This window comes from Barbus barbus (genome assembly GCF_936440315.1).
Source record: "Barbus barbus genome assembly, chromosome: 28".
Classification (NCBI taxonomy): domain Eukaryota; kingdom Metazoa; phylum Chordata; class Actinopteri; order Cypriniformes; family Cyprinidae; genus Barbus; species Barbus barbus.
Window position 1 is genome coordinate 19,619,386 of NC_136756.1, and position 72,089 is coordinate 19,691,474.

At 36.8% G+C, this 72,089-nt stretch overlaps 1 protein-coding gene across 1 annotated transcript; it reads right to left on the bottom strand.

The window, feature by feature from the left end:
* Positions 1 to 19,848: 19,848 nt before the first annotated feature.
* On the bottom strand, positions 19,849 to 50,735 carry ajap1 (adherens junctions associated protein 1). Its single transcript, XM_079382569.1, has 6 exons — positions 50,401 to 50,735; positions 43,680 to 44,401; positions 27,905 to 27,992; positions 25,383 to 25,625; positions 23,837 to 23,959; positions 19,849 to 22,179 (listed from the first exon to the last, which is right to left on the bottom strand). The coding sequence occupies exons 2-5, from the start codon at positions 44,395 to 44,397 to the stop codon at positions 23,887 to 23,889; spliced, it is 1,122 nt and encodes a 373-aa protein (XP_079238695.1). The 5' UTR covers positions 44,398 to 44,401; positions 50,401 to 50,735; the 3' UTR covers positions 19,849 to 22,179; positions 23,837 to 23,886.
* Positions 50,736 to 72,089: the final 21,354 nt, after the last annotated feature.

Genomic DNA, 72,089 nt, shown 5'->3' on the forward strand with positions numbered 1-72,089 from the left:
CTTTTTCCCTATAATTTCTCTCACTTTTCCCTATAATTAACACTAGCAAAAAGAAGTTGCAATTTTACATAACTGAAAAGCTTTCTCTTTTCCAGCAGTAATAACAGTGTGGAGCTGGGCGAGACACTAAATGAATAGTTGTTTTCTACTAAGGTTTCACTTGGTCATTGACTGGTGCCTCAACTCCTCGATCCTGACTCTCAGATGTCCAAAAGTCTATTGAATGATTTTGTTCTAGGTCTGAGATGGATCCAAATGGACCAGAGCCATGCCAGGGTGTTTGAATTAGCTGATGAGGTCCATCATCATTGCCCAGAGGGCAACAGTGCACTTAACTGATTAACACCAGCGTGTCAAGTCATAAGACCCTGTCTGGGGTTATTAACGAGAGGTGATTTGCTTGCTCGATATCGCGTTTTCATTCCTCCTTCGTCATTTCTCACAGTGAAAACCCAGATTGTCCCTGTATCCTTTCTTCTCCATTGCAGATCTGCTCTCCGTTATAAAGGCTTGGGACTGGATGCTTTGAATGGGGCCAAAACCGATCGCCCTCTGTGTGTGAATGTGCGTGAACTTCCTTGACGTTTCGTCCTTTGATGCTTTTCACTTCGCCAGTAGCTGTTGCCATGGCCACAGAAAACTTCTCTTTCATTCGGACTGCTGCTCTACCACTTTGCCAGATGTCAGTTCCTGTAATGAAAGCACCATCAAAAAGCAGATAAATAAAGGAGACATCATTAGCCACTTATTATTGTGCTTGGATGTGCTGTTGTGTACTGTATCCGTGCCTCCAAGCTAAAGTGATTTTGTGTGTGTGGACCGCTGTGCCTGACAGCTGTACATCATAATAGTAATAGCAGGGGCATCAGGGATATGTTTGGTCAGGACAGCGGGGCCATTGAAAGGATCCATAAAGCGCTCTTTCACTCACTCTCACTCACTCTCTCTCTCTCTCTCTCCTAGAGATTAAAGACAAGCTGAGTAGATGAGGCTAGTCGAGAGAGTTGCCAGGCTTCCCACAGAATCCTGCAGCTGGACACTTCCTGTGCTCTGATATGAGGACTGATGAGTGATGGCAGTGTGTCTCCGTCTGTGACAGGAAGCTGTTACCTCTCCTAACATATAGTATGGGGTTCAGGTGAGGAGGCCACTATTTTACCCATACAAGCCATACAGTCAGAGTGAAATATGTTTATAAAAGTGTAGTATCGCGTAGCCAGACTTTTGTCTTGCGGCAAAAGTCTGGACTGGTTTTATTTAGTTTATTCTGCCTTAGAACTGCCAAGAGCTCAAGGTATGTCAGGTTAGCATGGCCCATTTAGCCCCTGCTGGAAGGTGCCATAACTACACCATCTGGTAGCAAGATGCATTTTTCTTCATTAGCGAATATCAAAAAGTAGTGTATATTCTGACAAAATGTTTGGTATATGATATAATTAATAATTAATGTTTATACAAATATTTTATTAATTGTATTATAATATTAAGATTATAATAAAATAGTATTGCAAAAATAATATTATTATATTGAATTATAATGTATTTTTGTTGTAGTTGAGTTATTATAATTATAGTGATTATATAATTGTAGTCATCCAACATGCAATATGTATATTTTTAATTATATATTGTTATTTTATTTATTTATTTATTTATTTTAAAAAGCAATATTGCAACTGTCAATGATAATGAATTGTTGTATGGAAAACAACAAGTCTTTGATCATTTATTTTGTTGCTTGCAAAATGCATGCATACACATATATTCCATGTGTGGGAGGTCAGGTTTTGCTACATTGTGGGGACCAAATGGACCCACAAAGATAGTAAAACCTGACATATTTGACCTTTCCCCACAAGGGAAATAAATGATTAAAAATGCTGAATTACTAAACATTTTAAATGTAATAATCCAAAAAAAATGTTTCTATGAGGGGTAGGTTTAGAGGTGGGTAGAAAATATTGTCAGTTTAGTATAAAAACAATAGAAGTCTATGGCAAGTCCCCACAAAGATGGTTGCACAAATGTGAGTGAGTATGTGTGTATGTGTGTGTGTGTGTGTGTGTGTATGAATGTACTGTATATGTGTTTGTATATGGTTTTCTCGCAGTTTTAGCCAGCATTTGCCATTTTTGTGTAGAATATGCATCAGAAGGTCAGTGAACCGACAGTTGTGCATTGCAGTGTTGCTGAAAACACAACACATCACATTTGGTATTGTGCGCAGCTGTGCTTAACATTGCAAGAAGGATGTATTTGCCCTTATGAATGAAACAAACATATCTTTTCCATTTGATTTCTTCTCCATGCAGGTATTAGAGTAAAGCTTCTTTGTGTGCACACACTTTGATGACTGACTGGCCCACTTTGCTTATGCAGTGCTATATATAGAGCTGTAGGGTCTATTCATCACAACCGGTCAACCCGAGCGTAATCTCACTGGTAATGAAACATCTGGGTTCAGAGGACCACCCCACACTATATACAAATGCAAACACACACTCAGCACACACACGTTACACGCTCTATTCTGAGAATGAGGCAACAATCACCAAGGCCAAGATCATTAGCTCCTCTTTTTCCCCACGGGCCTGGACACAGAGAATAACTTTTCTCTCGCTCTCCCTCTCTCACTTTATATTTCATTTTTTTCCCTTGGCATCTGCAGATACTTGGTTAAATGAAGACATACAGCCACCAGGTCTGCCTGCCCGTTCAAGGTAACCTCTGCTGTCACAATGCATTTACTAATGCTGGCTCGCAGCACTTTTCACAAATAATATGCGGTTGCGGTAAAGCCTAATACATGAAATAAATTAATTTTCACAAGTCAAATTACTAAAGCTATAGTGTTACCCCAGGACCTTGCTTGGATTTCTTCTTTTTTTCTTCAGTTAAATCAGACATTTTCATATATATATCTGGGGGTTTTGGGGGGTGTGGTTTGTGAGAACAAGCAAATAAGGCAAAATTGCTGAAAGGATAAAATATTGAAGCGTATGTTTTATGGAATTCAATTTGAGGAAGAGCATTTGCACCAAACACATGGGATTATCACGTTAAAAAGTGATATTTCTCACATTTATGGTGTTATTCCTTGTGTTATTGTGCACAGAGTCAAAAAACCTTAGTATCTAACTGAATCGCATATGCTTGCACTCTTTGCATGCTGAACTCCGCTGTGACAAAGTGTGGAAAACTCCTGGTGTGTGCGAGAGAGGAGGGATGCAGAGTGCCTGCATGCATGGTTAAACATGTTAATGAATGCCAAAAGATTTTCCATAACAGTGCGCACACGCTTGAACAACAGTTCAGTCTCATAAATGCAATCGGCATGTGAGAGAGGCCCTGCGTGACCACCAAAAGCTCCACTTCTGTTTTGGTCATCATCATCAAAACTGCTCATACCATCATTGACATTATTATTATCATTGACATTCTGATTGTCATTATCATTACCATCATAATCATCATTACCTTTCCAACACTGTGTGTCCTGTTAATAGACGAACAGGTTCTGGTGAACAGCAGGTTATGCAGATGGAAACAATCACTGTTGTACATTTTTCAGAGATATTTTGGGGTTCAAATTTGTCAGAACATACCATTTCATATTTCATACATAATTCATGGCATAATCATAGAGGCTACTCGTAGGTCTGAGGAACAGTATGTACCCTAGACAGATAATCTAAGCTTTATTGTATATTACTAAATATGACAGATTTAGGGTCTTACAAGACCCCAGGGCACCAACCGCTTGGAGGTTGCTCTGAGAAAAAAAAGAAAAGGAGTTAGAAAGATAAACATGTTATGATACCTTTTGTGATTTTACATTACACAGACGATAGTTAATTGCGTCCTTATATAATTCTTTCTTGTAATTGTAGCTTAATGTTTTTAAATGCTTGCTGAGTGAATTATACAAATCAAATTGATTCAAGTCTGCAATATAAAATATGACATTATCATTCATTGTGGACAGTGGTAGATCATGACTGGCAGAGGCTACAGTCAAATGCCTAAGGCAGCAACGTCCTCTGCATTTTATTTTCAGACACGTTCTCCACTTGACTATCACTTAACTTTATTTTTACAGAATTGTGTATGTGTAATATGTGACCCTGGACCACAAAATCAGTCTTAAGTTTTAAGATTTATTATCTTAAGACATTATCTGAAAGCTGAATAAATAAGCTTTCCATTGATGTATGGTTTGATTGGGATCTGACAATATTTGGCCGGGATTATTTGAAAATCTGGAATCTGAGTTGAGGGTGAAAAAAAATGTAAATATTGAGAAAATCTCCTTTAAAATTGCCCAAATGAAGTTCTTAGCAATGCATATTACTAATCAAAAATGAAGTTTTGATATATTTACGGTAAGAAATTTACAAAATATCTTCATGGAACATGATCTTTACTTAATATCCTAATGACTTTTGGCATAAAAGAAAAATCGATAATTTTGACCCATACAATGTATTTTTGGCTATAGCTACAAATATACCGCAGCGACTTAAAACTGGTTTTGTGGTCCAGGGTCACATATTTTCTGTACATGTTTTTTTCCCACTGTGTTACTACTGCTGCTGTGTGTCTTCCATGGAAAAAGTCCTACATGCTAAAAGCAAAAAGTGTGAAAGACATGCATTATGTTTTATTTGTTAAAGAAACAAACAAAAAAAAACCTCATAAAGCATTAGAAAGTGGGACTCTTTGTACATACTGTGTTAATCATACCCTTCATACCTAAGCAGTCATAAACAACAGAGACTTTTGGGGGGTAATTTAATTGCACTATTTGCATTCATCTTTATTTATTGATTGATTGTATATATTCAAGTGTTGTTTATCTGTCTATATTAGTTTTAACTTTGCCTTGTTAATGTCCTTGAGTCACATTTTAATAATAATAAAACAATTAAACTAATTTATTTTAATAATGCATAATAATACATAAATATATGATAATAATAATTCACAAATTTACATTTTCATATAGATCTTCGATGGGGTAAACATCTTTGGTTTGCTGTCCATAATTTAATGCAAGATCTGACTCAAGCTCTAAATTTTCTCAAGTACTACTGAATTAATTTGTATTTAATAATTTAATTGGTTTAATAAATGAATTAGTCGATTATAAATGAAGTATCCAGTAAAACAAGTTTACATAATAGAAACAGATTAAAGTTCATGTGGAGTTGTGGTGATGAAGGGATGCCAGCAGAATGGCTTTAAACGGATGTTCTCATACATACTAGTGCAACTTTGCACATTTCTGTGATTGTGTGACTTTCTAATCCTTTCATAATGATTTCATAAGCTAGCTGAGGCTGAGGCGTACAAAGACTAGAACATGTGACTGGAACATATAGTAACTAATGCAGTTTCAGTGTCTGTCTTCTAAAAGCCGTCATTATTAAGAGCTAACAGGCCCTGGTATTGTTGAAAGGCTGATCTTTGGTTCGCGCTATCATGCATTAGGTTCCCGGCTTCTGTAAAAGCAATGTGTACATGCATTTTTTAAAAGCACTTTACAGAAGAGAGTACTATCAAGATCAGTGTTTTTTGCTTCAAGACAGTATGATAAAATGCACAGATAAATAAAATTTGTTTTGCTGTCCTGACTCTGCATGATTATATGGCTAGTTGCGGTTTATCATTTGTATTTGTCCCATCAGAACAGACCTGCAGTCCATTTTTGGGTGGCGACCTACCAATTCAGAACCACTGATCTAGATCAGGTGAGAGCAAATACCACATAAGGCTCTTTCTCACTTGTTCTGTACTACCTCTCTCTCTCTCTTTTCTCTCGCTCTCTATGTTTCATTCCTTTGGGAGGTAATTAGGAAAACCTCAGCTGAGATGCAGCCAAGCCTCAGCACAGCTGCTCAAAACAAGCTACACTTTTCACAATCTATTGTACATCGATGCAAACCAAGGAAAGAGAGGCACTATGTTTAAAAGATGAATAAACAGGCCTCAGAGTGAACGAGTGGTGGGAAATGCGTACTGTTTTTGGATTGAAATCAACTTCTACGTGTGTGAATATTTGTTCGTTTTAATGAAATAAACAAGACAATAGAAGTACAATTAAAAGTCACAGAATAATGTTTTTCTCAGGAAGGAATCTGATATTCCAGAAAGGTCACAATTACAATCGTTACGATACAAGTTAGACAGTCAAAACAAAAAGTCACGGCTCTGCTTTCCATCCCCTCGTAGCATAATTGCATTCCCTTGCTGAGGCGATATTCAAATGAGCTCTTGCCCTCCTCTTCACAGGCCGTGCCCACAATGTAATAAAAGCTGGTCAGAGAATGCATGATGAATCTTCATCTGTATCGGCTTTGATGCTTTAAATGTATTACGCTGGCCTGGGGACACATACAGCTCTCTGTGATCACTCACCGTCGTATATGGTTTTCATCCAGTGTTAAATATCCATCCGTTCAGGCGTATTAACATGACATTGCATTCTCTGCACACCGTCACAGAGGCCAAACCTCATAGAGTCATTCACAAATCACGTGAGTTGTGTTTAAGCAGCTGCGAGGGAGCGATCTGAACAGATTACGTGTCAAATGAAACACATGCTGCTATCATATGCTCACACCTGCAGACATAACATAATGCATGTCCTTTTGCGGCGGGCTGAAATCGATGGCCTTGCGATTGTTAATTTGTAAGTTTGATATTGTTGCCCAGAGATGTTATCCAGAGGAAAGAATGCATGTTTCATCAGCGCGGGAAAGAAAATTGCGTTTGTAAAACCATTTTATGAGCCATTGAAGGAGATATTCAACAGGTGTTTTCAGTAGGTTCTTTATTGGATCTCTGTTGTATCGCTCGCTGTTTGTTTTTGCTGAGTATGTGTATAAGCACAATATGGAGTCAAGTGTGTGTGTGTGTGTGATTTATGAATCCCTATCTTTGCTGGCTGTCTCCTTTTTGTTGCTGTCCTGCCAGAGCTGAATTATGGAGCGTTTTAGCTTATTACAACCTGAACAGCTCGATAGAAGGGCCAAATCTGTCTATAGCCTCTGTTTGAGAACCCTTCAGTCTCCAGCCACTGTAACGATGACTTACCTTCAAAGCGTTTTATTACGTATGTTGCGACCTGTTTCAGTTTTACATGTCATTAAAGTGCTGAGCTTGTTTTTGGAACATGGTGGCTCCACTTTAGTGTCATCAGTAGGTGGTCTAGCTTAGGGATTTTCATCCTTTTTGATGTCATAAATCACCATATGTGACCCTGGACCACAAAACCAGTCACAAGTAGCACGGGTATATTTGTAGCAACAGCCAACAATACATTGAATGGGTCAAAATGATCAATTTTCCTTCTATGCCAAAATCATTAGGATATTAAGTAAAGATCATGTTCTGTGAAGATATTTTGTAAATTTCCTAGCGTAAATATATAAAAACTTAATTTTGTTTTGTAATATTGCTTACTTCATATGGACAACGTTATAGCAATTTTCTCAATATTTAGATTTTTTTGCACTCTCAGATTCCAGATTTTCAAACAGCTGTATCTCGGCCAAATATTGTCCTAACAAACAAACATCAATGGAAAGCTTATTTATTCAGCTTTCAGGTGATGTATAAATCCCAATTTAAAAAAATATAGCCTTAAGTCTGGTTTTGTGGTCCAGGGTTACATATATGACAGTCTACTTGAAAGAGAACTCTTTCCTAAAATATAAAGTCATCGATTCATTTTCTAGCATAAAGACCTGTTTAAATGATTAAAAATGAATGCCATTAGATGCTAATTACACTAAGTGCAAGATAGATTATATTTACACTGTGTAAATATATATAAAAAAGTACTTTATTTGCACTTAGTGTAATTACAGTAGTCAGGTGTTATTTACTTTTATGTAAATAGTATTCAATTCTAAGTGGAAATAAAGGCAGACACTATTTGTGGCATAGTGCATTATTAAACATTATGCAATAATTATAACACTATTTTCACTCTGTGATAATATTTATTAAAATCATAAATAGATGCTGCCTTATTGAAACCCTACTTGTCCCTATGAATAAAAACAAAACAAAACAAGGGCTATTTGTTGTTAGTGTAAATAGACACTCCAGAAATTTAAATATATGTTGAATATTATCTGAAAAATAATTGCATATTTAACTTTAACTTACTTTACTTTACTTTACTTTTAGTCATTTAGCAGACACTTTTATCCAAAGACTTACAAATAAGAAAAAGTAACTAAAACTAAAAGTTAACACTCTGTAAATACTCTATACACACCCATTTAAGAAAATACAGAAATTAAGTAAAATTGACAAATGCATACAACATCAACATTTCAATAGTAAACATATAAAGGAAAAAAATTAATAAATAAAATAAAAATAAAAAGCGATACATATGTCCTAGCCAGGTGGAGTCGCACGGTCGATGGTCTTTACACTCTTTGGTCTTCACACTAAGAGGGCTTCACACGAGGGCTGCTGCGACCGCTGCCGCAGTATAATAACTTTTTTTATGCCTATCTAACAAATCACTGCTAGAATTCAGCTGAACCCACTTTCCTATTAATCACTAAAAATGGCCAAGCAAGTGCACACACTGACAAGATACGCGATACAGTATGAGACCAAACGCAATTTCAGCAACTCTCAACATAGTAAACAAAGTAAGCGTAATAACTGCCCACCATTAAAAATTGTGTACGATACTATTTATTCTAGAGCTTTTTTTGTAACTTTATATATTTGTCATGCTAAATTAATAAGTTTCTGAATTTAAAACAAAACTATAAGAAATGTTTGTAACCATCTAAAGCATTTTATACCTCCACTACAGCCATTTAAGGCAGAAGAGAAGAGACAATATAGTGTACTGACGTCACAACGAACAGAAAGGGAGGGAATTATTCCTGAATGTGACGAAGAGATGAAACCTTTGTGAGGGTATTGCACCACCTCATGCTGTGAGAAAACTGTTCCCACTTCAGAGAGAAATGAGAGGAGGATAGAACGAGAAAACTTATCGGCTTCAAGATAACTGATATTATTCTGGTGCAGTGTCTCTAGAATTCATGTGGACCAGGACGATCAATTCAAAGGCCTAAGTCTTACTCTGAAAATAAATCTATACAGTTAGCGTCAATAACTGCAATTTAAAGGAATAGATCACATCATTTACTCACTCTCGCAATGTTCTCCGTTCCTCACACAAGTTGTGTGGACCATCTTATATTCTTTCTGAAAGTTGAAAGCCTCAGTCAATTCACTGTAATTGCATGGAATAGAAGGACAAGTGCAATTCTTCAGATTTTCTATGGAAGAGAGGAAGTCATATGGGATTGAAATAACAATACAAAGATGACAGTTTTCGTTTTTGGATGAACTGTTCTTTTAGTGATACATACATTCGGTTTGGCAGAGCAGAGTGCAGTGATTCGCTGGTATTTTAGGTGAAGTTAGACAGGTGCACCAAAATGGCATTCTCAGTGTGGTGTTGCCATGGTGATGGAGCAGGTGTGTATTGTTTTGCTTGATGTATGAGGAAAGGTGCCCTCCAGCGAGCCAATCTGTCCTTGTGTTTCTGTCCCATCGGAGGGATGATGGATTCTGAAATATAGCAATAACAGGGCCTGATCCGATCGGACTGCTTTATGATGCAATATGAAGACGTTTTATTGGATATTTTCTCTTTTTGAAAAAGTACATGTCTGACACAATACATTGGCCAATTCAGTGGAACTAGATTGAGCCTTGTATAGCAAACTTTAATTTACCACAAATCACACGGCCTTATACAAACACACCTTTTATATATAATGGGGGTGTGGGCAAAATATATAAAAACACGCTCTGAAGTTATTCCATCGGGATTTTAATGGTTGTTTAAAGTTTGAATCATTAGCTGACACTCATTTCCTTGCGAAACCCTAAAAATGTCAATGTGTGTGTGAGTTATGGTAAAACATTGTGTGCATGTGTGTGCGAGAGGATGTTTTTGTGAATTATATATCCGGTTGTCTGGAGCTGTCTTTTAGCCAGAAAACTGCCGCTCCCTCATTTTTTACAGAACTCAACAAAACACAAACTATCTTCTCCTGCTCAAGAGATGACACTAGGGCCCGAAGAAATAAAGTAAAAAAGGCTGCAGTTTTTTTTATTTAAAAATACAGTAAAAACAGTAATATTGTGAAATATTATCATCATTTTAAATAACTGTTTTGTATTTCCTGTAATGGCAAAGTTGAATTTTCAGCAACCATTCCGTGTCAAAATCAATTTATTATTAACATTTATTATTATTATTATCTTTATTGAAAACAGTTGTGCTGCATATTTTCTTTGTGGAAACCATTTTTTTTTAAATGAGGAAAGCATGGGTTCCCAAACAATTGTTGGGTTACACTTTATTTTGATAGTCCACTTCTACAGATTCTGATAAATATGCAGCTAACTCTAGAGTATTACTAGACTATTAGTTAATAGTTAGTAGAATAGGTTGACATGTACTGTGCTTTAAAAGTTACTTATAGTCGATAGTATGTCTGTTGGGGAATTAAGTGTTAAAAGATATTACGCACACAGTCTACTAATACTCTAATTACTGGTGGTTGACATGTAATTGCTAAGTTATTTATAGTTGGTATAACAACCTGATCTCATGAGAAAATGTGACTATTTTGTGAGGTGGTGATTTTGTATGAATTTGTATGGTGTGATTTCTATGGGAATGCATGATTTTTAGAACAAATGTAAGCATGACTGGCATTGGGGTGTATGCAGATCATATGAAAATGTGCGAATTAGAATTACAAATCAGCCACCAATTCATATGAATTAGCCACCAATTTGCCAAAACTTAAAATAGTTGCATATTGATAGTGTATCTCTTCTTATAATAATAATGTAACCACCTATTCAATCCAGCCAGTGTTGCATAATCAGTCGAGACCCAAATCACTCAAAACTCATTAATAACTTGTGAAACGTGAGTAAAAATGCATCTGCCTTCTTATAGTTAACTTATTTTGGTTATTAATTTGTCTATGCTGATATGATGGAATTGGTGGTTTCATTAATGTAAATAAGTTAATTCATTAGAACTATTCAGACTGGTTCATACCAGAATCTCCTGTGTTTTAGAACAACTCCTTAAAATCACCAACTCAGGAGTGATTTGTTTGTGACTTGGATTACACAGGTTGTGAATCCCGATTTAAAGTTTCCAATATTGGAATATTGGAATAGTTCTTTAAAGTTTCAGAGTAGTACAATGACACATACAATATTCCAAGACTGACATGCCTACCCAATATTTTCTCTTTCCGCATTGACATCTCTTAAGAGTTTCATTTTATATTTGATGTCTGCTTACTGTGCACGACAGACATTTCCACCACGACAGAATTCCATTAATATTTGGTCGAGGTGAAGCCTGCAAAACACGGATAAATGTCTGGTGGTGTGTGCATGCAGACACTCGTTAACATCAATCTGTGACTGAAGCGTGCCGTTGTGCGTGGTTTAATCATGGCGACAGATCCGAGCAGATGCATTTCAGCACGCTACACAGGCTATGATCATTCATCCACACCCATCAAACCCACAGCAGCTCCGAGACGCAACTCATCCGGCTGTCATTCACAGAGAGCCAGACACAGGAAGTGACTTTTACACCCCAGGAGCTGGTCCTTGCATTTGGCAAGTCCTCTTCGTCTTAACACATCCAAACAAAACATTTTAGAAAGATTAAGCTAGTGAAGGGGTGGGATGGTGCTGTTTATTCAGGTCAGAGATGGAGAGAGCTGATACTCACAGTTATTCAGACATTAGTAAACACAGCGTGGTGCGTGTGATATTCTTCATCAGCATGTGCCCACACTGAAATGAATCACACTCTGGGAATTTGGTGTGGATCAAGATTAATCTTCTGTTAGCTGAGGCAGGAGATGGTTTGAAAAGAGCCTTTGGATTACAGCCGTACCTCAGAGCAGAACGCTTAGAAACAACATCAAAGGCTCTCTCTCCCACAAACACACACACACGTTTACTCCGATACATCTGTAAGGGATGGAGACTGTAGAGATCAGTTATGGTGATTTCTTCACAGTCCTTCCTGGGAATCAAAAATAAAGATAAATGTTTGTCAGTTTTTGTAACTTTCACAAAATTGCCCAGATAAAATGACTAACAAATGTTGGCATGTATGCCATTATTTTCAGACAGTTGTGAATTTTTCTGTTTATACTCTTGAATGTGTATTTATAATTATAACTGTATCATTTCCAACTATTATTACAAACATTTGATGAAAGAATACATTTACTTTATTCTTACTGTACATATACTGTTTTACTATTTCTTGATCATTTCTTTGTCAGTGGGTAAACGTACAAAATCAGCAGGGTATCAAATCATTTTTCTCCCTACTGTACGTATCAGGAGACAGAGACTTTGAAGTAGCCTCTTCTGACTTAGGTCAAAAGTAACATCTAGCAACCACATAGAGACACTCTAAAGAACACTCAGAACCCCTTACCAACTTAGAATTATGGCAGCAGGTTTTGCCTGGACAAGCACTGCTCATGTTTTTTTGTTTAGTTTTTTTCTCAGAAAAAAATATGAAATTCTAGTTATTGGGTGCTATTGGCCGACATGATCACTGATCTCTCAAATGCAAAATAGGGCTTGTGAATTTACAAGCCTTGCACAATAAATGGTATTAAAACAAAAGACATTTTGACTGGCAGCATAATAACCAGCAGACAGTGCAAGTGTGTGTGTGTGTGTGTGTGTGTGTTACATGAGAGGGGTCATGCTTCATCAAAGTGCTTGGATTGGTTGTGCGGGAGCCTTGTATTACATTTTATTAGTCTAATACATGCATGGAAAGACGTCATGTCCCCACAGGTCCATCCTGGTGCTGCTCAGAGATCCGGCCAGTCCCAGGAAAACAGGGGAAAGGTCACACCGGCGGAGGCATGTCTGGGAAATATGAAAATATCTCAATTGTAATTGCAATCACACAACATTCCTCCTTCCCCTCTAAGAAGAGGAATCGCTATAGGAAGTGGCAATTACATGTCTAATTACAAAATCAGACCTAATGTAGAAATGAGAGCCACCATCAGGCTTCATTGTATTCTGTGTGCACAGCTGGTTGGATATATACATGAATATTTATTATTTTAGAGAGTCCTTCCCTCGCAGTAACTATATCAGCAGCTCTAACTAAACAACTGTTGGTGGAAACTGGATCTCTGGCTCTTTACTGTCATGCAGAGCTGCAAATCAGTGCTTGTTTACCAAGCCTACTGCAGAGAAAGCTGATCTTTTGTTTAGCCATTTGATGAAGTTTGTCACAAGCTGATGTATTTAGGTCAGAACGCGTGGCTTGAATAATTTGTCCTGTAGTTCTGCAGAGAAAGGATGAAGATCAGGGTTATCGTGCCAATTGTGGACAAATATTTTGGTAGTGGCGTGACCTCTGTCCTGTTGGATTGTGTCAGCATGACATTTGAGTGTGTGTGTGCTAGATCAAGGCTTTTTTAAACAAAATGTATTTCAACAGTGCAACACATCAAAATTAGTATTATTACTGTTATTGTTATTTTCATTCTGCTTTCTAAAGACTGGTCAGAAATCATTTGACTAATCAGTGATTTCATTCTACTGTAGTTTAATTAAAAGTAGGCTAGGCGATTGACAGGCAGGTAGGACAGTCTATCGTAGTTCTCGGGCCGAGGAATATGATTGGACGAAAATGTAATGGTTCTACGCCTTCCACGGATGATGTAAATATATATAAATACATTTAGACCACTTAACTTAGTGATTGCAATTGGGAGGTGAAGAGACCAGCATAACAAAAAAAAAAAAAAAATCAAATCACATGCTCTGCCTTTAACAGGATGAAATGAAAGGCAAATCGCCACATAGTTCCTACACGTTGAACAAAATGTGTTGATTTTTCTGGGTGTTTGTGGTCATCTGGTCAAGGTCAAACTGTTTTGATATTTGTGTTGAAGATGGCTATTCAAATTCAATTTGAATTTAAATAAAAAATATATATTTTCAGGTTTATGCATTTAACAGTATTCTAATTAAAGTGAAATAATTCACTTAATTTCAATAATTTCACCTATTTTCTAAATACATGTTATTGAACTTATAGTGAACAATTCATCAATGGATTTCAAGTTTAGCATAATTTTTTCCTCATTTTTAATCATAGCTCAATCTTTAGGTGAAACGACAGACTACTCTCAGAACTTCAGTAAATTTTGAACTTCCTCCATTGCATTGGTTGTATTCAGCAATCAATGAATAGAATCAAAGCTTCTTTTTTTAGATATCCATTTTACTGATCTTTAGAAGAAAAGATCTGTTGCTACTTTCGTTTCATCTTTCTACTTTAAAGGTAGAAACATTTACTATCTAACAGCTATTAAGCTTTTCTGTATATTTAAGAATTGTTTTTTTTTTTGGCTTGGCTTGGCTTTATTATAGAAACAACATAAAGATCAAATTATACAAAGCTCATATTAATATCATTTAATAATGCAAACAAACCTGTCTAGAAATATCAGTCTTTCTCTCACACAGAGATAAACATGTATGAATGAAATCTATAGCTGCCTATATAACACCAAGGTTATCATATTTGGGGATCTTACAAAAACTTTATAGTATATTTTATTTCAACATTGATATATTATTTGTATAGTAGATTTTATGTCAAAACTATAGAATACTGTATTGCACAGTAATGATGGAGCAGATTCTATATCAATAATAGAGATTCTGAAATGCTGCAACAACAGATTCTAAAATAACGATGGAGAACGGTGGAAGAGTAGATGCTAGAGGATGTGCGTGTGAAGGACGGTCTGTGAAGCGGCAAGGCGTGACTGTCAGGAAGACAGCGAGAGTGACAGCAGCTCCAGTGGCCTGAAGGTATTCCAGCTCCATCTTACAGCTGCTGTCCTCGCTGTGATGAGGACGTGGGCACTGCCTGCATAATCACAATTAATAGACTAACAGCTGGAACAGAGTGTGTGTGTGATGAAGTCAGTGAGCACAAAAGTGTGTGAAGTGCACATTTCTGCAGAAGTCTGTCAGTGAGTGAGCGAGTGTGTGTGTTTGTGTTTGATGATGGCCTTTTGTCAGCTAGTCTGGAGTGTGTATGCAGCTGTCAAGGGGTGGAAGGGATGCAAGTGTGCTGTCAGTCAGTATCCATGTATCTGTGTGTGTGTGTGAATAGAGAATCCGGAATGTGCTTGTGTGTGAGTGTCAGGCAAGCTAGGGATCAGAACAGCCTCATATGAATGCAGTGAGGCTCCCTTAGTAGCAACAGGAGGCAGCGTGAGAGAGAAACGCAATTTGCTTTTATGTTTTGTAATATTTACCTTGATTTTATCACAGGTAATTGCTTTAGCAACACAAATACACTTGTCATGATTACAAAGCCTTTCAATATTTATTTTTGGCGAGTATGACAGAGAGAAACTGAAAGCTGAAGCTAATGCAAATGTAGGCGAGTAGGCGTGTTAGTACCCCGGTCACAGGAGCGACTGGAATCCCGCTGGAGAGAGCGCTGAACCACCGCTGCACCGCTAATGAAGATCTGAGCAGCGGGCTGATGGGAGTGTTGGCAATAAAGATGCAATTTATGCAATTCAGATCTCATCATCAGTTGCTTTGTGTGCCATCCACCTGAATGTACAGCCTATTAGTTGTTTGTGGCAAAAACTGATCAATAAATAAGCAAGGGTTGTGGATATGAGCCGGTTTGGTGTCGGCTTGATGCTTTTGTGGGGCTGTGGGATTGTCTGCTGTCTGAAGCTCCAAGAGGAGATGTAAGCAGCTCTGACAGCAGGTGTTCATCTCCTGTTCTCACTCTCAGTGCCCCAGAGAGGAAGCGCCCTGTCAAGAGAACCAATCAGATTAAAGCATCCCATTCAGATGGGGACATCAGATAAGAACGTTCTGTCTAACAAACATTTATCAAACGGTTAGAACTAAAATACCTTGAAATGATGGGAGAGAATGTGCCGTAGTCTCTAAAAATGTTTTTGCTGTTAGTTTAATATAGTTATGATTAGGGTTTCAAAGGGGTGGACAATTTCTGGAAACTTTCCAAAAATCCCTGGAAGATTCCCAAAAAAATCCTAGAACGTTTCCAAAATTTCTAGAATGTTTCCAAAATTTACTGGAAATGTCCCACCTTTTCGGAACCCGTATAATGCAAAATTTCTAAACATTTAGTTTTAATTGTCAAACTTATTTAAATATGTAAAAAAGAGTAACTGTAAGTGCAATGTATATTTAAGTAAAGGTAAAGACCTGTTAATGTTCAGTTATGTTTGACGTTCAGTTCAGTTATGTTTGACGAAAAAAGTTTGTCAGGGTGAATTTTACCCATTGTGTTGAAGAGTAGAGCTTATTGTTAGGCAGTGGGCTTAAAAAATTTGAATAAGTTGCTGTATTAATGCTAGTGCAGTAACAACCCTATTGAAAAATAAATATACGAAAATCTATTTGAAATACATTTAGGTCATGCTAAGTATACTACAAATACATTTACATATTTATGTACTTAATAAAAAACCATGCGATTGTACTTTTAGTATACTAAACTAGTACAAATTTGCTAAATTGGAACAACTAATTTTGTACTTAATGCACTTTAATTGTGCAGAAGTAGTGATGACGTCCAACTAAAATATACTGAAGTATATTTGAATGTGCTGAAGTGGAACTATTGCAAGTAAACTTTAGGTACACTTTAAATATCTTGCATTTAAAGACCTATATTACTCAAAGATCATACAATCCTCATCAATAGTAACATTAAAACATATTTTAGGCTTAATATCTAGAAATGTGCATTGTGCACAAGTAGTACTCCAAATAAAGTTTAATTATAATATTTAAATCAGTAAGTCTTGAGCGTCATATCAGTAAATATGTTAATGGATTTTAATTATACTTAGTATCAAATAAAAGTATTTTAAATATATTACTTTTTACTAGGGACGTAACTACTTGTTCATTGTAAACATTGGCTATGCTAGCTACCAAAACTACAATAATAATCAAGAGTTCATATGAATCAGTTTTTATAAGTCATTAGTGGTGTAATGTATTAACAAACATAAGACTTTCCCTGATTTCTTTCAGAGTGTCATAGCTGTTGAATGTAATCTTTACCCAAACAAATTGAGTGCAAATTATTGCCTCAGTTTTATTGAGTATAATCTATAGGTTTGGATCAAATTAAATCAGTTAGATTCGATTTGATTCTTATCGAATCTGAGCCCTCTTGAAATTCCCGTCTGGCACTTTGGTTGAACTGTAGGACTTTAATGAATAACTTTCCATAGACTTCTGCTTATTGGGGTATCCATCAATATGGACAATATTTTGGCACATTGTCGTGTTGATTTCACGGCACGATCCTTTTCACAATCTCTCTCTGTCGCTCTGCCTCCTGTTGTTCCTTGGAGCATGATGGAGCGTTTTCATTTTTCATTTCCATCATCATCAGAGAAATGCTGCTCATCAGGCTTTGTTTAGCCTAGTCTTTTGATAAATGGGAACACAACGTCATATATTATGGGAAATCATACAACGGTCCATCTGGTAAAAATCTGGTCGGACTCTTTCATGTCTTAGTGGTGGTGTAGGACTAGTCCTGATGGTTTAGCTATCCAAAAAAAGATCTCATAGGAAAAAAATTAATGTTAGTGGCAACCAACAATCCTGTTCACAAAATGCAATTTTCGCCAAATAAATGATTTCAAGAAACAATCAGCAGTAATATGCCAGCATAGTGCCTTTCTTTGTTGAATGACTTTTATTTTCAATATCATTGTCCCAGTCCAAATAACACCCCATAATCATTTTACAAACATTTGATGGTGTTTATAGAAAGACAGCCCATTTCATTTTAACATCTCATTAATAGCAACTTGAGAGAGTACTAAATGTACAGATTAATTCTGATGACAGCTGCATTTACAGTGGCCAAAACACAGAGAGCTTTAGAACAAGAATCAAAATCAGTGTCACCTGGAAATGTAACTTTACCAATACCTACAAAAAGAGAAAGAGAGAGAGACTCAAAGACACAAAATAAAAGTACACAGCACTATTTCGACACAGAGACTGTTAGTTCATACAGCATCCATGTATGTGTGTTTTCATGTGTGTGTTTTCTTGTATATTGTGTTGTGTACTATATTCATAGATCTTATATAAAAGAAAAAAAGAGGTACTCATTGATATATTAGACACAAATATAAAAAGTTAAGGTACACAAAGTACAAAGTTTTTATTTCTATGGCAACAACAGGACATTTGTCAGGTTGTTTTTGCATGGAATATGGAGCAGTGTAATGATTTGTACCTGCAGCAAATCAAAAGCCAAAGACCATCTCAGATACTCCCTGACTAAGCCTCAGTAAAGAGTTTCCGGTTTCTATAAGTTTAAACGGTTTTCACGGATCTCTGTCACACAAGGAGGAATTTGGCGTAATCTCTCCTGACAGCCCTGGGCTTTTTTTTGGGGGGGGGGGGGGGGGGGGCGTTTAGGAGTACGTTCTGCACTATATGAAATCTGTCATCATGAAATCTGACTCTGCAAATGTGCGTCGCTTACAAAAAAACAAAAAAACAAAAACGAACAGAACTGAAGCCAACAAAGATTTGTGTCCGTAAACATTAGAAACTTGCCTTTTATAAAATAAAAGAGATAGATGATGCCTGAGTATAGTACCACATGAAAACAAAAAAATACAACACGACAACAAAATAAGCTTTTACAATAAGCAGTGTGTAATTTACATGTCAATAACGAGGAGGGCTCTGATTTAGAAGTATTTGTCATATAAAAAAACATCATATTGCACTGGATTCAGCAGGTTTCATTCAGAGAAAGTTCCGATAGACTCAAAGTGAATGAGAAAGCACATTCAGGTGTAACGCACAGATGAAAATATTGTCTATTCCCCTAACCTTTGTCCCATTGGTACTGTTGTTCACTGAGACAAGCCTTACAGAATCTACAGTCGGAAATGATAGGAGATGTACATAAAAAGCATGACTTGCAGTAAAATGTGCCCATAAGTGAAAAAATAAAAAATAAAAAATAAATATTTAAATGGAAAAAAAAAGTATGTTATTCTCATATGGGATGGAATGAAAATTACTATGATCATTTTCTTCTTTAAAGATATGTTTATACAGTAATATTAAAATCCAGACAAAATAAACTGACCTATTAACACAACTTTAATAATATAATATATTATAATACAATATAATATAATATAATATAATATAATGTGTCTATTATTATATTATATTATATTATATTATATTATATTACTTTCTATAAAATTGCATTTAAAACTATTCAAACACGCTTTCATAAGCTTGTCTTATGATATGGCAAACTGTTGGTAAAGTACAGTAGGATTGGTCGGTAGTTTTTTAAGGCGGGGCTTAGCACAAAGTCAATTAACCTTTTATTCAGCAGATTTTTGTTCTACTGATTCTGAGCTCTGTGTCAAGACTGGAGAACAAATCAACATTCCACACACAATCAAACTCCAGACATGTTTATCAGACTCGCAGCACAAATCTTCTCCTGTGCCGGCAGTCACATGGGCCAGTCGTCTGTTTAGATTTATTGTGTCTTTTTTTAATTGACGTTCAGTTTATTGAGCTGTCGACTGAGCTATTTTCATTCTCTGAGAGAAAGAGAATGACAAAACACCTGAAGTGTTTTTAATTTAACCAAAAAAATATTATTATTTATTTTTATTTTTTTTATTTTTTACCTCAAAGAGTCCTGTTTAGCACTTGGACAAAAAGAAAAAAAAAAATCATACTCTTGAAACCCGCAAAATGCCTGTAATTCATCTTATCCTGTGATAGTTTCGTTGTATTAAAATGTAATGCAAATGACCTGGAATTTCCTAATTATTAGGAGAACTACAGCTACAGCAGAAACAACAGATTTTTTTGTTTGTTTGTTTTTGAGGCTTGGCACAACAAAAATGTGTATATTTGTCTGTCTGTAACCTCTGCAGCGACTTATGCAATGTAAACAAAAAAAAAAATCAGTTTCAAACTTTTCCACTGATCCTGTGAAAAAAAAGGATTTTAAAAAAATCACAAGATAGAATAGAGGTAAATATATAGAAAACACATTTACACATGTACATACTGTAATACAGAGCTTTAGTGTTCCAGTATATAATTAGTACTTTTCTAAATACCTAACATGATTGGCCAGTGTGGTTCACATGATGTCCTAAATCGGTCAATTATAGACAATTGTGGAGGGGAAAAAAAAGAAAAGAGTTGACAAAACTTCATATGTATTGCAGTCTTCCAAGGATGAAAACAGGAATCACAATTCTCTACTGCTTATAAACATTTTGAGGAACATCTGAAAACCTTTGATTAAATTTACTCCAAGACGTTTCACTTTCAGTGACAGACTATTGCAAACAACTATTCACAGTGTTTGCCTTTGTACAATATGTAATTGTAACCATTAAACATCTGTTTTAGGATAAAATAACAGTTATCCGCCCTCTTATTTTCTTTACTCATCATGTACAGAATAACTGTCTTGGTCTGTTCATGTACTGCTTCCCACAGTGGAGCTCTTTGGTCTACTGATGCTCGAGTAGAGTTGCGATTTCAGACACACACACACACACACACACACACTAATCCAAAGTGTCATTTATTCCTGCTGACTTTATCAATAAATCAAATTTATTGGCAAGTTTCATGCTTTTTGTATATTACTGCATTTCTGATTGCTATTAAAATGATTGGCACTAGACGTTTCTGTTTCTGCTGATGGAATATTTGCCTTTGAGTCAATAGTAATAAAGTAATGAGTAATAAACTATTAGCTTGAATTAAAACAGCACACAATGAAAGGGGGACATTCATGGTTTTGTTGCAGATTTAAATATACAATTAAACAAATTAAATCAAGCTTGCACAAATTAATAGGCACGAAAATAAAATAACACAATATTTTGTCCTTTATGCGTCTATGCACAAGGCTGATAATTGTCTGGTGATTTATTCAAATTAAGCTTTGTAATTACAACGTAGAGGAGGTTTATTAGCTACTTTGTAATGTTTTAATAGATAATTGGGTTATTTAGGCTCGACCCACAAACTAACAAACTATCTCGGGTATCAAACACCTCTTTGAGGGTCTGTGAGTCCGTAAACATGATTAACCTGTACATGTCATTTCTCATCAGTGATTTAAAAAAAAAAGGAAACTCAACGAGCGTCTGAAGCTTGGCTTTGGAAAATCAAATAAGCTGTAAATGAATACTGAATCTGGCTTCCACATTGTTTGATAGCTTTAAAAAACTTCAACTTTTCATTGAACCTCCGCTTGCAGATTAACAGTCCCAAGAGTCCAGTTGAATTGGGTCTGTCTGACTCATATTTAACCTCGTTTGTATAAAAATAGAGACTATTCCTTTAAAACGGGGCCTAGAAACAATGTAGTGAAATTAAAACCTGGGTATACTATTCCTCACTGGGTTCATTTTTTTTTTCCTCTAAATGAATAGTGCTCCATATAAATATTTTTTGGACATTTGTAACACATTTCCTCAGCTATTTCAAATCATATTTCAAATACATATTTATACTTTTTATACAAAAACGGATGACAGATTGATATTGTAATTTTCCACAAAACTGAACGCGTCCCATCTATATATGTAGTGGCACATAATGGCATTATTGGCACAAAGTTCAGGAGAGTCTTTTCTCCACACAAGCAGACGTATCGTGTCAGAGAGTGTCCCCGTGGCCTCTCCTCTCCAGCACACCCTCATGTGCAGTAATACACGTATATAATGTATCAGCTCTAGGTATATCACCTCTAAAATGATCACGTCTATGGAAAATAATTTGGGAGTGGTATCCATAGCACTGCATCAGTCTAGAAAAATAAACATTTTCAGTCCGCTTCTAGAGAGATCCGACATTTGTACAAAACTGCCTGTTCGTCTCGCTTCCCATCTTTTTAATTGCTTGTCGTTGCTGTTCTTGTGGTTTTGTTTTGCTTTATTGTGTTTGAGTCTTTTGTGTTTGATTCACAGGTTTTCCAATGAGATCCTGAAAGTAGAAAACATTCAATTTAAGTATTTAAATATTAATTGATATGACTTTTTAAATAGAACAAGAACTGAACAGTGTAAAAAGTGTAACTTAGTGATAGTGTAAATAAACTACTGTAAAGGTATATAACAAAAAATATGGCATTAACTTACATGTTACTTTATACAACTTGAAATGTTAAAAAATGTATTAGTACATTTAGGGCCGGTTTTACAAACGGGGCTTAGCTTAAGCCAGGACTAGGCCTTAGTTAAATTAAGATATTCAAGCAACTTTTACAAAAATGCCGTAGAAGAAAACATTAAGGTGTGCATCTTGACACAGAACAATGACACTGACATATTTTAAGACATGTCAGAGTAAGATATTTTCAGTTGAGACAGCTCAAACATGCATTTTAGTCTGGAACTAGTTTAAGCCTTGTCTGTGAAACCGGGGGATAGAAATGAACATTAACCTAAATTAAGTAACTGATAACATTTTACAATAGGTTCCATTTGTCACTAGTTAAACACATTTGTTAATATGAACTAACAATTAAAAAAACTCTGCTTCTAATCTATTTCTGCATTTTGTAATATTAATTAGTGTTAAAATCAGTATTGACTAATATGAGGGTTATTATAGTTGACTACGGCCTGGTTTCACAGACAGGGCTTAGACTAAGCCAGGATTAGGCCATAGTTCAATTAGGGCATTTGAGTAATTTTTATTAACATGCATTAGAAAAAACATTACTGGCATGCATCTTGAGAGAAAACAAATGCACTGATATGCTTTAAGATTAGTCAGTGCAAGGTTATTACAGTTGAAACAGCTCAGAATTACATTTTAGTCTGGGACTAGTCTTAAGCCTTGTCTGTGAAACCAGGGGAAAAACTATAAAAATCTGTTACTTTAAATAAAATAAATGTTAGCTGAAATAAATAAATAAATACAATTATAAATTATAAAATAAATAAATACAATTATAAATAAAATATTTAATTCAGCTAGTTCCCAAAAGAAACATTTTAGTTGAACTTGATGTACTAAAATAAAAAATAATAAAAACTTTGTAGACATATAAAAACACACAATAAAAATGATAAAAACACACACAAAAACAATTTTTTTCACAATAATTAAAATAGAAACAGAATATAAACTAATTCAAAATATTAATAAAAACTATGATAGTATCTCATGATAGTAAAATAACACTGACTAATAGAATATTTAAAAAGTTGCATCTGTGAATATTATTTAATGGACCTGTGCTAACATGAACTAACAGTGAACAGTTGTCTTTTTTAACTACACTGTAAAAAATAATAAATACTATAGCAAATGTATTGCTCATCATTTGTCACTAATTATTTCTGTAAAAAATGTTCATTGTTAGTTATATGATACCTAATGTATATGCAAGTGTTACCATTATGTTAGTATTTTAATGTGACAGTATATTTCTGCTGTTGGAATATATTCTGTTTCAGCACAATTTTAAAAGATACCAGCCACAAGTCTACAACTCATTTCAGTTCTATGACTAGTGAAATATCCCTGTTGAACCCTGAGGAACTGTGATTTTCTAGTAAGTACACAAGCACTGGAAAAGCATGTCAGAATTACACCATATAGACTTCAGAGCCATAAGAAATACAGTACGTACCAGGGCACAAATTGAAGACGTGGGCTCAACCCAAAGGTAGTAAAAGGGCCTCAACAGGAGATCTCAAACCATTTTTCAGACACAAAGGCCACAGGGATTAGCTGCCTTTCAGTGGGCGACGGTCTGGAATAGACAGACAGATCAGCTCTTCAATCCTGCAGATATAAGCACTTCTGTCCCACTCCCTGATTCAAGACTCTTTTTTATGTGGCGACTGCATTATACCACAAACAAAGCGCCCACACTTACATTTCCTCTAAACCCTCTCATCTAGGCTTTTGTATTCGGAAGCATACAGTATTAAATGAAGCAGCACTGAAATTATTCATACAATTTAAAGCTCATGCTCAGTCTTTTATAAAGACAAGGGCAATGGAAGGACAAAAAACAAGAATACACAACTGTCACAACATACTTATCTGAAAAATAATGACTCTCTGGCAGATTCAACTGGTTATTTTCAAAATGCACATTAAAGGCTAAATTATTCAATTATTGAAGATTGTAGCAGGGAAAAACATGTTAAAAGCAGCACTTTAAGAATGGTGAAACTATCACATTCTTGCATTTAAAAACAGTTTAAATGGAACAGAATGCAGGGGTTTTAAGACCACTGACATTTAAAAGTTGGACTATTATTAATTTGACAAGCTGTCATAAATAGCTCAAGAATAACATAACTACAGGAAAAAACAGCATGAGACATGATGCAACTGCCAGAGAGTCTGTCTGTGTGTGATTGGCTGTAGCGGTGGTGCATTATACAGGATGAATTTAAAGATGCAACTTCTCTAAGAAAGTTTTAATATGGAAACTGTCTGTCAGCTAAAGGACAGTTCAGAAAAAAGGCACAAAACTCTATTCTTACACTGTAGGCACTAAGAGAGGTTAATAAGGTTCAAAAGGTTGTTTTTTTAACGTTGTACCTTTATTCTGAGACTGCACTGTTATTTTAAAAATATATACGAAAAAAAGTTTTTCTTTGCATTTTTGAAAAGTTTCGCGTACAGACAACACAGTCAAAACAATCCGTTCACATGGATCCATGAAAATGACAAACACTTTATTATGCATACCAGTAGATGGCGATGAAACATTTCAATTTATTTATTTATTTAATATAGTTTAAATAAATCGTGACAATACTGGTATTGTTTTTAAAAACTTGCACTTGTTTTCAAAAGATTGCGTTTTTAGGCGCCGTTTAAAATGCCATTGTCATGTAAATAAACATTTTCCGTTTTCAGTTATGTAAATGGCCCCTTAGTAAAAAAAAGTTAAAATGGCATACAGCCAGGGTCAAATAATGGTGCATAATGTTTCTTCTGCTCTGCTTTGGTCCAGTGTTCAAGCTTTTTAGAATGAACATTATTTCTGACAGCACTAAACCTACTCTATGCTACAAGGAAACCAAACCCTGTCAGAATGTACGGACTGGGCTGTCAGTGCAGTCTCTTTGTTGTCCAAACTACTTGGTCAGCAATAGCAACATCCAGCCCAGTTTTTTTTTTTCTACAGAATGTATATATTAATGTTGGACTCTTGCCTGTTTCCATTGTAGGAGGTCTTGTAGATGGGTGTGTGCTGGATCATCTCGTCTGTGTACACCGGTATGCCGGCCCGCACACACTCGTGCGAGCACTGTAAACTGTCATTGTAGGCGGTGAAGATGTCCACCTTACTGGGCACGCGGGCGGGCGTGAAGTCGGTCAGGTTTTGACAGCTCTCCTCTTGCTGGTTGATCTTTCTCTGGTGGCTGCTGTGTCGTCCATTCCCGGACTGCGCACAACTACAAAAACACGCACCAAATTCACAAAGCCAACATAAAATCATACCTTGAACCGCTGTGTCTGTCCTACATTTAACATGGACTGAGGAGGCAGACACAGACAAATTTAGCTCTGTTCGAAACCTAATGAGCCTCCTCGCTGTGTATTTCCTAAATGGGTATGATTGAAATGGAACCTCAAAAATGACTAATCTGAAATGCTCTACATAGCGCAGCAAAATGACTCAACAAAAGCTGATTTCAATGTAACAACTTGTGAAGATCAGCTCGATACTTTAGCATGAATATACATAGTACACACAAATTTGGGGTAAAATAGTGTTTCTAATAATTTTTTTCAATTATTTTATGTAATTTTATTTATTTTTATTTTTATTCTTGAATAATGAACCTTTCTCTTGCATCTGTAAAACATTTAGTTTCTATTTGCTTTAATGCAAAAAATTTAATGTTACTACCAATGGAATTATGGTTTTGTGACGGAGCTGTGACACTCCCTCCTTGTCTTGTTTTCTGGTGAGAAAACTTTCTTGTCTGCGTGCTCTGTTTCATGTTGGGGCGTGATGTTCGGATCCCGGCACTCCTGTCTTGTTCAGACTCAGTTCTGGTTTCGTGTCGGGGTTCGGACACTCACGCTCCAGGTTTGTTCTCGCTGTGGGAGCGTGCGATTTCGAGTTCGCTTGGGCCGTGCGCTCCTCTGTCCTCTGTGTGTGTGTGTTTGTTCGGCACGCGGTTCGGCCACATGCTTTTTCTTGTTTTGTTTTGCTCTGTGTTGCACGCAGCTTGTGTTTTTTCACTGGCTGTGTGCTTTCATTTTTTTTTTTTTGTGAACACACGGCTTATGAGTCTCCTCATTAGCTGCGTGTTCGTGTCCTGTTTTGCACATGGCTAGTGATTTTGTTTTGCGTGAGCACATGGCTTGTCTTGTTTGGTTCTATGTGCCATGTGCTCTTATGTCAATTGTCTTGACCCCACCCACCTTGTTTCCTGATTATTGGTTAATTTGCCCCACCTGTGTTTTCTCGTTACCCTCCTCATTTGCTCCCTTTATAATCTCCTTGTGTTTTCAGTCCTGTGCCGGTTCGTCGTCGTCGTCGTCCTTGCCTTGCCTGTCTTCCCCTACAGGGTAGTTTTTTGTTGTTTGTTTAATTTTTGTATTAATAAAGCCCTTTTGCCTCCTGCAATTGAATACTCGCTCTATCCCTTCACCCACGCCTGAGATGTATTGGATAATGAACATTATATTTTTTTTAGAATTATTTTTAATTAATTAATATTTTATTAGTACTATTTTATTAACATTTTTCAGAAATAATTTTCAGAATTTAATGAATCTTGAATAATTAATATTTCTCTTAATTTATTATTATTATGATTTTTATTTTTATTAGAACTACTGCTGCTACCACGACCAGTTGCTTAGCAGTAATTTAATTTATTATTTATAAAATTATACAATTATTTTAGATTTTTTACATTTTATTAATATTATTTAGTAATATATATTACCAATTTTTTAGGAATATTTTTTTGTATTGAATGAATATTGAATCATGAAATTACTTTTGCATCTGAAAAACAGTCAGCTTCTAATTTAAAAAAATGGTAATATTGTTTATTATTATTACCATTTTTCAGCAGTATCTTGGATAATAAACTTTACATTTTTATCAGTATTTTAATTTTTAAAAATTAAAAAAAAAATCTGTATCTTGAATAATGCACATTTCTAATGTATCTGTTTCTAATTATTATTATTTTTTAATATTATTATTGCTACTGTTTTTTAATTTTCAGTATTTGTTGTGTCTTGGTTAATGAACATTCTCTTTTCCAAATATATTTAAAATTATTTTGAATTATTTGCATTTTTATTAGCATTATTTTTATTCTTAAGTGTTTTTAGAAATAATTCTATAATTGAATGAACTTTTACTTTATGAAAATAAAGCTCTCACATTCATGTTGCAATGCACTCTGGGTTTGCTCTCTCTGCAGTAGATTGATACAAATTCCAAAAGAAGGTATCTTAGGTGCCTTGAGATGCTGTCTATGGAAGAAGCTCAACAGGTTTGGGAAAAAGCTATTGTGTACGAGCGTCCGGATTGCTAGGCGCAATAAGGGAGTCACTGTCCACATTGACAGACAGAGTGATAGAAAAGGACAGATTGAAAAGATAATAAACAGACTGAGGGACATGAATAGGGAGAGACAGACAAGAGGAACACAGACAGAAAAATCATTGAGACACAGTGCTGAAAGAAAAGAATGTTTCCTACCAGTTTTTAAGGACTAGAGTAGTGATCAAGGCTGCAACGATCATAATGAGGGACACAGTGATGGTGATGATCTGGTGAACAGCCAGACCTAAGAAGAGAAAAAAAGACAGCATAGTTATCAATGTCTCCATGGCAACTGATGTGAGCGCCAGTGCCTTTTGTAAGGTATTTGATTGCAATAACACTGATTCTGCATCTTAACATGCACCGTTCTATCTGTACCAGCGTAGCTTCTTCTAAGCCCCGTCTGCCACCGTTACAGTAATTCAATTGTTAATGTAACCATTTCACAAAGTCTGGAGCATGAAACTGCTTGACTGGGAGAAGATGGCAAGCACACCAGCTGGCTAAAGGTCAGCAAACAACAATTAATGCAGAACAAGAACTCTCTGTTCCAGAATAAAGAGCGTCACAAGAACTATGAGCTACGTTACGTTATCTTTCTCACTCCGTCACTCCCGAATGGATATAAATGAAACCCCGCGGGGAGCCGCAGTTACAGACTTTTAGATATAAAGAGTGCCACGACTTCCATTTCTTGCTGGCGCTGATAAGAGTGAAGGAAGCAATTTTATGGATTTCCCCATCAATATTAAAGTGTTTGTGTGCGGGTCTGCGAGGAACAGCAGCATCCATATTAAAGTATCTGGGATATGAGAATGCGGCATGGCTTGGTGCATTTATGTGAGTGGTTAGTTTGCAGGACCTAAGGGAGTTCCACCGTTCCAGCATTAATTTATTCACATAACCATTTCAGAGTTATAACACTAGTTAACCTTACCCCACCTAGCAGAGTAACTTCACATGGGGCTAAGTGTCAACCTCAATATGCCACAGAGCATATGAACGTGGACTAATTTGCTGTGTAAGTTATAACGTTATCTTCACTCGAAAAAATAGGGGACATAAAAATACAATATACTGTATTAATTATAAAGGATTTTTTTCCCCCTGTATCTTGAATTAATAATGATAATGTCCTGTCCTTTTTTTTCTTTGCAGTGTTCGTTAAATGTGTCTGCTCATTTGATGTTTTTTATATTTATTTAAAAGACATACATCTATATTTTATTAAAAGACAACTTATTGAGTTTATTACGCTGTATCACACAATAGTGAAGTGACATTCAGCCAAGTATGGTGACCCATACTCGGAATTCGTGCTCTGCATTTAACCCATCCTACGTGCACACACACAGCAGTGAACACACACACACCGTGAACACACACCCGGAGCAGTGGGCAGCCATTTATGCTGCGGCGCCCGGGGAGCAGTTGGGGGTTCAGTGCCTTGCTCAAGGGCACCTCAGTCGTGGTATTGAGGGTGGAGAGAGCGCTGGACATTCACTCCCCCCACATACAATTCCTGCCGGCCGGAGACTCGAACCCGCAACCTTCGGATTTCAAGTCCGACTCTCTAACCATTAGGCCACGACTTCCCCTAGCATATAAGTGATTCATATAGTGATTCATCTGTAAATACATTTATGCCACGCTTGTACATTACAAATACAAGTACAAGATCAAATCTGTGAAAATGCTACTTACTGTGAAATATGAGTAGTTGGCATGAAATACTTTTGGGACATTGACATTTAAAATAATGTAAAAATATTTAGCTAATTATTTTACAGTTATTATGTATGCTGGTGTTATGATATATTAATTGAGAGACTAAGTGCAATACTTACATTTATCAGACATTTAAAAATTTGAAAAAAGCAGTGTGTCAAAGAGCCAACAATATGAATACATAAACATTTATTTATATAAATATATAAATATATTTATATACATATAATTTATTCGTCGCACCACAGGACCATTTAACTTAATCAATTAATTAAGGCAAAAATGTGATTAAGAATGTGAATGTGAGCCAAAATATGCACGTGCACTTTGATTGTCAGTAATCAAAAACAAACTCAGAACTGTCTTTTTTTTGTCTTTTGGAGATAATTAACAAAATAATCCATTCCACCACAGTCCCCAGTTTGCAACCACCAAACCATCGGACTGGTTGCATTATTCAGTATATAGTAATAAAAGTGATATATAATTTCACAAATAGCATCCTCTTCCTAATGCATTTGCTTTATTTAACTAACAGGCAGCAGATATAAGTGCTTGTTGTGCTACAGTATGTGTGTATTTGTGTTTGTGTGCGTGTGTGTGCATGTTTATCTGGTTTATGAGGACACAAATTTGTATAATGACATGGGTATGACAGAGGTATTACAATATGAAGGTGGTTTATGAGGACACTGCCTATGTCCCCGTAATTCAAAAGGCTTAAAAAACATACTAAATGGTGTTTTTTTGAAAATCTAAAAATGCACAAAGTCTCCTGTGAGGGCTAAGTTTAGGTGTAGAGTTGGTGTAGGGCAATAGCACACACAGTTTGTTCAGTATAAAAACCATTATGCCTATGGAGAGTCCCCATAAACCACAAAAACCAACATGTGTGTGTGTGTGTGTGTGTGTGTCTGTCAGTTTCCACATCATTTTCCTTTCTAGTGGCCTTGTGTTAGCCATGTCTCATTTTACAGTCAGTTACAGGAATGTCTCAGTGCTGGCAGGAAGGGCCAAGTTTCGCTATACTGTGTTGCTGTACAGAAAACACTGGATTGGTTTACTTAACCCTGCCGACCTCTGGGGTGCTGAGCCCCTCAAGTTCTGGCTGAATAATCAATACTAGAGAGAGAGAAAAGAAAGAGAAAGGGATATAAACAGAAGCGAGAGAGAGAGAGAGAGAGAGAGAGAGAGAGAGAGAGAGAGAGAGAGAGAGAGAGAGAGAGAGAGAGAGAGAGAGCGTGTTAAACACTTAGATTTTGTGCACATGTGTGCATGTTTACAAACCTGTACATGTATGTGTGTATGTGACGTTAAACATCTGGGCCAGTTCTGACAGATTACATTAGCCTTGAGGGCCAACAAGCTCTGCTGAGCTGTGCTCCTTATGGTACACTGAGAACTATGAAAATTAATTCCCAGCAAACTCCTCATATTAACTAATCTTATTTCAGCAACCATACTAAATATTTGTGTATAGGAAAGTGAAATGTAATGTGACAAAACACTTATTAGACTGACAATCAAGGTGCTTCAAATAATGTTTTGTAGCTTAACAAGAACTGCAAATAAAAGCAATTTTAACAGCATATGTACTACCAATTTAGCCTCATTTCAGTTTTAAGGCTTGTTTCAGATCGTGTGTTTAGTCAGAATTATTGTGTTAGATTTCTGTTTGATGCGCACAAGCGTCCTCTCGTTCAGTGAAATGCTGTCAGGCATCATTCAAGTTTTAAGTACTATTTCACACCACGTTTCACATTAATAGAGTGCTGCAGGGATGGCATATTTTTATAGGCCAAAAACCATAAACGTGGTAACATTTTAGCACTTTTGGTTTCATCATCCTAAAGTCAATGGGTGTTTGGTTAAATGCCTGAAATATGGTCTTTGCTTAACAAAAGCTCAAGATAATTTCAATGTTTATTTGATGACTTATAATACCTTAGCAATTCCCCCTTGTGATCAGGCTTTTACTTGTCTTGAAAAATTGTTGCTAGCAAGCGGCTAAAAGCGGCTTGTGCTTTTGCAAATTATTCAAACACAAATTTTCAGGGAAAATGTTTTTAAATAAAGACTGATAAATCGGTGATGAGCAAAACTTACTTTTGTTGGTCACAGAGCTTATTTTCTGCATCATTCCAAAAGGCATTTGCAAAATCTGTCTGGGTTTTCCTGAGGCAACCTGGGTGATGCTAACTTCTGAGTTGGCATGCAAAAATATGTCATTACTGCCGCACTCTATGTTTTAGTCAGAAATATTGTGCTCCCTTTCTGTGCACATGCATTCAATCAGACTTGTGCTTGCTTGGTTAAGTCTGCGAAGTTTGCTGTCATTTCTAACATTTACATCTATGGAAATAGCTGCTAAATGCATTGAACAGCTCACACATCTGTCAAAGCACCTGAAAGGGCAAGTCATGTTACTTTACACTTGTGAGATTGGTTAAAGCATTTAATTTAAAGCGTTATCATGTTTTTGAACATTTTGCATTATGCACATTTCCCACAGCAGCTCAATCTGTGACCTCTATTATTTACATGTGTTTTGTCCACAGAAATGCATTTTTCAGTAGGGTAAAGTAACAGCACTAGCAGATGCCACACTGTGTGCAGACCAACTAATTAATAATGAAAGTTGTTCTTGATTATTTATAATCAATCAATCCATCTAGCAAGGCTGTGTGAACTGATCTTGAAGAAAATATGTTCCAATGCAGTTTTGATTTATTATAGGCAGTGCATTACAGGTTCCTTGTTTGACCTAGAGGAGAATTTGTTAAGGTTAATAGGAGTTCAGGCACTCGTTTACTTCATATTGATGTTCTGACCCTTCCTGATTGCTTAGCTGGCACTATGACTGATGGAAGCATGCAGATGCGTCTGGGAAAAGCTCGCCTTACTTTACCTCCCTGTTCTGCGTCCGGGTCAGAGCTGGATTAATTTTATCTCAGTCCCTGGCCTGAGCACTGCTCCTTGGCATGAAGTCCCCCAGCTACACCAACACATAAACATATCGGACAGCTATTTAAATTCCCCTCTCTCTCTCTCCGTTCCTCTCAGTCTGAGATGGAAGGCAGCAGATTGAATTGAGAGAGTGTGTCGGGTGATATATTCAGATGTTTATGCATCTGTGAAATTTTATGAGACGAGCTCTTCGTCCTCGACCTTGCTCTAAGTCAGAACTCTCGTTGGCTTCTTGGCCTGTTGTTTTATGTATTGATTTCAGCTTGAAAGATTCATTCCCCCTGTTCTGTCACACCGAACCCATCACATTTGTGTAATATAGAGCTTTATAATACCAGAGTAGACGAATGCAAATGTACCCTCATTATATTCTTATTACTGCCACCCAGGCAGAGAGAACAGGACGTACATCACCTTGTCTCACCTGGACCTGCAATGAGAGAGATAGGCACACCAATTCCAATCAGGGAAAGTGTCAAAAGAGGAAAGCAGCCTGGCACTAAGGTACCAGACACCTTCTTTCCTGACTCTGCCAGTGATGGAGTCACCTTGCTTCAGGTGCTCGGGTGAGCCTTTGTTTCCCTGGGCACCTTGCCAATAATCAGGACAAAAGAGCCCAACCCTCAGAGGCACTGTACTTTTCAAACTCCCCAAACCGCAAAGATGTAGAGTCCTCACGCCCAGAGATACTATTAAATGTCTTTACTAGAACAAGCTGAACTGTTAAATTATTTTGGGCTGTTGTTTGATTCAATTGTATTGAAGAGTTCAAGGTTGGCTGATTAACATGACCCTGTTAGCCTCAATTAAAAGGCATTCAAAATTGGTATCCTTTTAAATACAACATGAAATGCAAAACTGACTGCATATGGTTTCTTAATGAACATTCCTGGTCTTATTCTGCAAGTATCATAAGTGCATGTAATTCCAATGAAAAAAGAATGTTTGTTTTCATAATCTTTCATCAAAATTTTATAACATATTCAAGGTTGCATGGACAGATAAAAAAATATTAATCAGGGATGTTGTGTTAAAAAAAAACAACTTAGATTTATAGCTAAGTGTAAACATTTGCACCCCTCAAACTGAAATGGCTAAAGAAGTTTAAATTTTTATTTTCTTTATTATTAGTCATTAATACAGTTTAGATTTGTAAAATAGTTTACTGTGTGTTTAGCTTTTTCGTAAAATAATTAAAATATCATAAATAATTATAACAGAATTTATATATCTGTTAATAGTTTAATAAAATGTGTAAAAGATTTTGTTAAACTATTCATAAAATATCACAGTAGTCAGCAATAATTTTAAAACTTTAACTTTTTCAGAAATGTAACTTACTGTTACATTTTGGGGAAAATAATAAACTATATAACTATGAATATAAAAAAATTCTATAAATGATGTTTTATTAAAGTTCGGGAGGAGCGCGTCAGATACTTAGCCTAATTAACACAGGAGGTTTGCTCTCAAGTTAATCAATGCACAGATATAAATACAGCTGACATACCTCTATTCATTTGACGGATAATCAGCAACCCTCCACCAACCCTTCTCCACTCAAGAGGTATCACTAGAGTTCTCACCACACTATGGGGGGTACTCTGGGTTCGGGCCATTCCTGAGCCCGGAGCCCTTCCCCAGGACAGCACGCCTACTACGCATTACTATACTCGCCAAATACGCATTACCTTACTCGTGCTAAATATATGTAAGTGTGAACTCGTGAATAAAAATAGGTTAGCAAATACTTTTTTGCACTACAAAAGAAATATAGAGCTGTGTTTATCCTCCACTACATCCCCTGCAATCAATAATATAACAAGACATTTTTCATTTAAAAAGTCCTGTTTTGAATATGGAAATACATTGAACTGTGTCCTTGCATATGACATGTAGTGTTGCCTTTATGATAAAAAAGTAGAACCAGGATGTACAAAACACACTAACAAAGATTCACTAGTGGCCAGTGATATATAGCAGAGTAAACTGGTCCAGATAAAAATTAGGCCTAACAAAGTGAAATGTCATGAGACTACCATTAAAATAGGAAAGTAGTGGAAAGAAAAGAAGAGTTTAAAAAAAAAAAAACTAGGACAAATATAAAACCCAAATAGCACTGTTTTAACAGACAGACCTTGAAAATATATGCAAAGGAGACACATACACAGGGGGCAGTATTTTAACTGAAGGTTATGAGTTTGTGCTGCTGGGGCCCCATAGAGCAGAGACCACAGAGGCAGACAGTCCTCTATGCACCTAAAGGACATTTAGAGGTTTGCAGCGGGACATTGTGTGGATCTGTCAGCTAAATGCTCTATTAGTGCAGCCCAGGCCTGGCATCTGCAGCTACAGATGGCTGTAAAGGGCTAGTGAGATGGAGTGGAAAGGAGATGCCTTCACTGAGTGCTTTCAATCATGTAGTGGTTTGGCTAGAGGAGTACTCATGGCAAAGCAACAGCTTTGGCTGCACATTCAAAAGGCAACAACATGAAAGCAAAAAAAAGGGACCTTCAGAATTTGTATGCAGGAGTATCCAGAACCTTCAAACTTCAAATGAACTGCTGTGCTGCTGCCAAGTTTAAATTGACTTTACAGGAGCACTAGTCTCACCAAAATCACACCTTGGAATTTGTTCGGTGCAAATCCCCGCACTAACACCAGAGATTTTTCACAGTAATCTAAGAAGTCGATTTAGTTTAATGGGAATGCAGTAATTTCATTATAAGTGAAATCTCAGAGAGAAAGAGAGACAGACAGCAGAAGCATGAGGAGACAGAAAATAATTTCTTCCATGATGACTGAGCGCTATTAAAAATGTTCTTTTTCACTGTGTGTTAAAAATGATTAGCCTATGCATATATTCTCTGTGCATGCAGAATCTCAAGAGTTTAGGAATCTATTTTTAAATCATTTTCCAAAAGCAATTATGCATTTTCTATAATACAGGGATTTGCAGTGGAAAGCCAAATTCAGAATCTAAGTCCCTGTGAACCTTTTAAAGGGGCTTTTTAGTACCTTTAGCCGCTTTTATATTTGATTTCAAATCAGAACAAAGATCTTTAACTCTCTTATGCTCACTATGCTGAATTAGTTTTTTGGTTTTTTTGTGTGAGAAGTAAAATGTTAATATTGTGACACATTATTGCAATTGAAAAATTACTGTTTTGTATTTTAATATAGTTTAACGTAATGTTATTTCTGCAATGGCAAAGCTGTTTTTTTTATTGAGAAATCATTCTAATTTGCTGATTTGTTGCTCAAGAAACATTTCATTTTAATATCAGTTGATCAGTTTAATATTTTTGTGATAACATTTTTTCTAGATTTTTTTAATGAACAGAGAACAGCATTTATTTCAAATAGCACCCTTGCTGAATAAATTTAGTAATATCTTTCATCATGAATTATCTCACCGTCAAAACTTCTTTCTTTCTTCTGTGGAACATAAAAGACGATAAATGTTGTTTCGTTTTTTGTCCATACAGTCACTCACTGCTGTTTTGAACCCCACCAACTTTCATTGTATGAGCAAAAACAGTTGAAACATTCTTCAAAACATCTTCTTTTGTGCTGTACCTTATGTTCCAAAACAAGTGTGATGTAACAGCCCACAGCACTACACTGACGTTTTATAATTCAGCGCAGGAACAGAATGTGTTTAGTTTCCCAATATGTGCTTCATGGCCACTGAATTTGAAAAGTTTTAAAAGCGTGTACACCGAAAAATGGATGTGAATGAGAGGGTTCCACTTATGAATGGAATCGTAACTTATTAATGTACGATAATAGGAATAGCAATACAAGCACAGGCTTTCTCATGTGTAAATCCTATTTGCTCAGTACATTATTTTAAAAAACTGTTATTTCTGCACCAGTTCTCCTCTCGTAGACCAGTGAAAATGACTAAATCTCCATCAGTTACATCCTTGTGTTCTTTGTGAATTTACGTTTGATTGCATCAGCTTTCTGTTCACAGAGCTGTTGACTCCTGCTGATTGCCCCTCTCTCATTCATTTGTGGAAACGGGCTTGATGAAAATCTTTACCAACCACAAACTGCAAATATCCAGCTCTAATTTTGAATGCATCGGATCTGTAGAGGAGGGAAAAGGGTTTGAAGTCTTCCCTCTCCCGGGTGTTAACCTTCTCCCCACTTTGCTCCGTTTGTTGTCCTCCCACACGCCCCACCTGATCGCGGGAAAACTCTCATCGCACCTGCTGATGGTTCACGATAGCCAATTAACGTAGATGTCAAGATGTCAATCTCACTTGACTTCCACTGAGCTACAACGTTCCCAAACCCTTACTGCAAGAGCAGAGCGAAATGGAGAGGAAAAGGCGAAAGAGAAAGACAAGGAGGATCAAAGGCAATTATTCTAAATGCCTTTTCCCAGTGTCAAAGGCTCCCCTGCATAATTCGATCGCTCTGTACAGTGCGGGAGGGAGAGGTGGTCAAAGTAGACTCTATGATTGTATTACTTAACAGATAATGAAGTTGTCCTGGATGGAACTACTTCACGGCTGTCTGTCAGAGCAGCCCTGTGAGCTTATCACGTCTTTAAAAGGTTTACCTCGGTGAAACCGAACAGCCCTATTGGATGAACAGTTTTGAGAAAGATGGCACTTCTAACATAATATAGTTTATGTATTACAATGCAGGTAAGACACATCCCTAAGGGGCCTGTGAGTGAATTTAGCACACCTTTGACAGGGAAAATGTCTCCTTTTAATAAAACTGGAACACATCAAAGCAATAACTTTAATGCACCGACTTTACCTAAAGCTAGTGCATCTGAAAACATCTCACGAACATGGTACTGCAGCTACAATACAAGGTCATCCAGTAGACACTTTGGGACCTAACATTATGTCTTTCTTTCAGTAGCCATGAAACGAACTAACCTCCATTACAGCCAATTTTGATGGTAACATTTTACAAGTGGGTGTATGGAGGTAAAGAGCATTTAACATTTTTTCGTTATCTTTTGTATCATGATTAACTATTTCAAAAGGTCATAATAAAGGTCATTTACACCATAATATATTTTTTTAAGTTATGCACAATTTTTTTTTTACTTGATAAATGCAATTAAAAACATCTCCATGCACCATGGTGAGAAAAACTTGCAGAAACGTTGTAGGTTTTGAACTATATAGTTTGTGTTGTAGTATGAGAGAATTATGGGTATTGTAATTCTGGTGAGTGTGTCATGCTTATCATTTGGTATGTTGACATGCACTTTAAAAGTTGATTTCAGTTAGACTAAATAATACTGTGTATGTTTTTAAAATGTCATGTCTAAATGAAGTCATACCTTTTAAGTATAGCCTGTACTGTATATCATATCGTCAAACTACACTGTAAAAAAATCACAGAAACACATTTTCAATACAAAAAAAAAGCCTGGTGAGTAAAACAATGCAAAGTAATTCATTATTTTACATAAAATAGTTACAATGTAATGTAATTAGCTACTAATTAGTTACTGATTATAATGAGAAATGCAACATTGTGACACATTACCCAGCATTTCCAAATGATGAGTACCTGGGTCGCATATTGTCCCTCAGTAAAGTAGAACTTCCTGTTGTTTTTTCTACAGGAGAAGGATTAGATGTGGATTAGATGACAATATGCATTTGAGTGGAATATAGAAATTATATTTCCGGCTCTCCAGTAATTATTATAATTCTTATTTTACCATTGAACACCCTTCATTGAGCAGAGCGTTATTCGGAGTTATTAGGACGTCACAACATAATTTCACTAAATTAACTTAAAAATTATTTTTCCAACCATTAACTTTTAAGCACAGTCCGGCTTGGATAAATGCATAATTTTGTCTTTTCCTTATTAAATGTTCAATTAACCTTTGAGCCTGGGGAGGTGATAACGAGCTTGGAGTGCTGAGCAGCAGGAATGTAAGGCATTTTAATCAACTCGCGCACATTATTAACCTGATGGCTCCATCTGTGATCTTCATGGTAATGCTTGCATCTTAAATGGAGACAAAGGACACACACACACACACGATCACACAGGTATGCACTGAGAGCATTTATAATACCTGGAGAATATCCGTTGCAAGTATGCATTTCGAAATCTGACATTTTTGCTTTTGGATGCTCTCCAGCACTCATAATAAAAACATGTTCTAAGAACATTTTGGTAATGTTAAGGTATAAAGATGTCCAGATTTTAAATTACATTAATTTTGATATGTGAACGTTAAGGAAAGATTCCATTTATAAACTTGCAAACATTTATGGGAATGTTACATTTGAATTTTCTTAGAACCTTCTGAAACAATTAGTAACATTTAAAAAATCGTTTTAAAAAGTAGCAATACATACAAAGTATAAAATAATTGATTATTTGTGGGTACCTTGGGTTGGCCATCATTGGAAATAAGATGCTATTTGTAGAACTAGATTGTGTAATTACGGTTCCTACCAGCAGGGGCTAACTGGGCCAAACCTTGACCCCTCTGAATGCACACATAGACACATACACACACACAAACGGATGGGTAAACAGCTGAATCATGTTTGGTCTGCAGCGATAAAATCTTCCTTGTGCTGTATCAACAGATCCGCAAAGTCAAGGCTGTCACCAGCAGGACTAATACGTGACTCTAAAATATAGTCTAGTCAGCACTGAGATGATGAAGAGAAGCTCGAACTTGATGCATTGCACACAGTTGCGAAGCAATGGTCCTTGGGGAAAAGCCTTATATAGTTCATCATTAAACTGAGTGAAAGGTTTCTAGGCTGTCTTGGATGCTGGCTATAAAAGGAAAATTAAAGGGATATTTCATTCAAAAAAAATAATTTATGTCATCATGTACTTGTTCCAAACTTGTATGACAAGTTCATACTTGTTCTAAACTTGTAAGATATTTTGCAGAATGTCCAAGCTGCTCTTTTTCAATGTAATGAAAGTGGACAGAGATTATAGCTGTTCTCCCTGGTTCTCACAAAGTGCACAATGTATAAATAAAAGTCAAACAGTTATGTTGACCTCAGCTGCATTTATTGGACCAAAAGGCGGCATAAAACTGTATATTGTGAAATATTTCTACAATTTTAATTAACTCTTTTATTTGAAAATATCAATATGATTGTAGAAAACAGTTGTGCTGCTTCATATTTTTGTGGAAACCATGATAGACTTCCATTGAAATGTATGGAGTGAGACTTTTGCATTAACAGTAAAGACATTCATAACGTTACAAAATATTTATATTTCAAATAAACCAAACTTTCTGTTCATCAGAGAATCCTGAAAAATGAAATCATTTTCATTTTTGGGTGAACTATCCCTTTAAGAGTCCTGCAAAAAACTCAGCAATAGTTAAGCATCTACAATACCATAATGAAAGGAGTTAATGCTGTCTGTGTCCTGGATTTTAATCAGGCATGTGAAGAGTTACACTGACCTCCATGCACTTCCCATGCTTTGAAATGAACTCCGCTGAACACCCGCTCGTATGCATGTCTAATGCTCCAGTTTTGTATTCACAGCCCATTGCTTATTTTCCCCCCATTACTTTGCATGTCAGAAGCAGTTTAGTACTGGTGCAGGTTTGCGAGGGGCTAAATTTACCCGGGCTGCTCGCTGAACGAGGAAGCGGAGGGATTTCACCTTTATAGCTATTTCGTTTCATCAGACAGGTTCGGCTGTAGCTTGACAGAGATGGATAATTATGGCATGCCTTAAGGGCACTACATAGGACTCACTTTCAGACTATATATGAAAGACATTCCAAGGCAGCATACTACATAATGCACTGATATTTCAGATACTGTAGATCTAACACCATGAAGAGACACCATGCAGCATTTGATGTTGTTTACTACTATTTCCATGTGGACAGTATAGAACAGAGTAAAGGATTATATTCATCAGGGATTTATTTATCAACAAGATCTTTTTTTCCATCTGTAGTTCCATCAAGTTTTAATATTCTCAGGTTGCTTGTTATTTGTTAGAGTCACTGACGAGTGACTAGCCATATTTTTCTCCCTTATGGCAAAATAGCACTTAAAAGACAGCTACGGACTGTGTGCAGCAAACAAATTATTCAATTTTCACGCCTCAGTTGTATTAAAACTGCAATTAACACCGGTATTCTTCCTATTCACCAGATAATTAAAATATGCAAAAACACTGCAGCATTGTCTGTATGCGCCCATTACACTTGCTTCCACACACAGAAGCAAAAAACACAAACCAGTCAAATTAATTTAGCAGCAAATATTAGATTAAACTGTTTACTGCACATACTGTGACAGCACGCTACGAATGTGAACCACTACCTCGGGGTTGCTGCAAAACACAAAAGAACTATTTACATTCACTTTTATATAAAGTATTTGTATTAAGCAAAATATTAGCATAAAGTAGCACTGCTTAATTATTCTTATAATGTGAACATCTTTGGAACAACACAATTTCCATTTGGTCAGAGCTCAATTTTTGAGATTTTACAAGAAAATACTATTTGAATGTGTTACTTTCCATTTCATTGTAATTATTTGTGAAATGTACTAACAGTTTCTGAGAGAAAACGTAAGAAATAAAACAAAAATACGAAATTTTATTCTTAGCAACATGATTTTGTGTCATTCTTTTTTAAAATGTATTGGTGTAAACTGAATAATTTTTTTGCAAGTATAACAGTATATGTATTTTATGTATTACATACATTCTAACTGAATACTATTTTAGCAAAACCTCGACAATGTCAGTCAGCTAGTTGCCATTGCCTACCATTTAATTCAGCAGAACTTGCAACAACATGCTTTGATACATTGCATAAAATCAAATATTTTGTTTAAAAGCCATAAAAACGTATGGCCATAGTCAACAATCTTAAAATGATACAGTGATAAGATGACTTACTTTTAAAGATGAAGTCATGCATCACTAATGTCGCCACATAAAAGCGCAAAACTAATTTACAATAAATAAATAATTAAAAAATAAATCATTGGTGAAGTCAATGTTGCTATGTCCAACCTAGTTAGGCCTTTCAAAGAAGCACTTTGTAATTCTATTTGATGCTACTGGCACAGAAATGACACAATCATTATGGTTTTTGAAAACACAGAGAGGCATATATGACATATATTGGAAATAATTCTACAATCTCCTCTACTAGTGTTAGACTATGTTGTTGTGGACTGGCAGTTTGGTGCGATTGATATTTTGCATTCACCTAGCCTTTATAAAGATCAGAAGAAATTAAGGAGGATTATTTGAACAGCACTTTAGAGATTAAGGGAAACCTCATGCTGGCCTTTAGATGTAATGACACTGCTGTCGTCACTCCAGATTGACTTCATTTTGCTAATCATTCCTGTGGTTAATGAGGCCATGGCATTTGACTGGTGGTTGACCTTTGTGCTGAAATACAATTCGACATGCATGGATGTACGTAAATTTCCATTCAGAGGAGTCGTAAAATTGTTCTCGCTTGTATATTACTCACCATGAATCTAATTTTATGGGAGTCTTTATTGTTAATATCTTTCGCAGCTAATGTAATCTATGGCATGCTAATGTGCAAAACTTGTGAAGATGAATAACTTTGCAGAACAGCAGATCTGTAGTGTAGAATTAGGGGATTAAAAGTTTTTTTTTTCTGCAAATCGGCAACGTGTCGGTTTTTGGGGTCATGCTATCTGTCTTTTATTATGTCTGGCGATGAACCACGCTTTTGTGTAAAATTGTGTGTTAAACTTTTGCCCACTCTGTACACTATAACAGATCTCAGTGCACCCCATACACAGATAGTGTCAAGCCAATTTGTAGAAAGTGTCAAGAGTCAAGACACTTCCCCTTTTGCACAGATTTATGGAGCACAATAGTTGATCTACCCAGAGGACTTCACAGTGAATGGATGACTAGCCTAATGCTGTGCAATACCAAACACAGAGGACAGATTGCAGCCTAATGGCAAACATGAGAGCTAATGCCAATCATCATCCTTCTAGGACAGAGAATAGAATAATCTCCCCAGGATTCACAAATACTACTGACGGATACTGAGGTTGCCATATGTAGGCTACTCTGTCATGTAGTACTAAGGCCTAGATTATGCAATGGAGCCAAAGATGATAAATGTAACAGCAAAAGTGTATTAAAACCATCATGCTGCCTCTGTGCCCAGTCAGTTAATGACTAAACAAGTAACATTTTGCATATGAAAACTGGTTTCAGGCTTCCGGGGCTCCAGAACATCAAAAAAGATTTAGAGATGATTACGATGCTTATTTCTCAGAAGAAACTGAGCACTGAAAAAAATTCACTATATTGCATAATATCAAAAACAGCAAAGGATGCAGAAAGGAAACTATGCTGTATTCAAAACTGGCCAAATGACATCAACTGGCCATTTAGAATTTAAATGATAATTGCCTTTTAAATTCCAGTTCAATTCCTAAATTTGAATTGAAAATTGCAGTTCAAATTTAAGTGTTAACATGAATTGTAATTGAAATTGAAATAAAATTATTTCTGATGTATCATGTGACAATGAAGACTGGAGTAATGGCTGCTGAAGTTCAGGTTTCTGTGAATTTTATTAAATAATTACGGCCTTGATTTATAAGAGACTTGTTTAAAAACATTTAAAAATCATACCACATATGTACTACACTCTAATCTTCTGCCTGCTTAAGAAACTTTTAGCCACAAAAGCAAAAGTGATGCATCTCAACTTTCACAAAACTTTCAAAATTGCCTATTAACCAATATGACAAACTTTTAACACCAGCATATTGTGTTATTTTCTCCATATTTGCTAATTTTCCATAATTATACAGCAGCTAAGGTTTTTCACAGCAAAATTTTAAGACTATACCAATATTTTCACCAAAAAAAAGCTAGCTAGATGCACACTCTTGGCCATTCGACAATTCAACCACCTTCTTTGCTGTAAATTGCAGAGCAGTTGTGTGCCAATTACAGCTTCGTGAGTATTTTCCACCCTCAGTTTTTCAAAGAACCCACACAGTGTTTTTGATACACTGCATTGTGGTTTGAGACCCAAAGACCTCTGCGCCATGTTCATGAATGACCTTAAACCAGCCCCTAAAAATATCTCTTTGTGTTTCGCCGCCTCTGAATTTTAAATACGTGATCAAACATAAGCTGATTAAGTATCTTACATGGTTTAGAAAACAAAAGCTAAATGAAGAAACAGTCGCCATTCAGATTTATGCCCTACCTGGTGTGTCCCCAAAAGGTTTCGGTGGTTTGGCAGTCACTCTGGAGTTGCTTGGCTGTGTGGTGCTGTGCCTCTTAGGATGCGCGGTTGTAATCACCGCATACGTCCTTTGGGGGCTGCGTGTGGTAGTGCTAGTTACAGGAACTGTGGTGGTGGAAGGGGCTAAAGAGGTGACGGTGGCATTCGGGGTCACTTTTGCCTCCTCCTCAAGCCCCTCGTCGGCCCCTGTAGGGCCCCAGTCAATAAATCCTGCCACTGTGGTGGTCCTCCCCTCCAGGGAGTCATAGCCGTCACCTTTCAGCTGCCTCCGTGAGCGAGATAAATGCAGATTTAAATCAGATTTACTCCCCTCTGGTAATGCAACCGACTTCCCTTTGTCGGAGGGGCACTCCACACAAAGTTGTCGTGTTTGGAGTGACCAGCGTTTTTTCCGCCCCCACAGTTTGGCACCCCCCAGCTCCCCGTGATTGCCTAGTGATGGCAAGGGAGGGGGAACACCACGATGCAAGACACCCAGAGTCCTCAAGTGCTGGCCGGTGAGCGTGTCCCGAGTGGGCAGAGGGTACGGCTGCCGGCGGGGCATTAATCTGGGCAGTAGTTTGAGCGTGAGCCCTTGGCCTGCTGGTGCACACAGAGACAGATCCATTGTGAGATGGACAAGGATGAAGAGGATCCACATTCTACATCCCAGCATTCCTCCAGGTCTCCAAGCAACCATGGAACTGAAGAGCAGAGAAAAAGAGAGAGGGAAATCAGCCACATTGGAGAGTACGTCTTTTATACATCACAGAGAGAGTATGCAGGCTCGGCAAAACTTCTTTACATTAAAGACTGTCTTATTAGGTTTTTCAAGGACTGACTATAGTAGATTGGGTTTGACTGCACTCTTTGTAATGTCCTTACTTCCAACACCATTTTCCAGTCTAGCGATTTTCGCTCTAGGCTTCGTTCTGCTCTGTGACTCACTAAGTTCTCATAAATTGAACTCCAATATTAATTAAATGTGTGATTCCCCTTTAACAGCTAGATGCTAAAAGCACACTTCAATGTTGTTTTCAAAGACATTTACTTTCAAAGTCGTAGCCCGCTCTCTTCAATTACTTTGCTTTGTAAACGTTCCTCTGGCTGAAATGGTCTCATGGCACTTGCAACGTAATGATCACATAGGTTTACACACACTAATAAAACGCACTGCTTGAATGCACTGCATATTGCTTTGGATAAAAGTGTGCCAAATGTCAGATATTTATTGGAATCTCGTAAAATTAGAGTCTGAGTCTGCCAGTGATACAATGTTGGGCTACAGATAAAATACAACTGCAACTATAAAGTGTATAATAATAAATGATGTATAAAAACTATAAAAAAAAAAAAAGCATTTCTGAAATTAAGTAAAAAGTCAAAATTCAAATTGAAATGTATTAAAATGTAATATATATATATATATATATATATATATAAACTACTCACAAACTTCATCCAGATATTTCGTTCCTTAATTTTACCTTCCTTTTTGTCTGAATGAAATGAAATAGAATGAATGAAATACAGTGAAGTGGAGTTGAAGTGGATCAAAATAGTTCATCACAGTTGTCCTAAGACAAGAAGGCATTTTGGTTTGATCCAATTCAAATGATGTCTAATGTAGTATGATCAAATTTGGCGGTTTAAATAATAATAATAATAATATTTAAAAAAAACAGCCCTAAAAAAACATTTTGTACAATTTTTGTTACTCGTTTTTATTAGACACCCTAGCACCCCCTTGTGGTCCCCTGGGGGTCCTTGAAACCGCTTTGAAGACCTCTAGTGAAATAACAAACTCCTCTAGTGAAATAACAAACCGTGATGGCTTCTTTTAGCTGAACTACTTGAGGGGTGCTGTTTTTTTTTGTTGTTGTTTTTTTTTTATTCCAGAACCTCAAACACATTGAAATGAGCTGTCATACTCATATCTCGAAGCCAAGAGTCTGTATTGATCCAGACAGAAAGAGAGTTCATCAAGGTGTATCTGTAATCTTTTCTGTCCTTCGATAATATTGGTCACGGTCAAAGGCTAATTCAGAGGGATTAAAGAGCCCACACATGGCCACAAATACTGTTGCTGTGAGTTTAGAGATGACAATTTTATAGAATTATCTGACCCACTGGTGAACTGTCATGTCTGAAGCCACGATTTGAAAAAAAAAAAAAAAAAAAATTCCCTTTTCATCTACCTATACTTAAGAGCTTGTTCGGGATGCTGCTTCATCTGTTCATGAATAAGATGAACAGCACTACGAGAGGACCCTTGCTCTCCATTTTCCCCTCTTCTAGCCTCTCTTTACATTTCTCTCTCACTTTCCATTAAAAAAAAAAAAAAAAAAAAAAAACCTACTTGTGGGATCTGGTCTGACTGAACTGGGTCAGGACCTTAGGTTGGCCACTCATCTGAGAGATTTTACCTCACTAATAAATTCCTTCAATCCCATTGGGCTGGGCCCCGGGGGGCCTGACTCACACTCCCTGTGCTAATGTGTTCCATTAGAATGTAATTCCTGTCAGGAACATCATTGTATTTACTTAAGGAGACGTATCGGAACCGATGTTGTGCTATTAATGATCAACCGTCCGCTGGCTTTTGATGAAATTAGGTGGCTACATTGTGAATTCAAGGAGGCTGCTGTGATATTAATGAGGGCTAAATTAAGGGTCGCAGGGTGTGAATGAGAGTGAGAAACATTGAACACAGCTTTGCATGAACAACCCCTCCCTGCTCTTTACTTATAACGCATCAGCTACAATTCGGGTCACTTCAGCATGGCGCAACCCATTTAGATTCTGCATTGTAATTCAACACGTCGCCCACAAAGCAAAGGTCTTGTTTATATTTAGATTTTTAAAGTAACAAATTTGAAATCACAGACTACAAACAGATACTTTCAGGGTTCAAAATTAGCTTTTTTGCCAATTAAGATTACATAGGCAAACCTCTTCCAATTACTTGCCATTCATATGAACGCTCTCTAAATTTGAGGTGACATCAACTTGTAACTGATTTAATTGCATTATGCATATAAACATATCCTGTCTTACAGTTCAACCCAAGTAATGTTAAAGTTCTTAATGAAGATACCGGCCAACTGGCGAATTACAGTTTTTTTGTTTTATTTATTCACCGAATTTGCATTCTGCACATGTTTGCGAGACACTGAAAATGAGTAAATAAATTTAAAACAAATAAAAATAAATAAATGAATGGAATAAATGAAAACGACAAGGGACAAAGGCAGGAATAAAGTAGATGAATAAAGAAAATTTTCCTTTTGAATATTCATTAGGCTAATGTTCACTATGTTTGCAAGCTTGCATAAGATTTGTGCTTAGTTGCTTAGATTTAACAGCAGCACAAATATAGACTCAGTGGGAATATATAATTTCTTTTCTCATCCATATTCATGATAATGGGGGGAAATATATTTTTATTTAATAAATGAAAACGCTAAAAGAGCGCGTTTCCTGACACAAGCAAGTTAAAAGAAGCAGCTCAGGAGTTCCTAAAAAGTTAAATGGAAAGTATGCTATCTGAAAAAGCCTGAAAGAAAATGATAAGACCATCTCCTTTTTCCATCTCGCTCATATCCGCTCTGTTAAAAGTAAAGGGAATAACATTATAAACACAGATTGAACTGATCATGAGTTTCACCAAAGTCCTTTAAGGGCATCTTCATAACACCCCAGACAGCTACTTCTAATCACATGCTGCAAAATAGACTACAGCTCTGAGGAAAGCCAAGCTTACATTTCAAAAACATGTAACAAATTGCCAATAAAATCTGCCAAAATGGTTTGAGAAACATGATTGTTTTAGCCCAAATCAGGCTAAAAATACTCAAACGCACACACACACAAAATTGGTACTTCAGTGGTTCTTTGGAGTGGTTAAGGTACTATATAGCACCACTGTCATACAAAGAACCCATTAACCCCTGTATAGTTCTTTATAGGTTTTCTAACTCTTTTAGTCTCTTAGTTTAGCTGGGGAAAGGATAAAAAAATATATATTATAATACAGTGTATTTCCTAAAGATAATGTGGTTCTCAACCTATTTGCCCCTAAGGCCCTCCTACAAGGAAATATTTCAAGGCCCCCACAAAGGACTTTTTGGCCTCAGAAAAGCATAAAAGTTATTCAAAACAGCTTTTGCCATTGTAATAAATTCCCATTCATAGCAAACAAATGGGAATAACATATCTAAAATCTAAGGAAGTGTCAGTCCTCTGTCGTGTGTGTCATGTATCCCCGCCTCTTGTGGGGATATTTGGTTTGGCTCTCCCAAGCCCGCCGTTCGTGGGAGATCGACACCACCGCCCGCGGCTCTCCCAAGCCTGCGGCTGACTCAAGCCCGCCGCTGACTCCAGTTCCCTAGTTCCAGCCAGGAGTGCCGTTTTAAGTCTTGTTGTGCCCTCAGGAACAGTTTTAATCATCATGTCTTGTCTTGTCTTGTCCGTGGAGACTCGTCGGGGGCGGAAGGCCACGGAGGCCATTCCCAGCCGCCTGCCTCTCCTTGTCGTTGAAGTGGAAGCAGTTGCTGAGGGACCCTGTGAGGATCCCTGACTCCTTGTCATGCCCAGAAGAAGCCTCAGCTTCCAAGCTAGCCCAGGAGGGCTTCCTGTTCCTGTGGGCTGTCCTGTCCTGTCTTGTTCCTGTGTGTCTAGTCCCGGAGGGCTGTCTTGTCCTGTTTGTCTAGCCCCGGAGTTCTCCTGATACCCCCTAGCTGCCCCATGGAAATTTTGGGGTGGTCAGGACGAGGACACGGCCACAAGGACCACCTACCATGGCCTCCTGAACTCCCTGCTCCGCCATGGCCTCCTGAGCCCCTTGCTCCGCCATGGCCTTCGGAGCTCCTTGCACCACCATGGCCTCCAGAGCTCCCTGCTCCGCCATGGCCTCCTAGCTGTTTGTTCCGCTCTGGAGGTCCCCGTCCTGTGATCCTGTCCGTGTCTATCCTGAGGGGCCTCCAGAGCGCCCACCCCCCATGTCAGTCCTCTGTTGTGTGTGTCATGTATCCCCGCCTCTTGTGTCCATATTTGGTTTGTTTCCTGTCCTTGTTTACTGTGATCATTAGTTAATTCTTGTCCAGCTGTGTAATTAACCTGTGTATTTAAGTTCCTGCCTGTTCAGTTTCGTGTGGTCTGGTCTACTCGTTACTCTCCGGTGTTCCTGTCTGTGTCTACCTTGCCTTGTCTTGCCCTGCCTTGTTTGGATTCATTAAAGACTGTTAATTTGAGTTTATCCTCGTTTCCGTGTTCCTCGTTCATCCTTGCTGTGTGCACCGTGACAGGAAGACAATTACCCCTTTTCCACCAAGGCAGTTCCAGTGCTGGTTCGGAGCCAGAGCCTAGTTTCAAACTGGTTCTTTGTTTTTCGACATCCAAAGCACCAGCTCCGAACCAGGAAAAGCGGTTCGTAAGTAGCACCAAAACATTGCTGGGCTAGAAGGAAGAACCGCTTGCGTCAGGAGCTGGGGGCGGGGTTACCGTGACCAACAAGACGAACAGAAACTTGGACCGCCATATTTGAAATAGCAGCTAAACACTAACACGTTTGATTCGCCGTGTTTGGATGCCGATGTAGATTCGCAAAGCCATGAACATCAATAGCAACGCACCGTCCCCCATTGCTGATAGTTTGTTTAGGCTTGTCCGGGATAGATCGGCGGTGCGCGGACCGGTCGGTGCGAGGCATATCGGGTGCTGCGGGAGCGACTGGAAAGCAGACGGCTCTTTATGCTTTTGGATCGCTCTCGCGGTGCTTTAGTGTGTTGGGTGCCGATCGATCGATCTGCGTGGCGCTGATGCACCTCGAACAAGCCTGTTGTGCCGCGCTAGTGAACCGAAACATGAAACGTATTGTGACGTAAGCCCTGGCTCTGTATTGGCTCTCTAGCTTGTGGAAAAGCAACCGGTTCTTAAAGGGCTCGCCAGTCGAACCAACTAAGAACCGGCTATAGCACTGGCTCTGAACTAGCACCTGGAACTGCTTTGGTGGAAAAGGGGTAAATGGGGTTCTTCTTATGGTTCTACATAGCACCACATGACAAAAATAAGTGCTATGTAGCACTTAAAGTGGTTCCCCTATGATTACGAGCCAATGAACCATGTTTAGTGATATTTAGCACAATTATTTTATAATCACAGGTTTAACCCCCCACAGGTTTAATTTCAGTGTCATCCCATACTTTGTTCTTGTCCCATATACGTCTTTCATTTGTTAGTCATTGCAGTTTCTCCCATTTAAATTTGAGTTAATGGCCAGGCTCCTCACAGATTCACACAGAATCTGAAACTGAAGCACTTTTTTACCCAGAGCACTGAAACTAAAAGTTATAAACAATTGATGATGCAACGAATTATGGGAAATAACATAATCAAAGGGTTTATTAACCATTACACAGAGAAAAGAGCACACTCTTTTGACCACTTGAACTTTCCCTCTCCTTTTTTTTCTTTCTCTCTTCTTCACTATACTATGTTGCGGGGTGGGACAGGTCTTATATGGCACCCCCATTTACTGCCTCTCTGAGGACTAGATGGCATTACTAACACATCACACTGTACAACAAATAATACTGACAAAGCTATATAAATATTACATAATTCCACAGGATAGGCAGATCCAACACTAAAAATTAACATTAAAGGAACAGCTCACTAAAAAATTAGCTTAAACTTTACTCACCATCAGGCCATCTAAGATGTAGATGAGTTGGTTACTTCATCAAAACAGATTTTGAGCAAATTTATAGCAAATTGTTACACTTCTGATCATATTCTCCAACATGATTTGAAATGATCCAAAGAGCATCTTGAGCTCTAGAACATCTGACAGTCTGATCAATGTTAAACTTGATTAGCAACCAATAAATAGTGCAGAATCTTAAATATTTCTGTTCCTTTTACGCCATAACATAGTTTTTTTTTTTTTATCCTAAATCTTATTTTACAAGTCTAAATTAAATTTTCAGTCTCATATTTTCAATATGGACTCAGACTTTAGGACTGCAGGTTACGAATGAATATCACATGCAAGCCAAGTGTATATCCAGAGGGATTATGGTAAGCACTGTCCCAGGTTACTATTAATGAGATCGAGGTTTTGGTAGATAAGCATATGGCCGGTGGAAAATTCAGGAACATCCAGTACTAGTTACTCAGCTGTCTTCACATCCGATGAGTGAATTTCTTCACACAAGACAATCAAGTGCTGTGATCTAATTCGTTCCATTACAAATCATCACACATAATCTCTAGGCACAAGACAAAACTTGAGAAACCCGACCAGAATGGTTTCTGACGGCAAGCCAAATGCTCACTGACATATGACTCATGGGCCGATTTTTCAGCTGAATTACACTTCAGAGAAGTGTTGCAAATAAATATGGATTCCATGCCTGTATTTTGGATAAGCGGGCAGCTTATATCTGAGTCAGTCTGATCCTCATACAGCCGACTGAATCCTTGGATCAGTCACTTGGTTTATCCTAAGCAGAGTGAAAATAATGAAAATGTAATTGAACAGGTAGAATTATCTGTATTTACAAATATTCCATACTAATCTATTTTATAAGATAACTAACCTGTTGTAATTGTGAAATCAAAAAGGCTAACATACTACCAATAAGATACCATAAGATATTGTGTATGTATAAAATACATAGGCTTATTAAAACATCCACCTATTGCCATGCTTATTTTTTCAAAGGTAATTATGTTAATAATCTTAGGTATTTGTATGTAAAATATACATTCTCTGTGATGGTGAATGGATTACTCAAAAACAATCCCATAGCAACACTCTCATTTAGCTGTAAATGATGGAGAAATGGCAATTTAAATAGAAAAAATTATTTATAAATTAAATTAATCCAGACTAATAAAAGTAAAGTCGTATGCACTCTTTGTTTGACTGAATGTAAATCATTCCAAATATACATTAAAAAGTGAATATCAACACTAATTAGATCACACTGTAAAACGTACCATCGTTGAACACATTTCATATATGGTTCATAAATGAACTGGAAGGATTTCACATTTCATATTTAGAGACTGGCAGTAACAAACAGGCAGCTGTTGTCCTCGCATTGGCCCATTAGAACATGAGCGTATAAGAGCACTGCATCAGAATATGCTTCCTGCTGGATCACTGGGATGTAAATGGCTGTTTCACATGCTCTGATCTGTGTGTGTGTGTGTGTGTGTGTGCGTGCGTGCGTGTGTGTGTGTGTGTGTGTGCGTGCGTGTGTGAGAGAGAGAGAGAGAGAGAGAGAACCACTGGAGAGCTCAGCTGTGTGTGTGTGTGTGTGTGTGTTTGTGTGTGTTGTGACTGTGGGGGAGATATCTCCAACAGCCTTGCACTGACATTTCATATCCCTGCCACAATGATGACAGAACATGACTCCCTCTTCACACATACGCCCTCTCAACACACACACACACACACACACACACACACACACACACATACAATGCCTCAGAGAGAGAGAAAAAAAAAACTAAAAGACAAAAGGTTTGTAATGGTAATATAATTTCAGAATGCCAATCTATGCCAGTGGAATTTCACAACTCTCAATAACACAGCAAAATTAAATTATATTGAATAATAATAATAATTTAAACAATGGCCAATGGCACATAACCTAAGTATTTAAGTAAGGAGACAATGTTTCCATGCCTCCATTATTTGATGAATTACTGTTGCAATGAAATGAAATAAAATAAAATATAAAACAAAATAATTTAAATTAAATTAAATTAAATTAAAAAAACATGACAAAATACACAAGACAAATAAAGGTAATTTGTTACTAAAATAAATAAAGTACAAATTAAATTAAATTACATTAAATTAAATTAAATTCAATTAACTAGCCACTTTTAATATGGAAGGCAACAGAGCCAATAAATAAATTAAAAGCTACATTAAATATGCAGGCAAATAATGCTAATTTGTTAATCAAATAAATAAATTACAAAATTAAATAAAATATGTTAATTAAATAATACAATTAAATTAAAAAAATATTACAACCCACATTAAATACACCATGAAAAAAATGGTAAGTTGTGAATAAAATAAAATAAAATAAATACTGTATTTATCTACAACAACAAAGCTGTATTTAGCATTACTAGTCTCCCTTAGAAATTGCCAGTGGGAAGCTTATTCAGGAAGGATCTCCTAGTAATTATACAGATATAGAAGCATCAGAAGCAGGCTGGAGAGACATGACAGGGGTGTCTGCGTATGTGAGCGTGTGTAATGAGGCTTAGCCAAGGAAAAGGACAAATCCCTGCTCTATCGTTGGGAGAGATGTGACGTCATTGCAAAGCCCTGCCTTTAACTCACTATAGGAAATATGTCATGCATTAATCTGCTGACAGGTCTTAGGTAGTACAGCAAATCAGTGAGATTATCTTCACAGTTTTTCAGACATGCCTGAGCTCTTCAGTGTAACAGTGTTACTTCTCCAAACACAGATTTATGAATCAGCAAAAAGGTGCAATACCTGCAGAAGTAAGACATAAAGGTCCCAAAAGTACACTGGGATTACAGTGAACATCTCCTTGAGTTGTTTCAGAGACATGCTAGACAGTTGAGTCTGTCTGGAGCTGAGACTCGAATCAAATGAGCAGCAGGTCTGTCTTCAGCACCTTGGACAGCGCCGTGGCTTCTGACTGCCAGTCACAACAGCACAACAGTGGGAAGAAAATGTCATGGGTGGGCAATCATCACAGTTCATAATGTCAATCGTGGCTCAGCAAAAATGGTATAAGAGTAGAGAAAAAGCTTATCTGAGACTTATTTTAAGGCACTTCTTTCCTTTTTTATCCAGGAAGTCATTCTAAGGGAGCTGCAAAGTGTACCTTCAGTGTAACTTTCAAAACATCCCAGTCACGGTCAACAACATAAGAAAGCAGATTTACAACATTACCCAACTAACCTACCACATTCTGCTACTGTATTTACATCTTACCATGATTTAGCCAAGTAGTACCTATTCCTTGATCAACACAATTCCAATCCACCAATCAGAATTTAGGATTAGGGTTCTGAGGTTTGGCCTTTAACAACATTCATCACCCTATATTTTCAAGGTTAGGTTTTAAGTTTCATACAGTAGTTACTCTACCCTTAAGTATACTTCTTTGACCTCACCTTAGAAAGGGACTTTTGTTGGTTTCTGTGTTTTTTTTTTTGTGTGTGTTTTTTTACTGTTAGTGAATGATGGCTGATTCACAATAAATCTCTCTAGAACCTTCACTTTCTGTTCCCCTGAACGAATGGCAAACTTCAACCTGATCGGTTCAGACCATCACAACCTTCAATAAACTGCTGAAGACACTTTGCATGCAAGCACTACCATAAACAAAGGAACTTTCTGTAATAACTTTCTCTTCCTCTCTGGATTTCAGTTTATGTACTAATCTAATCTTCCACGTGAAACTCGGCACTGTAGAATGCAAATACTGATACCATTTATGATAACTTGCTTACGGTCCTCCTTATATCTAGTCGTTTAGATAAAAGCATCTGCTAAAGAATTTAGTAATGCAATACAGTATATAGTATAATATACACTACCATTCAAAAGTTTTGGGGTCACTAAGAGTTTTTAATGTTTTGAAAGTCTCTAATGCTCAGCAATTTCACAAAATACAATAAATACAGTAATATTGTGAAAAATCAATACAATTTAAAATTACTATATATTTTTTTTATTCCTGTGAGAACAAAGCTGAATTTTTAGCAACCAAATCTCTGCTTAATATAATAGTGGAAACCTTAATATAATTGTGGAATAAATTTTCAGGATATTGTGATTAATAGAAAGAACAGAAATGAATGATTTAATTATAAATTTAATGTGTCCTTGCTGTATAAATGTATTAATTTCTATAGTAGTTTACTTCATTTTAATAAGTTAGCTTGATATCAATGTCAACACAAGACCTGCAAAAGATGTTGATTTACTTGACGGAAATAAAATTAATCTTCTCACGCAGACAATGAGCACTGTGAAAAACACTTCTTTTAGAAGAGAACAAAACTCTAAAACATCGTCATAAGCCATCATGTGGTATTTTTACAGTGTGAGAGATTTCTGATAAGCATCATGGCTTGTGGCTCAAGAGAGTGTAAGTGTTAGTGAGCAGAGAGGGTCGAGCAGCCCTCAAACCATCAGATCCTCTAAACGCTCAGCACTGTACACACATGCAACCATGTGCCAAAACAAACACACACACACACACTTCCTGTCCATTCAGCCCGCCTTTCCTGGATTGTATAGCGAGTATCTCCCTGAGCAAGTCTCCATGCTGCTTTTCACACACCTAAAACAGAACTCAACAGATACAAGAAACCTTTCATTTGCATTGCGTTAGAAGAAGCTCATTAATAGCTTGGTGAGGGTCCTTTTACTCTCTCTCTTTCTCTCCCTCATGCATTTCTTGCTTCAGGGGCAACTCTGCATGATCAAACATGCCTATTCATCTGACTGGATAGAACCACCTAAATGCAAAGGCAGAAAAATAGATACAAAGAAAGAAACAGAGAGACAAAAACATCAACCATTCTTCTCATTATCTGACAGAGATATTTGCCTTTTCCAAAAGCAGTCTGATAGAAAACAGATAACTGATGACCTCCAATGCATTCGCCTCATTCCTCTCTTCTTTCATTACGGAATGAGACTTTAAAGTTGGCTTTTGGTATCTCCCCTGGACTCGGACAGAGAAAAGGATGGGGTTTTTTTCAGTGCATGACAGGAATAATACCGACAATCGCATCTCCAAACAAAGCTGATGTGAAAAGACCTATAAAAATAATTAAATAAATGTGGTTTCTATGGATTTATCAGAAAATGGAATGGACAGCCCACACGTCCTCACTTAGCCTGGATCACTGCGTACCTGTCTATAAAACTGGCCTCTTTAATGCTCAGTGGCTCAGTGTAATTCTAAATGACAAGCATCAACGTTTGTTTTATTCTGCTCCTGAAACCACAGGCTATATCTGCTCTATTAATAATCTATGCTTTCAGCTCGGCTGCACTATGAGGTCGGCTCATGTACACAGGCACAAGGGCGTGGGAGCAATACAGGAAACGCACTGTCTCACCTGCACAAGACCTCACCTGTAACCTGCTTGAGATGCCCACAGGCTTTCCTGAGCAAGCAGTGAGAGAGCACCAACTTCAAACAAAAGAGAAGGGAAGATGCCTTCTTTTTTTGTATTTTTGTATTGTATTTGTATTTTATTTTACTATTATTATTTCTATTTTCAATAAATGTTATTTATTCAATGAATCCTAAAGAAAATGTATCACAGTTTCAACAAAGACATTAAACATCTTTTCAACATTAATAATAATAATAATAATGTTTCATGAGTATTAAATGAATTCTGAAGGATCATCCAACACATGCAAAAAAAAGACATATTTTGCCAAAAATTTGAGAAAATAAATATCATCCAAATGTTCAATATTCGTGAATGAATTTAACACTAATATATTTTTGCAAAAATATAGATATTTTTAAAATCATTTAAACATGTATTAATTTATTCATTAAAAGCATTTAAAAATGTAATAAAACATTAATAAATCATCATAAATCTAGTTTTCATCTCCATTAGCATATTCTATATACTTTTGCGTTCAGTCTAAATACAGGCTACTGTATGAATGGAAATGTATTTTGTTGCCCCAAAATACATTTTGAAATATATTTTGGTATGATGGTTAAAACAAAATATATTTTCAATTTCAAAAAATATTTTTATTAAGCTTCACTGTTTACAGCATAACATTTACAGCATTTAGTATATAGCATTTAAATATATATTTGTTTGTTTTTGTTTTTTTGGTTGCTGACAATTCAACTTCAAGATTCATCACAAGAATAAATTACATTTTAAAATATATTAAAACAGAAAACAGCTATTTTAAATCTAATAATATTTCACCATATGACTGTTTTTATTGTTTTGGGGGGTTTTTTATTGTGGGTTTTTTTAGTCAAATAAATGCAGTCTTGGTGAGCATAAGATTTCATTTATAAACATTAAAAACAAAAACGTAGCAGCCCAAAACTTTTGAACGGTTGTGCAAAAATCAGCAAATCTCCAAAGCGACTGCGCATTTAAAGCCTTTTATGTAACTTTTTCTGTCTGTTTCTTTGTCTTTTATTGTACTAAAGAAACTACTTCTTTTGTTTCTGTGAATCAAATGCAGCTCAGGACTCCCAAATGCCACCCTAGAGAAAGAGAATAAGAGAGATAGCCGAAAAGGATTTGCAATAGATAAGAAACTTTGACTTGTTCTTTTCACCGCCTTTAATAAGAGTTTGTACCTTTAAGGCAGAGTGGCCCAGAATAATAATGGTTGGATGAGAGAGGTCATCACCGCTGCACTTTAAAGCCTTTAGGTCGGTTCTGGCTTAAGCGTCTGAGCAAAACGCCTGTCCGGAGGAGCAAACAGCAAATTATGAGCAGGGCTGGACTCCATTTTCTTCTGCGCTGCCTGTGCACGCTCAAGCCGAGATTAATCCTGCCATTATTCTTCGCGAGGCTCACACCACACACATATGGAGCAGTAAAGACAAGGCACTAATTAAGCGATAGCGTGAGAGAAGGAGAAAGAGAGACAGCTTCCCTAAGCAGATCTGTAAGATTAGATTACTGACCTCGGATCAGCAAGCAAACAGTGACAGAAAAACCAATAAACATAAAGATCAGTGTATGCTGAGATGATGAATGTGTGTGTGTGTATGAGTGTGTATAATATTGCCCTTTTGCCAATGTGATTTGATGGTCAAAGCAATTTACAACTCGGCATAGCAGAGAATTCATTAATATATAAATTATACACAGATGAAAGAGCATGCAACTCAGAAAGTAATCATGAACAATACTCTGTGTTCTTATGTTACCCAGAATCCTCTTCAGCTCTGACCTTCACACCAAAGCCCATTCACACCAAGAATTCTAACCATAAATATATCTATATTAGCATCTACACCAATGCAAAATAAAGTTATGTTTATTCTAAGCATGTAGTTGAGTTATGTTGTCTGCCACTTTAAATGCTCAGACTCTTTAAAGAAGGATGGATTCTGATTGGCTGTAAATGTTTTTATTATTCATCATCTGCCTAAAAAAAAGGTTGTGAAAGTGATTCCAATGATATTGTTTCTCTGTGGCATAATTGTGGTGTGGACACTATTCTTTTAAATGTAGAACCCTTTTTTTAAATTATATAATTTTAGTGAGGGCTATAATATATATATATATATATATATATATATATATTGAGCAGCCATCTAATTTATTGTTGTTGTTGTTTATTATTATTATTATTTAATCAAATTAAAAATAAATCAATAAATATCACCATAACACTACTGAGAGTTTCATTTATTTATTTATTATTTTAAACAGTAAAACAATATTAATTGTTTATATGAATATTTCCGGTTGTTGTTGTTGTTGTTTTCTCAAACAATAGAGATTTTATTTTGGTGGAAAATTGTGAAACTTCTCTTTTAAAATGCCTTTCTTTTGTTGATAACAAATGAGCCTGGTTTATTCAGGTCAGAAGAAGAATGTAGAAGACTTTAATTATACTATTTTTTTTTTCAATAGATAATTTAATAATAGAATAACAAACAATTTGAGCTTGCTCAACTAATTAAAGTTTTTAATTCGTTTCGTATTTATTTAATGTGGTACATTATTTCAGTAATTTAAAAAAAAATCCATTGTAAATAAGGGTACAAATAATATTATTAAAATAACTTCATGCTAGTAGATCTAAAGCATTTTTTGTGTAGCATACCAGAATCTGTCATCTGATAGATAGATAAATGATTCATGTTGAGTATGCTGTATTACATAACTGCAGGAAAATGGAGTAAATAAAACTGACTTCCATTCCAAAAACAGCAGGAACTGAGATGCACAATGCAACGTCATACTGCATCCATGCATACAGCTGAAAGCCTCAAATATCAAAGCACTGAAGTCATTTTTAGGAGGGATGGCTATCTGGAATGTTCTCTGTTCCTGTGTCTGGCAAGCTCTCAGGAATGTGGTTAATGTTACCCACTCACGGCCAACTGCTGATCAGGAACAAAATGTGAGGTCTGTGAGGGAATTAAACCGTCGTCTTTTCTTAAGAGAGAAAATATTTAGTTTTGCCCACGTGAGGATGTTCAAATCTTCCTCATATTGATGTCTTCAGTAGAAAATTAATTGGTTAACCAAGCATAAAGACGGTCTGATGGAATCATATTTCAGCAGAAAGCTCCCCATTGAAGGCAATTATGGGACAGCGTGGAGAGGGCCATGGGAGGCTGGAACCTTCACTGAAGCTGAATCTTGCCTGAAATGCTGTCTGGTTTCAAGGTCACGACTCAAATCTCAAACTGGGCATCAAGTTTCAAAGGGGCAAGATTCATTACAACATTTAGGACCTTTTAAAGGTTCTGAGTATGGAAAATCAGTAAGCGCTGGATCAAAGCAAGTCAAACTCCTACTGACCCCCCTGAGCCGGCTATTTTTACCTCAAAAGTGTCCATCAGAAGACTCGGCATGCTTCTTGGCCAGCCTCTGGGCCAGACTCATCTATTTTCTCTCCATCACACTCCTCTACTACTGCTATCTGCCAAACGCTATACCACTTTGTCATTACTGTTCATGTCCAATCAAATGTGATGTCAATCAAATCTCCACAGAGACATCATAAGATTCAACACAAGTTCTCTCAATTCACTTTGACTTGCCAATTCTGATTGAGTTTCAGCACAGTTCACTTTCACTGTATTGGAAAAGGACTACTGTTTCTAATGTTAATAATGTACAAATTATTTGTAACAATGACTCATTTATCCTTGATTTTTTTATTGTTTGATGTTGCACAAATAAAATGTTGAATATGATGGTGTTGGGCAAAATATAAAATAATGCAATAATAATGCTGAAAACTATTTTATTTAGAAACCATGTTACACTATCATTCAAAGGTTTATATGAAGTAGAAGATATTAATAGTTTCTTTCAACAAGGATGCATTAAATTAATTTAAAATGACAGTAAAGACAGAACATTTTTATTTAAAATAAAAATGAATTCCAAGCTGATATACACTACTAATTAGTATATACATGGATCTCTTTCAGTGTGGTTCTTACAGTAAATTTCACCCAAGCCGTGGCAGAGTGCATTGATCCTGCCAGATTTCCCTCTGTTTGCTGTGTTGAATGTGAAAGGATGGCTTTATTGGTATATCCGTACCTTCTGTGTGAAAAGTCTCTTAAAGTGAATGGTTATGAAAACAACTCTTTGCGTACAGAGCGCTGTTATTTCTATCTCTTGTTAGTTCCTATACCAACAGAGGCCCATGTTTGGACTAACATGATATATTGCATTTCAGCACAAATTAATGCCTCCTCACGCTAAATAAACGATCCCTGCTTGACCTCAATAAGTCACAGTGTATGTAAAACATCCAGTTAGCTTCCAGAATTCTCTGTGGCAGTTTATGTGTCCCTGGTGTCCATATTGCTGTCACGCATAGTTAGCAATTACACTGTCCAATTACATTTCTAAACTATCTGAGACTTGTAATTAGCATGTAAGCTAAAGTTCTCCTGTCTGCTTGCTCTGATGTTGCGTTATGGGAACTCGAGTGCAAGTCATTATCGCAGGCAAAAACACAGACCAGAAACTCAAACTCAAAGACTGAGGGTCTGGGGACAAAGTTTTCGCTTACTCAAACTAGGACTGGGTGATAGCAAAATTTCACAAATTTGAGATGATTTTTCTTGCAATATAAAATAATGACAAATAAAAAGCTAAATAGTAGGCTGTTACTGCTTGGCTTAAAAAAACTCAACTTTAGTAACAAAAATAATGTTCATTTGTTTAATGATCACTGAAGACTGAGATTTTTCATAAATTAAAATATTTTAGTAAAATAAAAGACTAGTTAAATATTGATGTAGTAAATACTGATTTTTTTAGCTTTACCGCCCAGCCCTAATTTACAACCAATCATAAACGAAACTGAAACACAACGTGAGTAGATTAAATATTATTCAAATCTGAGGAAGAGCCAGAGATGGATAATGAATGAATATAAGTTTCTGAGCCATTACAGTTAGCTGCCACCTCTGCTGCTAGCAGATTCACAAGAGCAGATTACTGGAAAAATTATGACATAATTTGATAGTAATAAATTTAACGGTTTTCTTTCCTCTTGAGTGGATGAATAATGGACTGATGCCACCAGCATCTCCCCCAGGACAGCTGTTTGGCTGAATCATGAAATGTCATATTTCTACATTCTGTTTATTCCCATTAAATCCAAAATGCCAAGACAATGCTCAAATCAGATCCAACAAATACTACAGCAAGTGCCAAACAGCAACCTGAGGAATGATCCAAATTTTAATCCAATAATTATGGTGATTGGCAGAATGAAGCCATTGAGCGGATTAAATTGATTGAAATGGAGATCGCCTCTCAAATAAATGTGAAGAATAAGTGGAACTGTGCAAATCACTGATTTTTAAGGCTTATAAATTGATTTGTGAAAGATATGAGTAGTTGTTCAGAATCTAAACACATTTTTTGATTCAATGGTAAAGACTAGAATATTTTCAGAAGCAATTTTACGGTTTGTCAAACAAATGTTCTGGTGAAAATGAATGTTAATGCCCCCACTTAGTCATTTATACACAAATGATCCAGTAAAAACATCCAGTTCTTCATTTGGGTTCAGTTGAGCCAAGGTAAACTGGTTTAAACTGCCTTTGAAGTAAACAAGAAACTGTTTGCTGTCCTTTTGTAATGGACACTAACAGACTTTTTGTCCAATGCTGGATGACTTATATGTGTGTGTGTGTGTGTGTTATTGTAGGTCAAGTAAGTACAGTCAAGTGGCATTTTAACACAGTAAACAACAACAAAAAAGTGCACAAACACACACACCAACCGACTCTCTAGCTTGTCTAATACAGAACATTGCTCGGAGGAGAGGATCAGCTGTTATTATGGATGAAAAGATCTGCATTGCATCTGTACTGCAGGGATCTTCCAAATTAAAAGTTTGCAGATAAAAGAGCCTCAACAGCCACAGGCATTTAAAGACCCATTACTAAAATCCCTCAGCACAACTGTGTACATGACCCACAGGCTAAATAAAGCATGCACGCATGCAGTACACGCAAGCTTAAACAACGGAAACCATACGCTTCTTCATTACTAAATGTGTAGTTTCATTAGTTAGAGGCATTGACTTCCTCTCAGGCCATACCTAGACGTCCTGGATGTTTGGAGAAATCCTCAGAGTCCTTTTAAACTCATATAAAAGTGTGTATTGTTCATTTTCAAGAAGGAGAGGGAGAGAGACATGGCCCTGGAGGGCTAGCAGGCACTGTTGGTCTTGTGCCATGACGGATAAATTTGAGGCTTTATAGAAGAGGTATTGATTGAACAAAGGTGCTATATGAGCGCGCGTATGTGTGTGTGTCAGGTGTGCCACTTCTGCCCTGTTAGACAGGCAGTGCTGAGGGGTACAGGGCACTCAACTTGGACAAGTAACACTGACTGTGCACTCTTAAAAACATAGGTTCTAAAATGGGGTTCACACAGAGATTGCATAGAACATCCATTTTGGGTTCTACAAAGAACCTTTAGTGAACAGAAAGAAGCATTTTTGCTTAGTGTAAAAACATTTTAATAATCTGAAGAGCCTTTTTCATTAAAACATTGTGTGCAATGGATGTGAAAGGTTATTAAAGGAATTGCACATCCCTGCGTCTTGAAAAATAAATTTATGCTGATTTGCAAAAAAGTTGTAATGTCACATAATTTGATTATGCTGGTTTCAAAAATATCAATATAAACGTTCAACATTACATAGTTGTTTTCAGCAAATAAAATATATATATTTTTTCATTTAAATTATATATTAGTTTTAATGCACTCATCAAAATAACAAAAGCAGTCAAATTTTAACGACAAAAAAAAAGCATTCAAAATGTTACTTACCGTCTGCAAAGGAGTGGAACAATATGGTCAAATACTCCATTCAATGCCAAAGAACTTTACATAAACACAAGTTTATGGGTAAATAAGCATGTTTGCATTTTCTTCTTTCTCTAGCCATAATTCTAACCTTGAAATCAAGATTAGGCATAAAATAATGTCTTCAGAATCTTTCATGCATGTAAAAATCGGCTAGGAAATGAACAAAAAGTTGTAACCTGGAGGATGGTAATCATGTTTTGTGCCATTTTTTCTGGTAATTAAGGAATAATACAAGACTTCACTTTACAAATGAATGTCAAAAGCAAAAATTTATATATATTTTGCGAAAAAGTGACTATTTAGTTACTATTTCTGGAATCAGCATCCCAAAATTAGTAAGAAACAAGTATTTAATTTCATTCAGAAAATGTGTTGCAGGGCAGTGTTACAGATGCCAATAAAGAACCTTTATATTTAAGAGTGCGTTCATCTTGAAAGTCTGTATGTTAAATATCTTTGTTTTATAACTTGTTCAATCTGTCAGGATGCTACATTTTATTTCACTTGACTCCGATCAAGGCTTTGAAGAAACTCTTTGAATGTTTGTATGCTAATACCGATAATTCCTCCTGTGAAAAGGCAAGTTACATAACCAGAATTTGTTAAGCTCTACTTTTTAAACATGGTTTTTCAATTCTATTTATGCCTTTGAAGTAGTCAAAATCTTGGAATGACGATTCCTGGTTGAATTCGTAGAACGTTTTGATTCAGACTCAATTTCTTTCTGGCCTTTAAAAACTCTCCTGATTAAGATACTTCGGCTTTAATGACATTTGTGCCATTAGCTGTGGTATAGAGTTGTTTCTGGCTTATTGAACCATTGAAGACGTTGTTACATAACAGTTTAAGTGGGGGTGGGCGCAATCAAATCGTCCTGCCATTATATCAGACCATCAAGAGTGTCAAATGGAGAGCAGAAGCACTCCTCGCACTAACCAGGCATGCATTACTGTGCGAGCGAGCGAGCTTACATCCGGCAAGAAAAAAGAGGTATAAAAATGACAGAGGTGTCATGCTATTACACGCTACAGTGTACATGGTAATGAGATAGTTGTGTGCTGCCATTTAAGACATTGACGGCTATACAGTGTGCACTTAGAGAACCTCATCTGACAGGGAGAAGAAGAAAATGTAAAAATATGATCAATTTAAGTCGTTTAAACATTTCGAATAAATAAAATTTACTCAACGGCTTGTGTCAAAGCAGAGATGAGCTAATTCTTTCCAGTGACAGAGCCCGTAATGAACCAGCTGCTGTTCAGGTCAGCACACGGGCTGATATTACCCACATTCCCATATCACTATTTACTCTCCTAACGGCTTCCAGGTCAGTGAACTGGACACTGAGATACATGCCCAGTCTGTGGCATATGAGGACCCATTCGCCAGGCTGTTTTAATATGAGAGCATCGGCATAATCCTGCAAGGTACACTGGAGAATCAAGGCTCTTGAGAGAACGTCTGCGCCGTGAGAGGATGCATAACCTTGATGAGAAGATATTAAAGTAGTTGATGGAGCAATTAAGAGATGCGGCTAATGATCTTCATCAAGGCTATTCAGCCTACTCACAATAGTGAGGAATTTTCCAAACTGCTAAAGGGAGATTCCCCGCTGTCTCATAACTTGGCAGCCGATCCACCTTAGACCTTGCTGGAGTGCAACAAAGCATGTGCCTTAGTGCCACTGAGTATTGTAAAACTAAAAAAGAATGTAGATATATATAATGCATGGGGGAGGCTAAATTTGTATTAGTCAGTTGTGTTTTTTAGCAGCAGATCATATGAAAAAATCCCTCTGGTTTACCAGCAATTTCATACTTAATTTTCACACCGCTAAACTCCAATAGCTGCTCACAGTTTTGCTAAAATTCTTTGTTACCTACCGTATTGAATTCTAGATTACCCAAACTTCCATCCTTATTGATGCTTTAAATCAAATCCGCACAGAGAAAATCCACTAAAAATAAGATGAGATACATTTCTGAGTTACATTTGTCTCAGAACGTAAAAGACAAGGATCTTCCACAAATTTTTGAGTAAGCCTAACGAACCAGGCTGTATTCTGTTGCATATAGTTGGACAGCCTGTTTTGTCTGACCAACCAGCAGTTAGTCAAGGGGTAATCAGTATTTATTTTCCAACTGATAATAAACCAATCTATGTTTTTAAGTAACTGACATAAGTTATGACCAGTCCTTAAGAAAAAGATGTCTTGACTATATAATTTTCTTGACTAAATAACTTGACTAAGACTAATTTATAAAACTACTCTCAACCAGCCACTGGACAATATGACATGGCTCTATAAAGTAAGAACACATCTAAACAGAACATGCAACAATATAATATACAAAATGTGCACTTAGTGACTATGGTAAGACAGCACCTTCTGGAGAACCTGTGAATGCAAGATGTTGCAGCGTCCTACATCAGGTAGAGAATGAACAATGATGCTCGCCTGGCGCCATCGTCATTCCCACCTTAAACGTGCTCTCCACATTATGCCCCTGGAACAACTGCTAAACAGATGTAATGCCAAGGACAGCTGTCAAATTCTGCCACTTTGAATAAATGAACTTGTAGTAGCTCAATTTTCCTTTTTTTTTAAATGGGGGTCATAAGTGCAAGGAAACTAATGAACATTTCAACGAAAAGTGCTTCCTCTTTATGGCTCTTACTCGTGTGCTGTTAATTCTTGAGCGTTAGTGTATTACTTAGCATTTGGCTGACTTTTTGTCCATGCAGAATTTATAATAAAGATTTGTTACATGAATGTCTGTTTTGGATTGAATCCTACTCTTGCTATGTATGTACAGTAAGTGTTGAGAGCTCCTGTTAACCATAAATAAATCCCTGGCCATTACAGCTCTTCTGATTCTGACTCAACCTGACTTTCCACTGGCAAATAGTGCACCATCTGAACCTTATGATCAAAATGTCACTCTAACAGTGAAAGATGTGAGTCATAAAATGGCATAAATGTCTTGACCGGACAGAAAATGTTGCTATGGCATGGTGTACTGTGGTATGTGAGGGCGTGTTTAGCGGATACGCGACCTAATTTGCGCGCGTCAAGTCTTTGGTTATCGCATCGCGGTTATTTGGCGACCCCTAGCGAGCGCTACGCGAATAACTTCAGCTCGATTCGCAATCTTGTTAATTACGAGCCCTCTAGTTATCCATACAAACCAGCATCACTTAAAACGTTTCCTCGGCAATATTACCAGCGCAAAGCTGTGAGGTTTAAGTAAGACTTCACGTTCAAAACAAGTGAAGTGAAAACAGCATGACGCGCATCAACTTGCCACAAAACTCTTCACAGATGACAGGATTTTGGCAATGGGCGTTTAATGCATTCAGCCCTTAGCTGAGAGATCTCAAAAGGGATATTTATTACCTGCGTGTGACACACCGTTTCAGCCACATTTTTCCAGACAACAATTCCGAATCAGTCCTCCTGGTATTCGTCCATTTATGCGTTCCAACAAACGTCGACGCTCGAGCGTAATGGTCACCTTAAGTTAGACACCTTACTCCAAATGTTACGGATGCTAGCATTCTAATGTTATATATCCCGAGAAGCCGAAAGCTTGAAATAGCTCCACGTCTCTCCAGAGCGCACCAAACGAGGACTGGGCGAAATATTCACGAAAAACAAGGACGCGTCTTGTCCCCTATTTTAGTTGCTCGCTGTTTTTCTCCTCAGAAGTGCGCACGGATGTGCAGAGCGACCCAGCGGCAGCGTGGGCAGCTGGACGGTTCAGTCGCTTGTCAACAGCCGCCTCTTTTACATTCACAAGTTCGTCTTGATTATACTCCACTGGGGAAAAAAGTCAAGAAGCAATGGGAACCAGGCGGAAATGTGACAGCGTCAACATCGCCCGTGCCCTGCGCTCGCGGTCACCGCTCACTTTCTCTACATCGTTATGAGACCGAGCGCAGGCAAAAACGCAAGATAAAACATCGAGATTTCCGTGGCGCAAAACCATGTCCTGCATCGGCTGAAGAAGCTCTTCGATAGTTCTCGCAATTTTTTTACAGCTCAAATAAATTAGTGACGCGAAAAAACAAGAGTGAGGAAGAAAACACACTTCACGGACGCGCGTGATGAGTGGAGCGCGTGAAAGCGACGCTCGTCATTTGGATAGATAGACAGTGTTATCACCACTGCGCGCGCTATCCACCTTCAGTCCTTCTTTTTCTCTCTCTCCCTCACACTCACACACTATCTCTCCTTTCCTCCTCCGTCTGACTAACAACCTGCCAGTCCTGCTTTAGCTGACAAACCCGTGACGTCATTTTAAAGTAAAATATGTAACATTTTAGACATCCTTCCTCCTGTTTCCCTCAGAGGAGTTCATCCGAACCCAATTCTATCCCAATCTCTGCTCGCCGAGATAAATCAGTCTGCATATGGGCTATGAAAAGCTCAACCAGTGTACAGCACTTTCCACTAAGGGGGAGATCAGTTTCCCATCCCAAGGTTAATACAGTGTCTAGTGGGTTTACTGAAGCAATAGAGCCATATCCTGCAAATTACATGAGACCATAATGCCACATTTTTCTTCCTTGTGAAACACAGAAACTCTTTTTTTGTTGTTAAGATGATTGATCTTCCACTCCAATTTAGCATATAGGAAGAAGAAAGAAACAGCAGTGGCGTTGAATGATGTTCAATTCCTGTTTATTTCACAGGAATGGCTTTAGCCGACTGAAAATGAATAAAACCTCTGCCCGTAGTCTGTAAGGCAGCAGGAAAGCTCATTAAGATGGTGCGTTTGAGAGAAGGGCTTTGTGAAAACAGCCCTGATGAAGAAAATACATTCCTGGAAAACGCTAGCGTATGTGGAGTTTATGAAGTGTCACATTTTGCCTTCACTGTGGGGACCAAACTCTCCCTATAAGGATAGTTAAACCTATCACAAACATTGTGGTGACCAGCTAACGGTCCCCACGAGAAAACGACTTAATAAACACAATAAATAATGTCTTCATAAAAATCTAAAAATACAAAAGGGTTTGTGCAAGGGTTACTCCTGAGGGTAAGGGAAAGAAAATATCATTAGCTCACTATAAAAATAATAGAATAACATCAACATAATAGCAGGCTTATGTGTATCGCTTTCTACAGCACATAAGCAGAGTTTAAAAGATGTATTTCCTGAACGTGATGCATGGAAGGTTTACAACATCTGTGATCATCTAGGAAAGCTGTTTTAAATTGTGCCAGTATAAATGGGGTGTGTGTGGAAACAGAAAATGAAGAGATAAATAAGTGTCATTAAAGAGCAGTACGGCATATCAAATCCAGCCTTAAGAGCAAATGTTCAGCAGATTCCAGCAGCTCTGCATTTTATCGCCATTACTGGAAATGCATTTTGGAGAAGCTACATTTCTTAGCATCTGTAAAGAGGTCATTTACACTACAGTATGTATCCACTTAGAGATCTTATACCTGATATATTGGAGAAAAAAGGATAAATCTGTAAACTCAATGCATTTAACTGTGTGTAATTGTATTATATAACACTTTTATGTTCAATTCATGTTGAAAAAGAAACATTATCACACAAATTGTGAATCTTTATTCTGCGTGTGGAACACTGCCAGACCAAGTAATTTCACTTGCTGTAAAACATGAAATCCTAGCAATTCTTAGAAAACAGTTGCGCAGTTTTGCTGAGTGAGTTATTCATAACGTTCTGTATGTATCAGGCTGGGTATTTACTCACACAGGATTACTGTGTAATCCTTACATTGATGATTTAAGCCTCCAATGTAAAGACCCTTAAATGCTGACTCAAAATAGTATTTTGTCAACGACATCGACCGAAGCCATTCCAGGTTCAATAACAATTTGGACACTTCACTAACCTGCAATAATTAGATAACTGTAATGAGTTAAACTTGTCAAGAAACTGAGGTCTTAGCTATCTTGCTTTAATTGATCTATTGCTTCAGCTTCAGACAATTGTATTATCATATGCAAATAACAGGGAGTTCAGAGTGTACTGTCTTTGGTAATTAGCCGAAACGCACTGCATTCTGATTTGAAAGGCTGAGGGTCAAGACCAAGGGTTAGTCTGAGTTAGTGTATATTGTCAGGGAGGTCAAAGGTGAGGGCGTGGACATGGGAATTCTTTGTCTTGAATTTTAAGCACAGGTTATGCTAATGAACGAAAGTTTAGTGGATTCTTTCATTTTAAACCCTGCTGCTGCAGGATTTTTCAGCTTTAGATGTTTTATGATGATTAGATTTTTCGAAACAGGCCTAGAAATAGATTGCAGAAACTGAATCACTGTTCTCGGTACTGTCCATAGGAGCCCAATGTGATTTACACAACTAAGACATGTTGATAGGATCAACATTCTATCAATCAAATCTCTTACCCTAGTCGGGCCGTCCACAATACATACATTGACCGCCTGAGGCATATTGCAAAACAGGCAAGTCAATCTGATTCTATGCTTCTATGCAATTGTCAACAGTCTGTGCACTAGTCCATCTGGAAATAAAGTTGAAGAAGGTACAGGGTTGATTCAGTGAGCGCTTTGCTGTTCATGTGGGCTAGACAGACCTAGCCTGCAGGTGTGTCTTGGCCAGAATAATCTGCAAGGTTGTTTATCCATGTCCTAATTGTGTAAATCATGTTAAGCATCCACAGATTATCATTTTAAAGGGGTCATATGATGTGATTTCAAGTTTTCCTTTCTCTTTGGAGTGTTACAAACTGAGTGTGCATAGATAAGATCCCTGAAGTTGCAAAGACTGAAGTCTCAAAACCAAAGAGATATTCTTTATCAAAGTTAAGACTCTGCCTCGCCCCCCTAAAACGGTTCGTTCAAACATGTCTACGTCAAGATGTGGAAATATTTGCATAATGCAGCACAAATGTTCACGCAAAGGAAGAAGGCGTGGTTTCAGTAACCGCAGTAGTGTTGAAGCAGCCATGACAGGGAGACCATGTGTGTTTCTAGGTGAAAGCAAAAGCACTTTATTTGGCCTTCCAAAAGATGCATTTAGGAATCATTAAGATTACTTACATCAGAACAGCAACGCATTTTATGGACGACCGTTTCGTGAAACTAGGAGAGGAGGTAATTCTGACTGTTGTGCTGCGTAATATTGTGGTAGAAATTTTGACCATATAAAATTGGGCCATTTATTTAGATTGGATGCATGTTTAGTTTATATATTACAAATATATGGCTACAGATATAGATCTGTTTGTCACTGGATCAGATACAAATTCATATAGACATAATGGCTTCACCTAAACATTACATAGGTTCAGATTAGATTCAGTTGACTAGTAGCACCTAGTTAGCATATGCCAGACCTCAGTTCCCCAACTGTCAGTTCATTAATGACATACTCAATACTTCAAGGCATGTTTAGATTGAGGAATTAATCAATGCTCTATATTTAGAACTGTAAAACTACATGATGATTTATTGATCCTTCTCCCGAATCCGCATACAGTTCATTTAGTAGAGGAACGCCTTGAAACCAACATAATATTTGGCCAGGGTCAAATCAATATTCGGGTACAATATGGCAATCCTTTTTTCAAAATAAGTAGAACACCTATAATTCAAAGACAAAGCCCCTGGTCTTTCCTATTTATTGAAAACATGAGCTGTATTTCTTTTTATTTCTATATTGTTTCATTCATACAACAGAACGGTGAGCCTTGGATCTTTCAAGGAACACTCTGCTTTATGTGCTCAATATTCTCAATATTCACAGCTGTTAATAAACTCTTGAAAGGTGGAATAATTGCAAATCACTTTGAACACAACATGAGACGCAAATAGCTCCCACAACAATAAGACAGTGACCATGACAACCGGACTAAAGAGAGGACATCTCCTCTATCTGGTAGTGAACCATTGGAGATGAGAAAAACAAGAGGGCCTATTTCAGCACAATGAGCTGTGAGACCAAGATAGTTAACAGGACAATGGGTACCCAAAAGGGCTTATTTGCTAGTTTTAATCATTACTCTGGCAGTCCATAAAACTCTTTGAAGTTTATGTTTGATAGATCGGTCTCCAGAAAGTACCAGAATGTTCCCAATGATGATGCTGGAGATACTAGACCTACTAGACTTAAAGGGATCCCTTGTGAAAAAGAAGTATGTTTTAGCATACTTTTAAGAAGAGAACTTATTATGGAAATAATATACTTTAAAAGAATATGCTTACTGAATGTATTGCTTAGTTAATTATTGTATATTGTAATTAAAATGTATTTTAAAAAGCAAGAGTGCTTTTTTGACCCACTTAAGAACTTTTTATGCAATTTGATAATTCTGTTGTCTTTGAAACATGGTTAAAGTTTACTGTCTAATGTAGGCGAGAATTTATGGTAAACTATATGCTTCAATATAATTTCTATTGAAACTTGCATGTCATGTATTTAAATATATTTATGATGACACATTCGTAATGACAAAGTTGCAATTTAGTGAATTTAAAAATATTAACGTTAAATGTTATATCAAATAACACCACAGTTAAAATCATAATCAAGTACATTAAATGCATTCTAGTATGTTAGTCAATATATCAAAATAAGTGTATTTTTTTACTACATTATTACAGTACCTAAGTGTTAAAAACTGTCATGAAAAATGTACTCTCTTTAAGTACACTTAAGTGGCTTTTAATTTGAAATTATATTAGATATTAATAGATCATATTTAAGTACACTACAAGGGAATATTCAATATAATTAAGCACACTTCTTGTTCAAAAGGCATATATCATATAAAAAACGCTAATTTAGTTATTACTTATTCACCATCATATTGTTCTAAATCTTTAAGATTTTTTCTGCATAACATAAAAGAAGATATTCTTGAGCATGTTCTTTTGTCCATACAGTGAAAGTCAGCGGGGTCCAGAACAACACTGGACCCCCACTGACTTTCAATGTATGGACAAAAATACAATCTTTTTTTGTTCCACCAAAGAAAGCAAGTAAACAACATAAATAATGACTTTTCATTTTTGAGTGAATTATACCTTGAATAGGTCTATAACTTTTCAGTAACACTTCTTTTCCACAGCACCTTGAACTGTGACTGAAGAAAACATGAAAAATGTCAGTATGCACACCAATAAAGTAGTCTTGAATAGGAACTTGAGGAACAGATGGTATTATTTAGGACACATCAGAGAATCCATTTTCTATTTCAGGTGTTCATGGTGAAGAATACCGAGTGAAAATTTGTTTTTTGTTTTTTCGAAAAAAGACTCAGCAGCTT

Bases quoted from the DNA above. Each gene is read 5' to 3' on its own strand.
- ajap1 (XM_079382569.1), bottom strand. From the start codon at position 44,397: ATGGTTGCTTGGAGACCTGGAGGAATGCTGGGATGTAGAATGTGGATC. The intron at 27,993-43,679 runs GTAGGGCATAAA...TTCTCTTCTTAG, and splicing joins ACCTTTTGGGGACACACCAG to GTCTGGCTGTTCACCAGATC. The intron at 25,626-27,904 runs GTAGGAAACATT...GTGTTTTTGTAG, and splicing joins ACTCTAGTCCTTAAAAACTG to TTGTGCGCAGTCCGGGAATG.